At 39.1% G+C, this 72,089-nt stretch overlaps 2 protein-coding genes across 4 annotated transcripts; one reads left to right on the top strand and one right to left on the bottom strand.

The window, feature by feature from the left end:
* Window positions 1–27,604: 27,604 nt before the first annotated feature.
* On the bottom strand, window positions 27,605–54,801 carry PPP1R3A (protein phosphatase 1 regulatory subunit 3A). Of its 3 annotated transcripts, XM_061467694.1 has the most exons (5): window positions 53,980–54,801; window positions 33,411–33,469; window positions 33,165–33,301; window positions 29,874–30,975; window positions 27,605–28,673 (listed from the first exon to the last, which is right to left on the bottom strand). In XM_061467694.1, the coding sequence occupies exons 1-5, from the start codon at window positions 54,771–54,773 to the stop codon at window positions 28,456–28,458; spliced, it is 2,310 nt and encodes a 769-aa protein (XP_061323678.1). In that variant the 5' UTR covers window positions 54,774–54,801; the 3' UTR covers window positions 27,605–28,455. The 3 variants fall into 3 exon arrangements, with proteins under 3 accessions (XP_061323678.1, XP_061323676.1, XP_061323677.1); XM_061467692.1 differs by having other exon boundaries at window positions 27,605–30,975; XM_061467693.1 differs by lacking the exon at window positions 53,980–54,801 and adding an exon at window positions 47,874–48,191 and having other exon boundaries at window positions 27,605–30,975.
* A 9,625-nt stretch (window positions 54,802–64,426) lies between these two features.
* LOC133276378 (forkhead box protein fkh-2-like) lies at window positions 64,427–65,661 on the top strand. Its single transcript, XM_061467090.1, has one exon. It carries the CDS (start codon window positions 64,531–64,533, stop codon window positions 65,377–65,379), a length of 849 nt encoding a protein of 282 aa, XP_061323074.1. The 5' UTR covers window positions 64,427–64,530; the 3' UTR covers window positions 65,380–65,661.
* The last annotated feature ends 6,428 nt before the right edge of the window (window positions 65,662–72,089 follow it).

Below are 72,089 nucleotides of genomic sequence, written 5' to 3'. Positions count from 1 at the left end.
GAATTTAGGATGGCTTTTTGAAACTTCACATAATAATCTTAAAAGCAAGGTAGGAAAACATAGCTTTCATGAAACTACTGTGTGATGAGTGAAAAGATTTACTCAGAGAGTATTTATTAGTAGTTCACTGTCAGGACTGGAAGGATGCATGAAGGGGGCTTGCACAGGTGTCTGTCTTGTTCTTTTTTTTTTCAGTATTTTTGTTAATGACCTAGATGATGGAAAAGAGAGGTTGCTTATTAAATCTGCAGACCACACTGTGCTAGAAGTGCTGCAAGGACGCTGGACAACAGGAGCAAGAATTCAAGTGTATTTTGACAAATTAGAAATATGGTGGCAACACCACGTTTTTATGGAGTTCAGTGTCCACTTTCACATCTGTTAAAGCTCATTATTATTGTTATTAAAATCACAACCTTTTTCTCATGCAGATCATTTATTGGAGTTGTGTATGCTTCCAGCACAGAATAGAAACTATTCCTGTACCCTGAAATGACTGTGGAGTTGTAGACAAAAGGCATGAGTATTTTATGAATTGAGACTTCAGATAATTTTCTCAATCTTTGATAATTTCATATTCCAAGTCAAAATAAAACTCTCTAGACTATGTCTGTAGGAGTATGTGAAGCTAAATGGCATAAATTCAGCCTCACGCCTCGGTGCCTCAGTGCATACCTTAGGTATAAATACTCTTTCATAAAGGCCTACTGTACAGCATCACTAAATTATATAAACTTGATTAATGTGGAATCAGTGTGGGTTCAATTTAGCAACTTGACAAACCTTGGCACCATGCTACATACATTATTTGTATCACACAATTCTAAAAAACATGCTTTTTAAAAGTAATTTACCTAAGTAACGTGAATCACCAGTCTGAAAATAAATACAGAGCCTCTCAGTGGGTCCTTGATGCCTCCATTTTCATTAGGAACTTTAACATTTATCTCTTTGTTTTATGCCTGTTACATAGAATTATAGTCCCCCCGGAGACTTTAGATTAGGGATTATAAAATCAATGTGGTGTAAAACCTTTGTTCCAGCACTTTCAAACCATCCTCACAGAATGAGAAAAGGGCAGCTGGACCCTGACCCACTGTGTGGGACAACACTGCCCAGCTGAATGATCTCTTCAGGAACTGCTAACTTGACAGCCTGTGTAAAGTTAGATAAGGGGTGATAATAGTGTTCAGTGAGATATAAATAATTATTCAGCTCACCAAGCAAGGTAGCACTGCACACTGCAGGACCGAAATCAGACAGCTCAGTACGAGCCAAAAATCGCCGGATTCGCTGATGGTTTATTCAGCTTAATTAAGACTCCAGACTTAGTCAAGTATAGTTGGCTTCCCTTAAAACAAACAATTAGAACTAGCAGCATCTGGAAGGATTACATCCTCACAAGGTTCTCATATTCCTATGTACACAAATACTTTATTTTGCTGCGATATAAACATTAATTTTAAATCCAGTGACTACTTCTGTACACATTGTGCTCAAGAGATGACTGAAAAGACTGACTCAAAGTAACTGCTCACCCACAAAACAAGTGTAGGCTGAAATCTTTATTAGGGTAATAATAGTGCTGCTTTTTTAACCCAACAGATCACACAGCATGGTGCATCCTTGCTTTTTAGCTTTGAAAAAGCAAGAAAGTGGCAAATTACCCCATGGAAAAACATACTCTTACAGTCTCTGTCCTAATGTGCATAACAAAGAGGTTTGGATAATTCAGACGGTTTATATGAACATATGCTCATCCAAAACCAGTATAAAAAAAAATCCAGTTACTCCGAAAGCCATTCAATACTTCTGTGAATCTTTACTGACCTGGGTTTAAATACAAGCTCTTTCAAATAACATGATTTATTTCTGTTACCAATGGCTAAAATCATCACTAACCCAATAGCAGAGTTAAGAGTATATTCTAGCAATGTCAACAGTTTCCAGATACCCCAAGATCTACAAGGGTTTACAAGAAATCTGGAGAGGGACTTTTTACAAGGGCATGTAGTGACAGGTGAAGGTGTAATGGCTGTGAACTGAAAGAGGGGAGATTTAGATTAGATATTAGGCAGAAGTTCTTCATTGTGAGGGTCGTGAGATGTTGGAACAGGTTGCCCAGAGAAGTTGGTGCATGATGTTGTCTCAAGGGTGAGAGACAAAAAATAAGAAACATACTCTTTTAATACCAGAATAATTATCTTGTAAAGATGGTTTGATATTTTTTACATAGTGAATTTGGTTTCATTATAGCAACTCAGAGTGTTTTAAAATTTAATTTAAAACATCCATCTGCATATTTAATAACACAGATGTCATTATACCAAACAACACAGTGCTTAGGAAAACAGACGTCAATGTTATGGTTTGGGGTAACATTACATTTGAGAGGTGTTGCAGTGAAAGTCTAAACATTGCATGCATTTCTTGATTAAAATGTTTTTTTCAATAAGAGCAACAAGAGAGCAACTGCTCATTTTTCAGGTTCTCTAGTTTAGTTTAAATGGAAAGGGAACTACTGCAAAGGTAACATATTTTTCCTATTATTTTATGTTGGCAATTTTTATTCAAAAAGCTGTAGGTTCAGAACAGATATAAAAAAGTACATTCTTTAAGCTTTGACTGCAACAGGGGAAGCCAAGCAGGACAGAAAAGTGTCAGTGCTCCTGCTGTTAGTGACCAGCCAAAGCCTGGCCACTGCTTGTAATGTCTTTCTCACAAGGACATTTTCACTTGAAACATGTTTGTAATAAAAATGAAGAGTATAGGCAGCTGGGATGAGAAGTGACTCACCTTGTGCTGCCTATCCTGTCCTCTGCCTAAACCCCAGATACATGCTCCCGCGATGCTCGTTAGATTGGAGGGTGACCCGGTCTCTTGGCTCTCCTGCAGGCAACTGCTCATCACAAGGGAAGGGCTTTAAGGCTGCAACTGACAGATAAGTACTGAGCTTCTTACTGAACCTTTGAAAATCCTCTGAACATTTTTGTTTCACAAAACAGTGAGACATGCATTTTCTTGCTTCTCACAACCTGTTTTTCTTCACAGTGACTTTCAAATCCAGTGAAGTATATTCCTTTTCCTCAATATAATTTAAAGTTTATGAATCAGAAATACGTTGTGTATATAAAGGAAATAATATAATTTTTCTCTATTATCCAAAAACACATCTAACTTTCCCTGAGACCTGTATGCCTGAGTATAATAAATTACAGTTACTTCAGCTTGTTATTACCAGAAAGAAATATAGCTGTCCACTGTGGTGAACTCAAATTTTATACCCTAAAGTCAAACTTACACCCTAACAACTCCAACCCCCTAACACTTGATGTTGTAGTCACGAAAGGATCCTGGAGTAGATCGATGTTGTACTGTAGGCACTAGTGTGGGGAGGATGAAAGCCATAGATGAGGTACTATGTCTGCAGATTGCAGGAATACAGTTATGTATATGAGTCATCACAAGATTTAGACCCCAAACTAGCCAGTTCTGTTAAAACAAAATTCATGACCAAGCAAGACAGATAATGAGGATGTGGGGGATTTGGTTTATGTTTCAGAGGTATCATGGCTTTCCTTTACTTTCACCAGTGAGGTTCCTCAGGCAATAAACATGCAGAGATCCCCCAGTTGATGAAGAAACCTGAACTCACATGTCCTGCTTTCTAGGAAGACACCTAAAGCATTAGGGTCTAGGCTATTTCTAGTGAAACTTCACGTTTTCTCCCAGAATGAGCCAATTCCAGGAGAACATAAAACAAAAAAAAAGGTGTGCACACTAGTGTCACCTCTGCATGGCGATACAGCTTCCAGTCCAAATTTGGCCCCATTCCTGCAGCTTGGAGCAGGGACAGGAGCTCAGTTTGGTCTTGCCTTCCACATGGATGTACCCTGTGTTCAACAAAGACCACTTTTTTGTGAATTTAACTATGAGATTTTTAGTTTGAAAAATAATATTTCTATCTCATACCTTTTTTACAAAGAGAGCTGAAGGCAAGGAGGATAAGAACCAGTAAGTTAAGGAAGAACACAGGACTGAAACTCTCAGTCCTGCTAAGCAGTTGTCTATAGTTCTATTTTCTCCTGTGAATCTGCTGGATGCCAAAATCCTTTGTGTAAGTTCTTAATATTTTAGAGAAAGGAAAAAAATGTTAAAGGAGTTTTAGTTAAAGAATATCAATGAGTTTTGAATGGAGATTTTGTCTAATATACTGACTTGCCATATGCAAAGAATCTTACAGAGCATGCAGCTTCAACACGCGTATATGTGGTACTTAATTTGAATTTTTTTCCTATTTTCCTTTTCATTTCTTTGTTTCATTTTTTTTTGTTTCTGTTTTAACAGGAGACCAACAATTTTAAAAGGGAAAGGATAAAGAAACATTAGAGATGAAACATTAAGGACAAAGGAAAAGTACATTAAAATCAAAATGTCCCAGAAGTTGTTTGCTCTAGGTTGAACTATATTCTCTCATACAATTCCTATTTCATTATAGTCTATAGTACTAAAGTTACTTAGTACAACAAAAAAGCATATGATTCCTCTAATAATGGACTCACATAAAGTCTATATAATGTGACAAAGTCCCATGGCTAACACTATAAATCAATCTCTATGTGCACTGAATAGTTTGGATTTCCTATTTGTTATTGTATTTTTAAATAAAAAAAAAAAAAGGGGGGATTCCTACTCACACATTATTTTATAGCTTTATTAATATTACCTACACAATGGTTCATAGTGAAAAATTTTCTTATCCAAAACACTGAGTCCCAAGGTTCCAAGAAAAACAAATATTTGGTAACACATTCATCTGTGATACAGTCTACCCTCTAAAAGAGAGACAAACAGCTGCTGAGAAAGATAAAACCAAATGGTAATTAACAAACAGAGGGACATCAACATAAAATGCAGATACAGAAATTGTTATTGGTTTCTGAAAGTCACACACAGGCTGCATAATTGTCAAGATGTACATAATTTTGTTAAGATCTTCACCAGACAGTCATCATTTTGATGTACTGCTAAGTTTTATAGAAAATGCCACATGAATGTCAGAAATTCAGTCTTTAAAATAGAAAATTTGTTGCAGAAGGATGTTTCAGTCTCTGAAACTTCTTATCTCATCAGTGCCACATAAAAATGAATGGCAAGAGTTTACCTCATGTACACAGAGCTAACAATTCAAATTTTAAAGAGGAAAAAGAAGAGCATAAACCAAATCATGAAGTCTAGTAAAGCTGCGCCAATTATAACTGAATAGCCAGAGACACCCAAATATCACTGCATCTTCTAAGCAAACAAAACCCACTGATTCCCACCAACGTCAGCTTTGTATTAATGACACCAATTCTGCTGTTCACCAAAGGATGGCATTGGTGTGCACTGAAATAACCTTAGGGACCATCAGCCAGGAAATTCCAGCGACCTGGAGATGGGCAAGAGCAGGGATGGGCATGGAGTCATGGTCAGGCCAGAAGCCCTATTGTGTTTGTCAGACCCTGGGCCATGGCAGCCAGGCTGCCTTCATGCCCCAGACCTTTGCTTTCCACTGATCACCTGCTGCTCTGCATTGTAGTGGGGAGGGAAGGTTTTGACCTCTGGGAAGAAGACAAGCGAATGTAACGCTTCGTGTCTCATTTCTGCAATGAAACAGGGAATTGTTGCAGACAGTACTTATTTCCACTTGACATCTTCTGGAAAAACAAAATGGTTCTGAAGCTCAGTGAGGGTTGTATGGGGCAGCCAGCAAACAACCACTAACACCATGGGAAGATATTCCCTAGGAAAAACATGCCTTGAACCCCAAGGCATGCTGATGTGAACATGGCACCTTATCCCATGGGAAGGTCAAAATATGTCATTTTCCTCCTGTGGGAGCCTCTGAAGTGCTGTCAACTGCATCTTGCATATAGCAATCCCACCTGATGGAGTGAAATCCTCTACAAATGGAAATATTTACACTTGGCATCGTGGTGATGAAGGGATGGGTCAGGGAGGCCATGCCTTGTCTGAGAGGGAAAGGCAAAGGAAGCTTTACCTCCTTACCTGCCGTTTTGAATGGTAGGTGGAAGGACAAACACACGACTGCTCTCAAAGGTTACTTTCACCAGTAATACGATTATTTCCAGCAGGGGACAGTATGTACTAAAATAAAGCAGCACATGCCTAATTATGCAATTACACCCACACATCCCCGTCACCCCATCTTTGCAATTTTCACCTGAGAAGACAAGCAGAGCTTGAATACAGAATGGTTTAGGGCTGGGTGCAAAAACTCTCGTGTAGTCTGTATCCTCAGATTCTGAGGTTTTATGTGTGCAAACATGGCCTAAAACCTCAGCCAAACCCTTAGATACACTACAATTGTAAATGCATACATTTAAATTAAAGTGCATCTTTTACTGCATGAACAAGACATGCAATGATTGTGTGAATCTTTGAGACTGGACATGGCTACAAGAGCTCAAATATCAAAGACAAAACTGCATCAAGTTTTATTACTGAAGGATACACCCTCCATAAATGGATCAAGGAAAGAGGTGAGCTGTAAAAGTTGCCTGAAAGAAGTGCTAGAATGCAATTGTGATGCATCAGAAAAAGGAAATTCAAAGAAAAAAGAGAATGCATGACTAATACAAGATGTAAATATGTATAAGTGGTGAGATAAAATTAAAATGATTTTATATTCATTATTCCACTGTGGAAATGTTTGTTTTTACTTTGAGTGGAACTAAATATTTTATTAAAATTGGAAGACTATATATACTTACATTGCCTCAGTCATACCACTATACTAGATTCTTAGCTTGTATCTGTGTTCTAGGATATATTTTGGATTTAAATACAATTTGCATATTCTGAAGAGTCAGATGTCATGCTCTCAGGGGTTATTTGGATCATGCATGTTCCTGAATTAATGTAAACCACAGCTATACTGAATTTATTGAAAATATTTAGACATGCAAAACTACACAGTGAAGTTACACACTGATAAACTTAGGTTTGGACACAAGACTGGATCCAAGACCATCTCAACTGTGAAAATACAAAAATGTGACTGTGTAAAACTAACATTTTAAATGTCATGGAAGATGTTGCTAGTGAAGCAGTCATGGGATAGAGCATGCTTTTATTTATGGAGCAGATGTAGGGGCTGCTGGTGCTGGCCCTGAACAGGTAAAGCTTCTGCACCTCTTTCTTTCTGGAAACAAGACTGCCAGATTATGAAAGGGCAGACAGGCTATTCCATTTTAATCCCACTGGTAATTTAATAGCTAATACTTGTAACTCTCCCTTCAAGGGTGAGAAAGTATGCTAGTGAATATTAACAATATTTGGTTTATCTGTGCTTCTGAACCCAGATTGCTCTGCATGAAAAAGGTCAGACTACCAAAATGACAGTTTCAAGGACATTCAATATAGATTGCTACTTCACAGGTAAAGCAGCAAAAGCGTGTTGGTGTTCAGCTCAAATGCCAACCACAGCAAGCTTCAGATTTCAAATCTGTGATATGATTTATGAGGAGCAACAGATAGGATGAAACTGAATCCTCTCCACTGAAAACTAAAATGAAGAGATTTCCATATGTCAGCCCACAATTTGAATCTCTCTCTCTCTGACCCAATGTATGCTAGTTATTTCTTCATAATTGACCACAACAATGGTAGTTGGCTCCTTGCAGCCACCAGAATGTAAGATCCAGTATCTTACACATATATGCTAACATACATATGCATTTAAAAAGCAAGATAAAAATTGTCCCATATGTTTCCATAGTTGCTAAGTGTGATACCCTTTTTTGAAATATGGTGGCTTATTTAAAATGCATCTGACTCCATATGTGTTCCTACAGGCCTGAAAAGTTAAATGCACTTCCTTAAAATATATTTACTTAGATGCCCATGAAAGGTTATTCTGAGGAAGAAATGTCACCAGGAAAACCCAAAAGCCCTGTTCCTGGGGCTTCATCCCTTGTATATTTGGGTTTCACTTTGGAGATGTGCCTCGTAGACACTCCAGGCACAGATGTAAGCCAGAGGCCAAAGAAAAGGACAATCCTATAAGGCTGTCCTGAGCAAATGGAGCTAAAAGGTATTCAAGTGAACACATGGATTCAAACTTGGAGGTGGGGGAACTTTGCAAACCCATGCTAGCCTGTTAATCTGGCTCACCAGATTCATCACCTTAGACAATTTTGTGCTTGCTCCATGGACAGTATTTCAGCCTGGTTTTCTTTTCACTGCACCAGTATTTTTCAAAGAAATGCAAAAGATTCTTACTATTTAATAATACATTTGAAAGATTCAAGTTAAATATAGACTATATCATGGATTTTCAGTTGAACATAGTATTTCTACAGTCATATATACCTTGGCATTCTAAAAAAATCATAGGCTGTAGACACCATAATCTAACCATGTTTTTTCCCAAACACCATAAATTTGTCATAAGTATCCTGATTCTGTGCAGTTAAAATTAGTGGGAACTTTTGCACAAACTCAGACAAGTTGTGGATCATCCTACTGCCAACAAGACTTAGAGTCACCTTTGAATTTCATATCTGGAAGGTGATAACAGAAATGAGGATTTCAGGAATATTAATTTGAAATTGTACATCAAAGTTGTTAGCCTCAAATCTTTTTGAGGCTGAAGCAGTGTTAAAAAGCACAGTATACACAAGCCTCCTTTCTTCCTACGCCCCAGACAAATGCACACAGTTGCTTGGATATGAAATTCCAGCAAATAATCTGACAACACAAACACGAGCCCTTTAAATGTTTAAAATATCCTGATTACAACAGTATTAAATGTGTCCCTTTACTTGGAAACTCTGGTCTTGACAGGGACTAAAATGACTCTAAACCTCATCCCTTTTTCAGGCAGAATTTCCTAGCTCCTGCTGTGTGGCATCTACCACTAATCTGACATGCCAGAACAGTGGCAGAACAAAGAGGAAACCATTGTAAATGTATTTATTTCCTAAATCTGCATAAAATGAGTATTTCAGGGATGCACTATTCAACCTCTGACTGCAAAGTTTTGTCACCCCTAATCAGTCTTCAGTGGAGAATTTTATCAGTAAATGCAGAAAGAAACAGTTGCATTTCATAACTCCATCTGGAGGTAATAAAGTGTGGGTCTGTCTGCATGGGGAAGCTACAACAAAATATGTCAGGGTATGAATTTCAAGCACAATAACTGCTGTGCTCTAAGTCTCTATGTAGATGCTCTTCAGCACTAAGACTTCAGGGTTTTATTTCCAGTTTAACTTAATCCATTTTCACAGTGGACTCCTACAGAGGAATTAGTGTCCACACAGAAAACTATTTCTTAAAGGTATTCTGAGATATTTTCCAACTAGACAAGCACTAATTGTTAATATATTTAAAAAATATATATTTCCCCATAGTAGTAAAATAACAAACCTGAGTACTTTTTCAGAAGAAATTAGAGTTCCTCAGAGACTAAATCACCCCCATCTGCTGTTTTGCAACGCATGTTGTATGGCAGCCTCTCCTACTTAGACATGCTAAAACAGTACATGAACAAAGAGCAACTCTGGCACATGCATACATTTCCCAAATTTACATAAAATTAGAATTTCCAGAATGCATAATGTGCCAGCCATCTCAAAGTATTGTTAGTCTGACTTGTCTTTGAACGGGGTTGGTACAGTATCGATTATATATGAAAAAGGCTGTTACTTTTGCTGTAGTACATGCTGTATTGCAGAAAATGTCACTAAAATTTAACAAATGTGCCAGACTGCTCGTACAAAGTGGCATGCAGAAAGCAGGCACGTTCCCTTTTTTCACTTAGGAATTAATTTATTCACCAAGTTTTTGGCTTTCCATGCCTGGAAGATGTGAATGTAAGCAGCCAGCCACATTCCCTGAAGCAGGTAGCTGAGTTACCCATTTATTGACCAGAAAGGATTGCATGTGGTCAATGAAGATGGGGATCAGCAATGAAGCACATCGCTTTTCCTACTTGGGGCATTTCAGATACAAATATTATGATGCTACTCTGTTACTTAGTGTCAGAACTTTAAAATAATTTTCAATATCTAGAAATTTAATCCACAGCATGAATTGCTCCAGGTCTGGCCTAATGAGTATTACTGGCATATCACATCTTTATTGCTGTTATTTTTGAGACAGATATGTGAGAAGAGGGAGCACACAGAGAAAGCGTTTCCCTCCATTAGGAGTAGAGCAAGGTAGCCCAAATTGTATCCTGTCTGCTGAGGGTATAGCATGAGATTTATTAGGAAAGGTTTCTCCATATTTCAGGTTTAAACAACACCACCAAAACACAGTAGATTTTGTGGGAACTCACACTGAGGGGAAAAGAATATTAATGTAGTGACATTGTTTGAAAATATTCATTTTACATGTATTAGGAGGGAAAACTGCACTTGGAGAAAAATTGCCCAAGCATATACTAAAAAGGCACCCTGACTTTTTTTAGAAATTCTTGGAACAATGAATCAGGTAACATCAGTAGTGTTCAAAACTGTGTTTCCAAAAAGAATCTCACTGTTTCTTGAAGTATCTTGCTCTGAATTGTACCAAAAAATGCTAACTCAGCTCTTGATATTCCATTCTTATTCTGTTAAGAGAGTAGTAGTTTCCAGATATGACATATGACTAGGTTCATTTAGCACTTTTCATGGTACAGAAATGCCATGGAATAGAAATGTAAAGAAAAAAAAACATAAATCAAGATTCCTCAATTTTGTCTGTAAATATTCTCACTAAGCCTAGGGGGCAGGAAATCAATTTCAGACTCTAGGTGTTAATCAGATGACAGTAGGCTAATGGAGTATCTCACAGCATCTTGTTATGTGTGAACTCAACATTCCTGTTATTGATACTCAGCAGCCGTTGCTCAGCAGAGTTTGAGGACAGCTGGGAAATTGTTTATGCAGGCTCCAACTCTTCCAAGGAATTTCTGTGTCTCTGTCTTGTTCTTCAGTTCCAAAGTAATAAACAGATCTAATTATTCATTTAGGTTTAGTGATTGAAAAACATTTCTTAGTACATATAAAATATATTTGGTTTGGAGGTTTGGGGTTTTTTTCAGTTTTTCCCATGTAATGCTACTGTAGATTCACACCCTGGTCATATGCCATAAATATTTATCTTTGAAGTTAAAACCTTGAGAATAAAAAGGCTTGCAGAGACATTATGCAGACATGTTGCTTACCAAATAACCTTTAAAATCAGCACACTTTCACTCTGTTTATCTGTTAAGCATGGCAAGAGTTTGGGGTTTAGGGACTTCTGTTGTTGATTTGTTTTCTTACTTTTGCATTGACAAACTTTTATATTAGTGAAAAGAACTCAGACAAAGAAATTGAAGATCTGGGGAATCTTCTGTTTGCCTTTTTTATTTTTTTTTTTTTGTCACTAGTCCCAACTTAACTGGGGACAAATATTTTTCTAAAGATGCCTTATGAATAACTAGGGTATGTAATAAGCAACCATTATACATGGTTTCCACACTCATGTAGAAAAACCCATAGCTAACTTTTCCAACATGTCTGTATTTGTTTTATACAGTGCCATATTGAGTTTCCCTTACAGAGAGCATTACAGTGCTCTCATCTGACTTGATAAAAACTGGAATTACCTTCAAAGCCACAGCCCATGTGTTGTATTTCCAATTTAAAGCAGACGTTTGAAGTACATGGATGCCTGGGTGAAATGTTCCTGAATATGCATGAAACCCGCATTACAGAATCCAAGACTATCTTTATAAGCATGCTGCTTGGATAAGTCATGTTGTGGACTACACACCATTAGCACAGCATTACAAATGTACCTTTAGAGGCATTGCTATCTGAGTCACCACTGTAAGGAGCAAATACAGCAGTTTTTAAGGCAGCAAGAGGTACATCATAGAATCGTAGTATAAAGACAAATCCCCAGCAGGCAAATATGGATGATAGTGAGTGTTTGGAAAGGCCACAGGGACTCGCCTTCCTGAAGAGGAAGTTCCTATATTTACATAGCTGAAGGCCTAAAGAGACCCTAAATTGTATTCTGCCTCAAAAATGCACTACCTAAAATGAGCAAACATGAGGCTAAGACAGGCTATGTGGTCATGGTTGAAGTCCTTTGGATCTATCAGGACATAAAAGTTAAGAGATAATTAATTATGGGTTTTATAAATTGTTTTGAGATATTCCTATCCATGATGATATGAATTTGGCTGTGGGTTGTCCCTGCAAGGTTACAGGGTCCAGCAGGTGTGGGAGAGCATCTCTTCACAGCCCTGGCTTGCAGGTTTGGGAAAGTTTTGACTGCTTTTATATGGCTTAGATATGGAATTAACCAACCCAGCTGGCTCCATGGAGAATGAGCTCATGCAAATCTGCAAGGCATTTTCAGAGCTGGAAATACTTAGAAAGTAACAGCAAGACCCAGCTGAAATCAAGCTGGCTCCTACCATGTTTATTTGTTCTGGCCCTGCAAGAGCTGACATGATTCCATGTTGCTCCACAAACTTTTCTAATATTCCACAGCACTTTCTACTTATCCTGCAAGAACACTTTTAATTGAAGCCCAGTACTATTAGGACAATAGTACCATCCCAGGACCAACAGCTCACCCAGCCTGTCGAGTTATGTTGAATGCACAGCACAGAGTTCTTTCCAAGTGCTGTAGGAACCAAAGAAGGTCCAGGAACAGGAACAAAATGAATAAGCCCATCTGGACCTAGCTGCCTTCTTGGACAGACAGCAGAGTGCCTGTAGTCTCTTTAGCTATTTTATCTGAGCTTTAATACAGCCTCAAGCACTGACTGCCAATTATTTTAGGTATGGAAACCTGTTACTTCTCTGCTACGCTCTTGTGTTGAATTAATGTTATTGTGTTTGTAAAAGGCTGGCAAAACTGCCTTCTAATGGCTTCATGGAGAGAAGTATTCAAGTGCAGAAACAGATTCTGTTTTGCTTAGGCTACTGCTATGTATTGTGCCAGTAGTATTGGCCCAGAGGAAGAGAATTTATGAAGTCCTAGAGACTCATAAGTTGAAACCTGAGGTGCAAAACAATGAGGTGCTTCAGTTGTAACTGAACCTGCATGTATGTGTGGTTTCCAAATTAAAAGCTGGTCTCTATGACTAGTGGGAGAACTGAAGGAATGGGCATCAGACAATTCCTCAGCCATCAACCCCCACCTGTGTGAGCAGCAGTGCTGGATCACTGTCATCCTGTGATACTTTGTGACTGTAAAATCAGTGGGTTTGCAAAGAGCTGACAGTATGAGTAGAATCCATGTCAAAGAAAAGAAGTTGCAGAATAACTGTCAGGATGCCAAAACCATCAGGGTACCTGAGATCTGCTCCTCTTAACTACCACAAGGGACTCTTCCTTGCTATTTCAGTCCCCATAGGACTTCACCTTTGAATGACTAATGTTTCCTGGCTAAAACCAAAATGCTGTACTGCACAGAGATTCTTAGCGCCCCAGTGTGGGTGAAAATACCTTTTTTTTGTCTCAGCTGTGAAAAGAACTGGAGGCACGGCCTCTGCCTTGGCCTCCTGTGTGGGCACCAGGGAAGCTGGGCACCTCCTAGGGCACAGGTAGATCATATCCCTAATGGAAGTAGCCAGGGCATAGGGGGCCCAGGCGTTTATGTCTGATTTTTAGACGTGGATGGAGTCATTCTTTCAAAAGACACTGTATTAAACCAGCTCAATGCTATTACAGTGTGTAAACATTTTTTACTCTTACTCTGCAATATATGTTGGAAGTGTGGTTGTAATATTGACCTGAAATAAGGAATCATCTTGAAAAGACTGAGGAAAACTGACCTAGAACACAAAGAGGTTATTAATGCTTTTGAAAAATATACCACCTGAGCTGCAATCAATAGCCAGTAAGGCAATTAATAAAGAGCAAGGCTAACAATATATTTGTATTCTCTTTGTGTACAAAATGTAACTGAATAGACATAAAATCCATCCTGCTATTGTCTTTCTCTTGCTGTGGTTGTGATGGAAAGGAGATGAATGGATTTAAGAGTGGTTTCCTATAGAGTGGTGGTCTTGTACAGTATCCCATTAACATTACAGAATAGGTTTGGTACTGCAATGAATTATCTAGACAAGAAGCTCTATATGTACTTCTCTATCACTCATTTAGGTTGTGTGACTAGACTTCCATACAAATTCACCAACTTCCCATAGAAATTAAACAGAAAATATGGCTACTTCTGTAAATTCTTTCTCTAGGAAAGCTGGAATCCTGAAGGTTTTAAAAATACCCATTTCAAGGAAAGTAATTTTTTTCCCCTTAGGCCTTTTAAGCATTTATTTTGAATGTTTACTTCATAATGTTACACAGCACTAAATCTCTCACTTTACAGTAGATGTCGGGATGCATGCTGACAGCTGATTTTAAATTGCTGCTGAAAAGGCAGGTTTCCCTTCTCCCCACAGCCCTGTCTATGTGCATAGAGAGAAATCAGGTCCTTCCTTGAGCAAAAAAGATTGCCAAGAAAAAAGTGTTATAAGTGGCCCAACCACAGATTCCGAGGACCTGTTCATTGAGCACAGTTTTCCCCATACAAATACCTGCTTGATCTTCCATCAAGCTATTTTCTGTCTTATTTTCAATTTCTATAAACTGCATTTTGCATACTTTAAAGGTGGTGACAAAGAAAATCATATTTTAGAATCTCTAGGGGGCAGGATTAATGAGCAGCTTAACCTCAGTTCCTTTGAATGGGCATTTATCGATCCGCACAATAACATAAAGACGTGAATGATGAAGAATTCACTTATTCACTTTGTCTAGCTCACTTCTCTGGTGTGGTGGACTAAAAAGGGTTGAGACTAATGGTTGTGAGACTGTGAAAGTAATATATGAGACCTAAGAAACTTGTGTCGTTTAACATGCCAGGCATTCTTAGTGTCCTCTTATGTTCTTATTTTTGTAGTTAGCAAATTTAGGTGCATATACACTATTTTAAAATACAGAATTTGAATAAATTCCCACAAGAAAATTATGTGATCACTTCACAACGTCAAAAGCTTTTTTTCCCTTTTTACTGACGACTCAGCTTGACTGTGTTGGACATTTAAAATTCAATTTGTGTTCTTTCTGCCAAATCTAGTACATAAGCATCAGCAATAATGATTTGGAAGCCACATATCTGTGTAGACTTAGCTGTTATTCCTAATGTGACCATAACTATAGCATCGAGGTGGAGTACTGATAGCCTTGTTAAAGATTCATGCAGTGCTTAGGACACAGCTCTGTTCTACCGCTACATCAGTGCTGCTGGGCTGACAAATATAGCAGTTTTTCTCACTGTGGTGTGACTCAAAAGCACATCTCACAGTAACAAGATTATACTTTTGTAAACTGAGTTTCTGAGCACTGCAGGATGCAACAATAATTTGTGAGAAAAAACAACAAAACTGTAAATAAAAAATTAACATTTAAATAAATCATCTGCAAGTCTCATTCTTGTTTAGCTTGGCTTACTGTGGAATTAGTAGCAATTACAATATCTAAGATTAAACTTCTTTGAAAACAGGGATGCAAACTTCAATTTATGCTGTTATGTCTTAGTGTAAGTTGTGGTAATTCCAGAAATTTACAATCATTATTCACTACATGATCTTATTTGTCCTAATTTTATACAAGTCAACATCAACATTGGAAAGACTCTCTATTTACACAGGTATGAGAACAGCAGTGGGCCCTTCTGTGCAAATTTGCAGGTGCAAATTCTGTGCTATATCATGACCCAGACTGCCCTGTTGGCTATGGTGTGACTACATCATGTGTGAGACATCACAGCTAACATTTCCAAAAGCAACCCCTGTGCCCATCAGAGATGCCTGACCCATATTCTATTTCAGCCAAGCACCCACAATCACAAGGCACCTTCACAAATGTGCCAAATGTTATGCCACTTTCCTGACATTTCACTTGCAAACTCCCCAAACATTTTTTCCCACTGGCCAGCTTAAAGTCACATCTTGACCTGATGATTTGGTGGAAGAGGTTGCACTGCAGTGTGTGTAATCTGCTATGGGAGCTTAGGAAACTAAATACATCCTGCCAAATAGATTTTTGCTTCCATGCCTGTTTCTCTGCTACCTCTTGAGCAACTGCATGGAAAGAACTGAGCACTACAAACTATATTTAGTCCAACCTACATGTCCTATATGTCCAGAACTGGTTTAAATCCAGAGAGAAAGATGCTGCTACAGTCACAGAGTTGTGCTCTGCTCTGAAATGCCGCAATCTCTCATTGCTCATAATGCATGAGAAGAACAAAGGAAATACACACAGATCCTTAATGTGAGCTATGCTAGGACATACACTTGAGGACAGAAGGCTGGGCTTTGGTGAGAGAAGCCATAATAATAAAGACATCAAACAGCACATTGAACTTCATCATCTCTCAGCTGCAACCCGTGGAAGGCAGGGCCTGATGCTGTAGCACTGCTCTCCCATGCCATGCTGCTGCTGGCAGATGTATTTCCCATCACATGGGCTCACATTACTCCAGCTGTGTGAGGGCTCTAGTCTGAACCACCACAATCACCACCACACATGGCTGATCTTCACACCTGCTACTGATCCTTAAGTAATGTCCGTATTGACTGCTGCTTTCCCAATGGCTGGATGTAGTCACATGCAGTGCCATAGGCTGTGTGTGCTGGCAGGCAGCATCAGTACTGCCAGCAACTCACAAAACACACTCAGCTGACCAAAGATGTGCTGCAGGGAAGTGTATCATGGGCCACAGAACTGGGTCAGGCACGTACCATGACTCTGCATTCAGCGCAGCAACAACACATGGGTCTTAATTGTTCTAACTTCATTTTTTTCCCTATTTTATTCTTGAAGAAATAAGACTGTTAAATTAGCTTTATTTTGGGGGTGGTCAGGATGGTTTATGTCACATTTAGTGCAGTCTCATTTTGATTGGCAAAACTGTGGCCTTATAACAGTTAACCTGGTAACAAATTACTAACTTAAAGCATTTGTCCCAATTAAAAGAAAATCTTCATTCTTTTATAGAAACAAAAATGTCTTATAACTTTACTTGCTAATTATAGCTTTATTAAAGTGCCAAATTCTTTCAAAAATCATTTTGAGCCAGCTAAAAGGAGACATGAAAAACAGTTTTATCGTAATTGTATAATTGGAAAGTTTTATAATAGAGAAGTATTTCAGAATTTCCATTTGTCTAAAGTGCCTTGTAGATTTCTCCACAGTGTTTTAACTGCACAATCAAAACTGAACACCTGTTTGAAATTAGCATACATCCAAACAAGAAAAAAAGACATGAATTTTTGACAGTGAGAATAATTAACTGCTGGAACAGACTATCAAAGGATATAATGCGTTCTCATTCACCTTCTTTAAATCAAGAGTAGGTCTGTTTTTAAAAGACACCATCTCTCATTCTGGGATCATTTATTTGAAGTTCCACAACCTGTGCTATGCAGGAGATCATAATAATTATGGTCATTTTTTGCCCAATATGTCAAAGAATGTTTTGGCTCCTGGGACACTCAAATACCACATGCCTGAGTGCTGGCTCCTGTCAGCTGCCACCAGCCTGAAATCCCTCTTCCCTGCAGATGAAACAGCTAGCAAATTTTAGAGGTATTTATCCCCATTTGGTCTGCATTTCTCACATTGCCCCTAGAACACCGGTTCACCTGGCTTTGAAATCTCTTGTTAGAATAAAAATAAAACAGTAATTCCTCTGAAAATGTTTTACGAAAGAAAAAGCTATCCAGCATCTTTTATTAAGATATAAGAGCCAAATTAAGAGGTGTTTTAGCCATCTTTCATTGATTTCACTGCCCTAAGACCTTTAAAAATATATCTATTACTTCTTAGACTTAAATATTTGGATCTCGTTGTGCCAAGAGTTGTTCAAACACTGAATTAAATGCTGTCCTAGGCATGAATAGCTTACATACCTGCTGCAAAGCAGTGAGCCAGATTCCACTGCAACGCAGAATTGTCCCCATTTCTACTCTTAAATATTTCCCATGCCCCTGCTCTGGCTGGGGATGTGGACTACACCTTCCTCTGACTTAAGTAGCCAGAGGATCCAGGAGCCTAGGGGGTGTCACTACAAAAGGACAGAGCCAGCCACTTCAGGATCTGTCACCCAAATCCAGCCTACCTTAGTCCTATCCTCCAGCTACTGCAAGAGGACACATCTTAAGCAGGGGAGCTATTGCTGACTTAAGTAGTACTTGTAAGTCAGGTAGAGATTTCTGTTGGGAAATACACCCAAGTACAACGGTATTTCTCTATGACGGTTTCTTTTTGCTTTTTCTCTATCCTTTCTCCTGGTTTCCTTTCATTTCATAGCTAAGTGGAGGTATCTGCAACTCTCAGGCAGCAGGCAGGATCCTCAGAGACTGTCCTTATATCTGTAATTTTATGCAGTGTTTTTAATTTTCACTCAGTTTTAAGAGGTGAACATGTAGCTGCTGTCTTAAGTATCTACTCAGCCCAAAATACACAGTCTTCATAATACAGAGCACAAGTAATAATAGCAAGGAGATGCTGTTAATATGATGTAAGGAAATATATTATCACTGTAGCATATGACAAAGACTGTAGCCAAAATTACCTCAAAATACACAATGCATCACTGTCAGGCAACACAGACCTGCTCCACAGGCTGTGTCTTAGGAATGTAGCTTTTAAATATGCGTTTTTTTGTCAATGTTGTCCAATGCTCAGACTTTTACTGGAAATATTTTCCACTAATACTTTGAGAGAATTATTTCCAAGTATCACTGAAATTTTCATTCATTTCTTGAAACTGATGTCTTTACAAACTGAAACATTATATAACAAAACTTATGATTTCTACATTTTTTAATATGAAGTCAATAAGATTTTATGAGCAAATGCATGTGACGAATTTATCTAAAATTCATGTATTTCAGATTAGGATTTGTGGAAGAATTTGCCTGGCATATGAGTAATTATCTTCTGTATCTTTGCATAAGTATGCCTTTGTGCTAAGCAGAATTAAGAAAAGCCAAATGCAGTCCCCATAATGTCAAACTGAATGAGAGTGCTTATGAAATATGAACATTTAAAAAGACCTAAATATTAAAGAACTGGGCACCTAAAAAGGAGGTTCTCTTAATTATAGCTATGATGCCAGACAGGAGGCAAAATCTTGTCAAGATAGAAACAAGGTATTGAAGAGGAACGGCAAGTTTTTGTTGTCAATTTAATTAAGAGTACAATGAAATTTTATTCCAAAAAACTGTATCTTCTCATGCACTGAAGCTGGATAATATTAGCCTATATTCAATAAAGGTCTCATGTGCTTAAACTTAGAATTAGGTGAAGCTGAGTTATGTAAATCTAGTGACTCATGATGGCTTTTCAAGGCAAGGCCCACAGCGTTCTAGTTATGCTCTCCTGGTCATCCCCACCTGGAGACCTGACATATACTTGGTGTCCTCTCCTCTCACTGACCCCAAAAGAAGAAACCCAGATGTGCACAAGTGTGGTAGGGCAGCCCAGTCTTCTCCTGGACTTTGGAGTGAGAAGACCTCTGGGGGTAAGAATCTCCAGACTACTGGCACCTCTTCCCCACTGTGTATACATGGCTATGGCTTCTACCCAAGTCTGGATTTATTTTGACTCACCAGTTGTCTTTCTGTTCAAACTAGAGATGAGTCCATAGCCAGTGGGCTTCTGAGAGGTCATTTTGCACTGCATTGAATAGCGAGCACAAAAGCCTTACTTCAGGGCTGTTGGTTGCACTCCCAGCTGGTGGACACCTGACTGTGAAGAAAGCTTGCCCACAACAGTATGACTGGCTTAAATACCCCACAGAACAAATAAAGATGAAGATTGTGATGCCTAGTGCATAGCAAAAAAAAAAAAAAAAAAGGAAAAAAGTAGCTTTGCAGCCACAGAATAGAACATGGTTTAGCACTGGTTTATTAAAAATACAATTAATGAAGTTACACTTGTCATGAATCTAATTTATAATCAATGTTGATTGAGTGCGTAAATTCTTGACTTCTGTGGAGTTAAAATGAGAGTACATGGCAAGTCATGCTGTTGTCTTATGCAGTATCAGACAACACACTTTTGAAAAATCACGTTGCTTCTCACTTGATATGTCTATGCCAAAAGATGATGTACAGCTACAGGTGTAAGTCTGTCCAGATCAGTTAGCCTAAAAGGTCGCAGTGTACTTGCTAGTGTTGAGTTTCTTGCAGTGTACATCTTCCAATGTTTGATAATTTTAAGATAATAGCTGTGTCGTGGTTTAAACCCTAGCCAGACAGCTTGTTTACTCACTCCCAGTGAGTGGTGCTGGGCTGAGAGCAATTGAGCTCTCCCCTTCCCCGCTCCCGGAGGAACGGCGAGGAGGATCGAAAGAGTGCAACTCCTACGGGTTGAGACAAGAACAGTCCAGCAACCAATGTACAACACAAATCACCACCGCTACCACCAACGACAACAATGATAAGAGAAAATAACAAGGGAAGAGAATACGATACCACCGGCCAAGAAAACGAGTCCCACCCGAAAGCCCCTGTCCTTCCGGGTAACTCCCAGTTACCCCCCACCCCGGCCATGACATGCTGTGGTATGGAATACCTCTTTGGCTAGCCTGGGTCAGGCACCCCGTCTCTGCTTCCTCCCGGCTTCCCCTCCTCCCTGGCAGAGCATGAGCCTCACAAAGTCCTTGGTCAGGGTAAACATCACTTAGCAACAACCGACAACATCGGTATCACCAGCACTGTTCCCAGGCTGGAAGTCAAAACACAGCACTGCACCAGCTACCATGAAGGAGAAACATGACTGCTACTGCTGAACCCAGGACAAGCTGCTTATTTAAATATTTTATACCAAATTACGTATCATGTAATGAATAAAACAGTGCACTACTGTACATGCAGTTTACCATGCACATTAGCATAAGATTGAAGGCGAGTGTCCACTCCAGACCATAGGTGACTTCAGTCACTGATAATGGTCACATAATGGAGTGTACTTGAAATGTGGAAGCAAAGTCCCAGCAAACAGCCACACCATCCCAACACTCTGCGTCTGCAGCATCCTGCTCACATCACCCCCAAGGCAAACAGAGGCATTGCTTCTGACCACAGGAACAAAGTCTTCATTAATTGGCTTTCTATTACTGATGATTTTGTTATTGTTAATATATGAAGAGGAGAAATGAAGAGGCTTACCCGAGTTCATGCCATTTCCTGGAGTGCAGTAGGTCTTAGAGTGCTGATCACAAGCTCAACCTGAATGTAGAAGATAATTCTCCTATTTCTGAATCTTTCCTCTACTATGGAGCAATGCAGACCTATGCCTGCTTGTTTACTTGCTTTTTTTCTCTCTTTTCCAGCTCTCTCTCTCTTCCTTTCTTCCCTCTGTTTTGTAAGTTTTATTAATAATTCTACGATAATTCTACAAAAATACTGCATCATATAAAAGGATTAAACACTAAAATTACATCACAAAATTGTGTAAAGTAGTTCTAGTTAGTACTTAGAAGGTCCTTTTATTCGGCAAATACTTTGCTATGGATAAACAAGTAGTTTATCAGACAGTATTTCTTTTTCACACATAACCTGTTAGAAAAGACTGACTTCTTTTGCCCATAACACGAAATTTTGATGGGTTCCAGGCAAGTACCCCTTTGACTGCTGACTCATTTCCCATAAGTTTTCTTAGTTCTGAGAATGGTCAAGGCATTACTTAGTATGTCTAACTGCCCCAAGCCTTCAACAGCCTAGATCATTCAGCAAGGCACGAAACCTACACAAGATGCCTCCTACCCTTGTTGTCTCTCAGTCATGGGTCTTGGGTTATCCATAACACAGAGGGACAGACAACCATGTAGCTTGTATGAAAAAATAAGGAGTTTTGGAGGAGGTTGATCAAGACTTTCCCCCAAACAGGCCACTGTTGTATTTAAAGAGTTCAGGCTCCTCCTAATTGTCCCTAATTGCCCTGGGAGTGGAAAGTGTTCCTCCCTCGTAAAGGAGCCTTTATTAGAGAGCTGGGTCTTTCACTGTCTATTCCTTGGCAGTTCTCGTCCCCTCTTCAGAGACACTGGGGGTGTAGAGCAGTATGGAGCAGTCTTCTGTCCTCCCCTGGAGGAGGCAGTGCCAGGAGCACAAGCACTTGACACACTCAGCCCCAGAAAGATCGTGTGTTGGAGAAAAGAAATTCCCACATAAATACAACCAGTATAGTGTGGCTCATGTGAGTCTGTATGTCCTGTGATCTCCATGCCATTACACATGCACAAGGCACACTTATGCCCTGTAGACCATGGGAATCTGAGTGTTCTCCTGGAGCCAGGTACAATAAAAAGAAATGAAAGCTCCTAGGTGTCTCTGAACTACACTAGACAACATAGGGATTGTGGTAGATTAACTATTCACAGGCAGTTTTATATTCTACACTAATAAGCACAGGCTGACAAATACTCTTGTTTTCTCCTGATGTCCACAGCATCATGTTGTTGGGGACTTACTTACTTGCGTAAATGGCCACAAGGCAAGTTTGTGGCTTCAGATGGAGGCCATACCTCCTTGGAAGGCTATAGCACCCTGAGAAGAATCCTGTGTTTCTGGTCCTCATAGCTATGTTCTAATCTTGAAACACTGAATATTTAGGTCAAGGGCAAGATAATATCCTCTATAATTCCATTAATTGGTAATTGATAAGTTACAAAAAGAAGTTAGCATATACTTTATTTTTTACTACTTTATATATCTAATACCATATTTGTGTTAACTGTCTAACCTACTCAGAATTTATTAAACTTTCACTTCTCTAGAGAAGGCTGTTCAGAAGCTTTGCAATTAGCCTTTTTGTTTATTATTTCTTCTCCATTCACCCATGAAATCTAGTTCTCACCTTTCCACTCACTTATCCTAGTGCTACCCACACACATATGCATACACATATCTCATATATACCACTAAGTCACATATACATCAGTCGTTAGATGACTCAGCTCACCTAGCTCATGCCTGCTCAGAATGCAGAAATTACCAGTGTCCTTCCATGTACACATCCTGTTTCACAAATTCAGTTCTCACTCAGGCATATGTAGTTTTGGTCAAAAAATCTTCTCTGATACTCAAAGAAGACTTGAGCTCTGGATTACTACCTCAACTCTGAGTGCATCAAAACATCTTAGAATAGCAAAGCACCCTGAATTCTGTCATTGTCCATATACTTCTATGATCTCCTTTGCAGACCGTGCTCTCATTAAGACCTTCAAGTCTTACAAAATTTAGCTGAGATTCAGAAAATGACATGGTTTTCTGAAGTGGGACTGTGGTGGGATTTAAGCACCTTTGCAGGTCTAAAAGAAATCCACAAATTCCAGATGTCTTTAGATATTTACACATTTTACTAGTCCAGTTCCTTGTTCCAGTCAATTTAACTGAGCAGAGCAACGTTGACTGTGCTGGAAAAGGAGGGACCTGACCTTAAAGTACATCTATAACATCAAGCTCTTCAAAAAGCACAGTGGCTCAGCCACTGGAGATGCTACTCCTTTCCCTGTGATTTCTTCATGGCTAGAACGACTGTCGAGTCCCAGCTCTTGAGGCACTGGTGTAGGCTTGGAAGAGTGACTTTATAGACTAAGGAAGAAGTCGACTTCACTTAGGAGACATGAAGGCCTTCATGTCAGTTTTGCATTTTATCTAACTAGAATTTCACACAAAATGCACAAGTTTTCCTTGGAACAGCAATATGCAAGTACGTCCTCTTAGATGAATGTCCCAGTCTATGCTTTAAGGGCTTAAACTTTGCCCTTCTTCAGTCCCAGAACTCTCGGATTGTTTTCTACCAAGTCCTGTTTCTGAAAGCAGCAGCTTAGGTACTTCACTGCACAGGAGGTCTGCAGTATATGAAACCTGATAGGAATAAAAACATGTCCCTGCAACCCAGCATTAAGTACCTAATCCCTCTGACAAGGGCAAGGGTATAAGACTTAACTCTGCCGTCAGGGTTTCCTATCAGATAACTTTGGCAGCTCCCTATTTAACACATTGTCTATTTTGATTCTCATTCATAGGTTCAATGAATAGAGAGCTTAGGCTTTTTATTCTAGGATGTAAATACCACCTAAAATTTAGTATCATGGCTCTGAACATTATCTCTTACATTATCATTAACTAATAACATATTAACTTTCCTTTAGGGATCTTGTTCATACTCCGTCCCCTTTGTTTTTCATTTCCAATATTAAATAGGCCTTTAAAGGCTGTAGCTTGTTTCTGTAGCTTATTTACTGTTGAGCCAGAAGTCACTGACAGATACAAAGGAGCAAGCAGTTAGCAACAACAAATATTTGGGGCATTAGAGATGTAGCTTGCTTTCACTATCCCTTATGAAGGTATCTGGATACAGAACTTCCTCTGACTCCTCTCCCTGCTGCCCTGAATATAGTTTTAAGTAAATTCAACAGATTTAGATGCCTCAATAGGAAAATTAATTTATTTGTTATGCTTACCATAACATGTTATGCTTACCAGCCATGGAAAAAGCCTCCTACAGTATAGGATGTCTGTAGCAGTGCAAGCAATCCTTTTTCCATGATATTATTTTTAATCTATGGTTTCTACCAGAGTTCATGGCCTTTCATGACCAAGGGCTAGCCACAGAGGATTATGATTTCTTTCTGTTGCATAGCCTGAAGAAATAATTGGAAGCTACTAGAATTGAAAGCATTAACTAGAAATATGTTATTGAGGCCTAGTAGGCAAGCTAAATATGAATCATTGCAAAACCACAACATAGCACTTACTCCCTCAAATAATTAAAAGCCGAATATTTTGCCAGTGTTATAAAGGTGTTGCTTCCATTTTACAAACAAAAGTAAGAGGACTTTTAAAAGATAACTTATCAAATGATAAATAAAAAAGATAAAATTACTTGCTTTGTTGTTTTAAGTACATAAGTACTTAAAAGTTCGGGCACCTGTGTTCACAGATCTGTCTAGAGACCTGTTTTGCAATAGTAAGATGTGATATGATGACTAAATATCTTAAATATAGAACAAAAAATCCCATTCCAAATCTGAGAAATGTTAACAGTATTCCACTTGTATGTAGATGAAATATGCCTATTCAAACATTCAAATATTTACCTTAAATTCCAATTCTGAATGACTGTATGTGTTAAAATGGGAGACCCAGATGTTTAACCTGTTGGACACAGAAATATAGCTGTTTGAAGCTAACTTTCTGTAGAGATTGAAGTGATTTAGCAGAATTTTAGCTGATATTTAGCAACTGGTTCAGGTATATTATGGCATACACTAAAAGCCCACTAACTTTTAATGAATGTCTGTATTAATAGATCCTCTCTATTTATCCCCTGCATTCTTTTTGCAGGTCATATTGACTCTCCTGGGCTCTCTGTAACATTTTTTGCTGTTCTCCAGAGATGGATTCAATCCAATGACTTATTTCCATTCACAGTCCTGGGCCCATCAATTATGCCTGACCCCTTTTCTTGCTGTCCAGTCAGACCAAATATTTTGGGTTGAAATAAATGAAAGAAACAATTTTCAACTTGCACATTACATACAGAGGACCAACACAAGGGTTCCCATGTCAAGGCTCACAGGTAAAAGAACAAAAGATTCCTCAGAGTGCACACTCCTTGGAGTCCCCATGATTAAACAGAATACAGCCTCTCCCACTACCATGGTGGCTGAGCTGCTCAGCTCTGCTTGCAGTAAGGCCTGTGCCCAAGATGTTTAAGGTTTTTTAGCTATTTCAGATGCTTAAGTATTTGGACTATATCTGATCAATAGTTCTATAAGAAACAGACATTACTTGCCTCTTTCAAGACCAAATCTCTGGGAGAAGGAAACTCTCCTGGGATGTGAGCTGCAAATGAAAGTGTCTACCCTCAAATTGGAGAAAAAGTAGCTATTATTTTGTTCAGATAACAACTTTCAGCTTAACTCAGCTCAGAATGTAGGAACCCACCTACACAAAGAGGTATTTCTAAACCCTAGGGACCAGAATCCCCCTGAAAACAATAGTGGTCCAATGGCTGAAATATATCCTGCTGGATGGAAGGCCCAGGTTTGGTAAAGCTGAAGATATTCAAGCAAGGATTTGAATCCTGTGGCTTAGTGAATAGACCATTTATCTAACGAGACAGGAACCTGGGGTTTGGTCCTTACTCCTAATTTTCTGAATTTTGCTTTAAACTGTTATGGGGTACATAGATTGAAGGATATTTTGACTTGGGCATTGAATATAAAGATTCTTATTTCTGGCATGGTGGTTTGAGCTATTAGGCTAAAATTCATCTTATGTGCTTGTTCTCTCTTCCCAAGAATCTGGTACTTGACTGCATGCTGACACTTCAGCAGGACAGATGCAGGGTGTTTTGTTCACTTTTTTAACCGTCTAACTGAAAACCTTGATCCTGTCAGAATATATTAGACACTATTTGAGAACTTCCATTGTACTGGAAAGCAAAGCAATACCTGACATCTCTATCCCAGTGAGGCTGAAATTCAGAAACAGACCAGGGACTTGTCATGCTAGAGAAAGTGAACCACCAAAAATAAGGGAATGCCATGCTTTTTAAAATAAAAAGTACCTGTAAACATCGTGAAAAGGCTAGGTTTTTTTAACATTTGTAAAGAAGTGTTTGCTATCATTATTTTGGACTTAACACAGATTCAACCTCAATCCTCCTTTAAGTCTAAGCCTAAGCTTTTTATTGGATCTAGCTACTAATGCCTACTAAATTAGTTTCTTTATCTCAATGAACATTTTGCTCCTATATACCTTTGAACCTCTGGATACAGCCTTCCATGTCACTCTTGAATTCCTTTAGCCCACCTCTGTAACTCATGCATGGGTTTCTGTCAAAAGTTTTCAAGGTATCCAGCCATCAGCAATAGATTACCCACACACATGCTTCAAAATTTTGTCCCTCTGGAGAACAAGAATGCCAAGGTGCCTCCTGTAGCAGTCTCTTAACATCCTGAAACATCTGAATAAGTTTTAAGTAGACTTTAAAAGATTTATTTGGTTGCTAGACAGCTAAATAGCTTCAGCTGTATATTGCAACCATGCCTTTTACTGTTGGTGTGGTATTTCACAGTGGCAGTAAGGACAGACAAATGCAGCTTAAAACCGGGTCTTTTTCCTTCATAGTTTCTAGGGCTCTAGTAACATTATGTAGCCTTGGTGCATCTTTTAACAAACTACATAAGATGGCATTTGTGACCATATCCTGGGAAATGGCTGAAGCTCAAAATAATCTATCCATCCTTTTCCTTCTGGACAATCTCCAGGCATGACTCTATGTGGGACACACTCAGCGTTGGAAGAGTGGAGCCACCAGTGTGCCTGCCCTGTAGGACTCCTACTGCACAGGATCAATCTGGGCTTTCCTTAGGGCAGATACCAGGCTTTTGCACCTCACCCAAACCACAGGAAGTAGTCTCACTGAAAGCCAGGGTTATTCCCTGTGCTTTCAGTTGGTGTTTGATCAAATCTAGGTAACAAGCCATAGAAAAAAGCAGTAAACTGAATTCAGTCATGGTCAACACTGTCATAGCACTCTTTTGTAAAATTTATTTAATGCTTTGTAGATATGCCCAAGCGACACTGATGAAAAATGTTATCCAAAAGGGTTTGTCTGGAATAACAGATCAGTGAAATTCTCAGTCATGTTACACAGTCCTCATTTACAAAAAATGAAAACATTCCTGCACATGAGTGAATAGTAAAATGCCTGGGCCTTTAATCTCCTCAGGGTGGAAACAGCACATCTCTTCTGCTATGCAGTTACATCCTGAAAGTTACATCATGTTACTGAAGTGAAAGCCTTATGTTCTTCCAACAAGGGTACCACTGGAGCTTTAAGTCAAAACAGTGAAATAAAAATTTGGAAAAAAACATTAACCTATCAACAGATGTCATATTTCTTAGAGCACTGGCTAATTACGCTAGCAGATTATCAACTGCAGTGTCAGTACCAAAACACTGAGTTAGTTTTTATATCGTTCCTTGTGTTGTTATGTATTACACAAAGTCTTAAAAAAAACCTTCCAGAAATATATGAAGCTTTACTGCAGAAGAAATTAATGCAAGAAAACAGTGGTTTTAAGTACTACAGATATGAAGCATTGTTTCTTCATATCCTGCTAAGGAGAAAACAACTGTACTTCATTTTAACTTGATGTGCTTCAGAACTTATATTCATATAAGTATTTAATGATCCAAATATTATGGTCCTATATAGTATAATTACTTATACGAAGGCTCAACTTCATATGTAATATTTTAAAAAAGATGCTTTAGTGGAAAACTTTCTTTGGTTCTAACAATGAATAAGCTGTGAAATGCTTTGGAGGCTATTGACCATAAATTTTGAGCACAGTTGACAATCAATGCTATTCCTTCTTGAGAGACTCTTTGCTTCTTCCTCCTTTGCAGTATAGCCAACACAAGGAGAACAGGTAGAGTGCAAGACAAACCATCAAATCATAGTGGTAAAGTGTTGCAGCAAAAAGAAGAAAGAAGAAGAAATAAAAGATTTTGAAAACAACATGTTTTAAACCTGAAGACTCACTAGGTAACTTAGGCGCTTCACTCTTCTGGTTAGAAATACCTGCAGAATCAGAAATGTGCAGGTTTTCCTTCTGTGAGTCATCAAGCCAGTTTGGTGTTTTCCCCTCAGTTATTAAATGGACAGATTGAAAGCCTGTTCCTTCAGCTTCTTTTGTAGGCATACTAATCAAAACCTGTGGACTCCATGACTTCTCCTGTTTCAACTCTGCTTGATGGAAACATTGATCCATACTTCTTCCTCTTCCTTCTCTAGAAATTGCTAAGTCTGAAGTGGAAGTTACTTCTTTTTTCTCAGCTTCAGGATATAGGTTTTTATTAATACAGGTAATTTCATTTGCTAGATTTAAATCATAGCCTGACTCAGCAGCAACCTTATCAAAGTCTCTATACAGATGCTCCATGTCTCCTGCCCCAGTGGACATTTCAGAAGATGCCAGTGAAGAGCTTATGTAATGGTAGCTGGGCACAGTATTTGCACCAGAAGGTGGCATTTTTGTTTCAGCTTTAACATTTAAATGGCAAAGTACATCAATGTGTCTTTCTTCCCTATAGAGCTTTTCTGCTTTCTCACTGTACAGGTGCTTCTGAGCGCTCAGGGGACACTGAGATACTTCTGAACATAAGCCTTGCTTCAGATCCTCCTTCTTTCCTGTGGAAGAAGCCTTTACTGTTTCTCCTACAGGTAGAATATTGCCCATGTCTGGTTGTGCTTTGGCACGCTTTTCCCTGCTATTGCATACAGACATCGTTTCTCCTTGCAGTGTTTCATGTACGCATGCATTATAAATACCTAAAACTGATTCCTTTTCAAATTCAGTGTCATATAATACACCCACTGTGTTGAGTTGACAAAGAGCATAATGTGAACCATCATTTCTCCCTTCATGTGTATCAAACGCTGTTTCCTTTTCCTCTGTGGGCCTGTCACTTAGTGCAGTCTCTTGAGGTAGCTTAGCAATTACTGCTTTTTCACTGGCAGACATTTTTTCTGGAGCACTTTCTGATGTTGTTTTAATTATATAAGCTGTACCTGCCTCTGCTTCTGCTGTAATACCCTGCTCAGAGACAGAAGACTTCTCACAACTCTCTGCCTCCTGGCAGGTAAACAACTCCCTTGTGGAAGCCGTACTCTGAGGCTCTATGCTCCCCCTTGCTCCCCACCGAACCTCTCTACCGGTTTCTTGCCAACTCCACTCTATGGGGTTTGCTTCACTTTCCTTTCCTATCAGTCTTCCTTTACCTGTGTGTTCTGACTTCTCTCTGTCTTTTAACCTCCTGAATCCTCTGTGTTCCCGCGTGTCCTCAGTTCTTCTTTCATCCGCCAGAAAGGACGCTGGCAAATCTGCAGACCCGGGTGGCTGTTTGTTGTCTTCAGCTGACAGAGGCATTGGGCTCAATGCTTTGGTGGCATGTTTTCTATGTGACTTGAAAGGCTTGGGTGCTTCCTCCTCACCAATTATTGTTAAGTCTGCTACTTCGATGACTTTCTTCTCATTCCCTGCATCAGTGTTATAGTTCTTTCGTGACATTTCACCATCTCCTTTTTTTTGTGTATATTGGCTTTGTGTGGAATCTATTGAGACATCAGCACGTGCAAAAGTGTCAGCATATAAATCTCCTCTTAAGTGTACCTGAACTTTGCTTTCAATCATCTTGATTTTTCCTTCATTTTTGTCAGCGCCTGACAACAATGAATCCAGAGGTTGGTGAGACATTTGCAGTGCCTGGTGCTCCAGAGCTGGATTAGCATTGCCATCCAGCGTCCCTGCTATGCATACATTTAATTGTATAGATTCATCATGCTCTGGAGAAATGGTTTCTGGCCTCGTTTCACAGGCCCCTTTCGAGGTATCAACATCATCCTCACTGATGAATAACCTCTCCATCATCTTACTTCCTGAGGCACTATCTCTTTCACCTTTTGAAATATCTGTGTGGCTCTCTCCTTGTCTGCTTGAGACAGTAGCTGTAATATCGATAGCCTCATTCTGCTTTGTCCCAGGAAAATATTTTGCTGATAAAAGGCTTTCACTGGTACCAGTACATTCCAAAGACCGCTCACCACTCTTTACTGAGCCAGCAGCAGCTTCTTTCCCTAATGGCTGACTATCATAACCTCTTAGGGAATACTTGACTTTATCTTTTAATTCTCTTATCCCTTCTGAAGCGTTTTCAGATGAGGAACTGATAGGCACAGGGTGCAAGTGACTGCTTCTTTCTGTCCAGGTTAGCTTTTCCTCCAATCTTTCAGTTTCACTTGGAAAATTAACTGGTTCTATTGTGTGTAAGTTTCTTTCATCTCTGGAAGAGGTACCTCTAGCTCTTGTGAAGTGCTGACTTAGCTGAAACAATAGAACATAAAAGAATGATCAAAAACTGCTTTTGCAAAAAGATTTCTAATGAAGAAGGCAGGATTTTGTTATGGAAAGTTTTGTTTTCAATAACAAAGCTTTTATGGAAACATGTTCCAAACCATTCGCAAAATTTGCATTGTATGTATTTTTTAACATAGGTAATGAGCTTTAGGGTGGTGTTGAAAGGAGTGGGAAATAAAATAGCATTCAGAACTCTCTCTTTATTCATGAGTTCAGTAAGCTCCTAGTGCATTTTATACAAATTAAATCTGAAGAGAATATTTCCTTAAAGGGAGGCTAATTCAGTCTCTATAAATTTGGTTCTAGGTTTGGAGGGAGGGAGTTGTGGGGTGAGGGGGGAGGATTGGTGCTTAAATAAGGGCATTGATATAGTACATCAAAGCCTGGTAATGTACAGTATTGTCCAGTAAAATAAAGACACATTTCACACTGACAAATACTGGAAGGATTATCTGTGCTTCATTTCTCCCAGGGACCATTTTACAGGCTTCAAACCAGACTGTTTTTAGACAGTCTGGTAAGACATGAGTTGGAAATGAGATTAGCAAAGTAAAAGGCCAGAAACTAATCATTCTTCCTCCTAGTTCCCAAATATCATATTGTATTATTCAGCTATGCCTGCTTGTCATTGCACTCACTTTTCACTTTAGCGTAGTCACACTGATAGCACCAGCTAATCAATTAGAGGCTAGCTTCTTGGGCACCCCTTTATGCATTTGCACTTGCTGTAGATACTCCCATTACAGTTTCTCTTATTAATATGTTTTCTGCAAAGCCTCTGCAAACTATTAATAGTAAAACGTCACTCAAAGAAAAGTGAGGGAGCTAATGTCTCTGCAAATTCTGTTTTAATGACCCTCTGCCAACCAGTGCTCAAGTGTATTTGAGTTCTTCGGTGATGCCAACTGTCAGGATTTAACAGTGAGATGCCTGTGTTTTTTTCCCCTCCTCATAACTGACATTTGCATGATCTCAATAATTATATGCAAATCTTACGATTTCCCCTTCTTCTCACATAAGGCTCATGTTACTTGTCAACTGCACAGCTGTCTTGTGAGCCAATGCCTGTGCGTTTCAAAGATTTGGTTGTATTTCCATCTATTATAAGCCTTCATTGTTTAATTCATTAAAGAGAGCATAGTGCAAATTAACATCTAAATTATAGCTCCCCCTTCATTTATTGTATGGACAATCCTGGCAATCGACAAACAAATGGTTATATTTGATCCTGCTTTTAGTAACAGGGTGGACTGAGGACAACAAGGGATTTTAGAGGTCCTCCTTTATATGTTTCACCATTTAAAAAAAAAAAGGTCCCAAAATAGGCAACAATTTTCAACTTTTTTAAAGTAAAAGATAAGAAAATTTTATATTCAAATAAGAGGAATTTATTCTCTATCAATAAGAAAAAAAAAAAAATGAATGATTCTCATCTTCCTTCCCTGTCTGATTCAGTATTCACATTTTCACAGGTGATAGCTATTATAATCTATGATTATGAATCTATGCACCCAAATGATATGAGCTGAGAACAGACACTGAGAATAATAGATTGCTGTACGTGTCTCATTTATTGCCATTTTTTCTTTCATACTGAAAAATGCAAGCCAAAGCACACACACACAAATCCAAACACATTGAATGTTCACTGAGTGTGCAATTTATTTTAAAAAATCTAATGTCGAATACAGATATAGAAAAATCTGCTAATATGAATATATATATTTATTTTGCTCATATAGCATGTTACAGAGTTATCCTTTGAAAAACCCCAAAAGCAAACAGTACCATAAATATAAGAATTTTGCCAAATACAAAACATTTATTTAAGAATATTCCTATCGTACTTTCTAGGAGGACAGGTTTTTAAAATATTACTCTTATAATTCCCTCAAACTGTCATTTAGAGGCTCTGGCAAAGAAGTAAAATGGAGAAGTCATTAATTTAAGACCAGAAAAAGTTGATGCGCTATGTTGAAATCAAAGCACCTTCTATTGTTGAATCGGTTAGAGACTCAATGAAAGTACAGACCAGGGCTTTACATTTGTAAATTAGTACATCAGTCAGCTCTGTTAAAAGGGGGCATTTCACCAGCTTTGAAGCGTAAATGGATTCAAATCATTTAATACTGTAGATATAATTGTATAACACTTACCAGCAACTCTAATTCTTTTTCATCTTCTTCATGATTACCCTGGTTGTATTCTGCATTTTTATCTCTTCTGTTTTCTTTATCTGGTTTGGTGTCTTTGTCTTCTGCTTGTGAATAAACAATTTCTGGGATGTTTGTGCCTGAAGGGTTAACAAAACATACTTGAATAATTTCCATGAGGTTGTTTGTTACACTATTTTTTAATTAACATGTGCAGTAAGGAAGAACTAATTAAACAGGGTGTTGTACCTGAAGTCCTTGAATTATTCCACGTGTCATTGTCAGACGTTGTCACTATTTCTTCTTTGCTGTTAAAGAAAAAGAAACTTGCTGTGTTATTCTGCAAAAATTATTGTTCTAATGTCTCTTAGAGCCAGATATAAAGACCATTAGTTGATTACACAGTATTTTGAATGCTGTTTGAAATACTGAAAGTAACAGCTTTATAAAATATAGCTTTTTTTCTGAATGACCTGATATTAAGCCTTGGTCAAAGAAAATTGGCCAAGAAAATGAAAATGTGTTGACCTTCAGATTACATGGCAAAGCTGATGGGTTTTCCCAGGCCTTTTCTGAGAAAGCAGCACAAAAGTGATTAGATGGGTCAGTGACAGGAGAGCGCAACTTTGGGGTCAAGCAAGGGTCTGGAAGGATATATGTGTTCCAGAGACAGCACCTCTCTCTTGTTTGTATTTTTCAATACATATTTTAATATTTGTACATACGCAGAGATCACTGGAAAAAGACATCTTTGTTACCTGAAATAAATCAAAAGCTTCTCCCTGTGTGTATACAGTATAAATCCTGTTGCTAAGCTGTGCCTGGCCAGCAGGAATGAATTCTACTTCCCTGCAGCCAGTGCAATTTTTACTGCTGCTTTGCTGGCTGTGAAAAGAAAGGCCAGGTCCAACATGACAAACACCTACAGAGAGATGCTGAGCACCTGCAGTCCTTGTCAATATCAATGCAAAGTGATAGCAGTTTGAATTGTGTGCTTATAGGGATTAACCTTTAGTGGAAAGGGGAAAAAAATGTTAAAAGAATGTCACTTATGTAAAATGTAAATTATTGGATCACTGCTAATGACTTCTCTATGAGGAGCCATTTTTTTCTGTAGGTCTTAATTTATGCGTTTGTCAACCAGCCGTCCACCTCTGTTACTGAAAATTACTTTCTAATTTTCAAATATTAATCTTTTCCCCTTCTATTTTCTCACAGCATTTTTCATTTGAATTGATATAGCATTAACTCTGCTACCTAAACGCTTCATTCAGAAGGAGGATGCTAAATTTATACTCTGTTAAAATAATCTAGACATCGACTGTCACAAACTTCTTAAAAACCAGCCTTTATAGGGATTGCCAGGCTAAAGTAGACAGAAGATCCTGCCAGCCTAGCATCTGATCTCTGACGCTGGCCACCATCAGATACCTCAGGAGAAGATGTAAAGCTCTTATATGAGGATACTTGGAGTAGTTGGCACTGCCCTATTAAATTTCCTCTTGGCCTTTTGTTGTTCAAAGCTGTGCTTGGAGCACAAGTTTTAAATCTCTCTCAACAGCTCTTTTTCATCATTAATTGCAGTAATGCTGAATATTCTTTCTATCCATGTGAATGTCATGTCACTCCTGAATTCTGGTACTTGCATAGCCTCCGCATATGTCTCACTCTCCTACTCACACTAAGTTGTACTTTCCCCTGCTAGCAGTTGCTACAATCTGCATTTCATCCTGAAAAGGCTTGCAGACCCATACCTTCTTTTCAATAGATCTGTGGGGAGTTTAAGGTAAATCATTATTGCTTAATATTTATACAATTTTAAGGGTTTTTTTATGATTTAAATGCTTGTCTTACTGTAACATCTTGTTCCCAATTTTCTTTTTCTCATTTGCATCTTTTTCACCCACCTGCTCCCTTCTTCCATAAGCCTAAGCACTGTGTATCTTGGGGCTTAACCATGAGACAGATGCATTAAAGTATTTAGGTGTCAGTAGGGTGTATGCAAAAGCCCTGAATTAGGAGCCAAGACAGGTATAAAGCATAAGTGAGTTAGTCACCCAAAATGATACCAAAACCACATGGATACAGCAGAGAACCTCCTAATACTATCCAGTGGGGTCAAAAAAAAGGAGTGTCTCAAAGATTTTCTTTCAGTGTAACTGGCTACCTGCAGCACTCAGCCATGTGCAGCAGGGCTGGAACTAGATGATTTTAAGATCCTTTCCATCCCAAAACATTCTATGATTCTGTGTGGATGCAACTCTTGGGGAGCAGGGATTTCATCATTTGCTGCTAGAAGGGGCCCTCATCTATTTCTTAAAGGAATGGATTTTGACATGCTGTTTTCTTTTAAGAGCCATTCCCAGGAGGGGAGAGGTTAATGCCCATATCTGACATTATAGTCTACTGGAAGCCAGAACTTGCACCCAAGATGCAGAGACACTGTTAGCTTCTACCACACCCTGATGTGATTAAAAATTCCACTGCACGCACATCCAAAGAATGACCAAATTACCAGGATGTAGACAACTTAGGGAGAAACTGGAGGGCAGATTTGCTTATTGTTCTTGAAGTTGGATATACAAGCAGGATCCTTAGTCTTTAGCTTGTTTTTTATTCTCTGGAGAAAAAAGCAATCCTGGATTCTGTCCCCTGTTCCCTGTATTACCTATGCAGTAACAATTTGAGGGGTTTTATTAGCAACTTTTCAGTGTAAAATATAAACACAGTGTTTGAATTAGGATGCTAAGAAGGAATACCTATTTTCTAAACCTTTAAATGAACAGGTATAAAGCTGCTTAGAGCTGGATGCTTACGGGCACGTGTTGGCATGGGGTTAACCTTATCTAGCTGTCTCAGACAGCAGTGTACATCACCCCTATCTTCACTAGAGATATTAAAACTTAAAGAGGGAGATGATCTATTCCTTCTGTCATGGGCATCACAAGTGAGATGGAGTGACTCATCCTTCAAAGGAGCTTCTCTGCCTCTGGAAGAGACTGACCATAGGGAAACCTAAAGTGACTTCCTTAGGCTGGAATGATAAGTTTTAAATAACTGAAATTAGCTGACTGAACCTCACCTTGGAACTCTAAATTCGAACTAGAATATAGCTATTGAGTTTCAGTGGCTGGGGCTGTTAGTGTGTGACGTGGTCCCCTCGGTTTTATTTCTGTTGTGATTAGAGTTGAGTTTGTCCTTAACTCTTGTTCTAATAGAATCTGGAGCCCTGGTCTGCAAGTTTCTTTTCACAACTGCAACACAGGTAAAATACCAATGATGATAAAGCTTCACAGACTGGACCCACACTGCAAGGCTTGTAACACAACTTCTTGTATGTTGCACTGAATTTTATAAAGATTGCTGGCTTAAAGCCCATTTTCTGTGCACACCTATCCTGCAAATACATCACTACAGTGAAAGTCAGTGTAGCAGCTATTTTCCTTATTTTACTTGTACATCAGAATGTCTGTCCTCATATAATTATTCTGCTGGGAAATCTAAAATTAACCTAAACTGAGGATACTAACACTGAAGTTTTTGAGAATCCTTTGAGTCATTTAACAGCACTATTTCAATCTAAGAAGTGATATGAAGATGCTGAGACTATGAGTGCATACGAATATAGAACAATCTCAAACATATATGTACACCCTAAAGAATTAAATACTTCCCAAAACCTAATGAAAATTAGCCCCTTCATCAAGCAGTGGCAATTAGAAAATGTTTCTTTAGTTAGTATGATTTTTGACTGACTTTTTTCTCCATATATCTCTGAAAAGTTCCTAGCTCACTATCAGAATTCCACGAGTAGATTTTTAAATTATAATATTAATTAAGCATTTGGTTTATAAATTAATTATCTTGCTGTGTTATGGAAAGTGGTCTAAAAGTGCCTACATTTTATAGTGAAAGGCACAAAAATTGTGTTCTTTTAAAAATGTTTACTTTTATCTTTAAGTGGTCCAGCCATTCTAACAACAGTGAAAGTCAGAAAAATCCATGTTATCAGCTGGTGCAGTTCCTTTCCAGCATGAGTATCTGTACACCTGCAGAAGCTCGGTTGATTTTTCTCCTTCAGCTGAGACACATCCTCATAAAGTAAATCAGGAACTAAAGAATTTCTAACAGCTTAAAAAAAAAACAAACTCCTTATGCTCATATAGTTCCTTCTTGATGGAATTACCATTCACTTGAACTGAGTGATAAAAAGAAATCAAGAACGAAAACAGGTCATCGCTATAATTTTTCATTAAAAAGAAAAAAATGGAAGTTCAGGGGCCAGTTAGTAAAACTGAGAGGACTGAAAAGTTGGTGGACGTAATGCAGAGGAAGTCCTAAAGTTATGTTGACTTGGCATCCCAGAGAACGCTAAACTTGAAACCTAAAGATGTGAGGAGTAGATAGCATCTAAGTGATAGGGGGAAAAGAATTATTTAGCCAATAAACAATACTTCTTTGACTTCAGAAAGGGTTTGGATAAAATAAGACATGTCCAACCTCTGGAATTAGTCTTTTTAAGGTAAATAGGATTTTTTTTAGAAGTTTAAAAGTTTGATGAAAATTTCAGATAATCTATGTAAAACTCCACAACCAAATACTTCTCCTAAGCTCTTTTTAACACAGCACTAGCAATGGGTCAGAATCTTGTAGGAACAGAGATTGTACAGGGTACAACTGATAGGAACAGAGATTTAGAAAATTACATTATTTCACCCAGTCTGGGAGCAGCACTTGGTGTTTAAATGTGGTCCAATTAAGAGGAGAAGATAATATCCAACCCAAAATACTGAGAGACCCAAAAGAGGGAATCACACATTGTTTTAAACTATTTGCTATTCAAATCTATCAAATTATCCTTGATGCTACTGTAACAGTCTCAGAAGACTAGGAAAAGTAGTAGCTATTTTTAGGGAAAAAAAGAGAAGTAGTGCCAGGGCAACTACAGACCTAGGTGTCATCAAAAATTTTTTAAAAAGATTTATAGCAAAACTTAATGAGAGAATAAATAGAGATAAATGAAAAATGGCATAAAAATGCCAGACTCACCTGATAATATCTGGTTTTGGTAAGATTACTACATTTCCCTTGTCTAAAAATCTAATCTATCCGGACTTCATTAAAGCATTTCTTGTGTAGCCACATGGGAAATTTATTAATTAAACTGAAGAAGAGGGAGATGAGTACAAGAGCTGGGTGGTGGGGGAGAGGCTTGGTGCCAAGTGAGGTCCCACAAGCTGGGCTGCGCAGAGCTGGCAGACATCACTGGGGAATTGGAGAGGACCGGTTGTGTAATCAGACTTACTCAGTCACGTTATTACAGACCAAGGCACAAAAAGTCAAACTTAAATTAAATCTGTGACAGATAGGAAGTTGGGAGGCATCATCAACACAGAGGACTATTGAATGAAATAGGTGGCCCGGAGGATCAAAAAAATAGACCTGGGATGAAAAAAACAAAATTATGAAGTGCCAGGTTATACATTTAGGGACTAGAGTTTCTGCCACAAAATGAGGGCTCTGAAATTGGAAGAAACATTAAAACAAGAAAAATCTGAGTTTGCTCTTGGCAGAAAACATTTCCAAGCCACTGGTGTGAGATGGCTGCAGCAACAAGTTCTCCAGTAATGTGTCAGAGATGGTTTTTCCAGTAATGAAAGATTTACAGGAAAGATTCATGTCTCAGTACCAGGCACTAGTAAGAACTCCTCTGAAACATTTGTATACGATGTTCAAGAAAGATTAGTTCAAATTGAAACAGGTGCAGAAGATGACTACAAGAAGACTGGCAGGATGAAAAATCTATATTAAGCAAGGAGACAAATTGAGTATTTCTATTTTCAGCCTAGCAAGAGGAGAAATAAACGCCCTCTATTCTTATAGCAAAGGGGTAAATACTGAGAAGGCAAAAAAGATATTAGGCAGAAAGACTCTAATAATGTACTAATAGAAAGATTTCACAAAAGCACTTGTGGAATCTTAAAAGAAGATCTGTAAGCACTGGAAAAGTATACCTTGCTATTTTTCAGTGCAAGTACCAGGCACAAGAAATTAAGAAGGTCTTGGTATGGAAACATGGATACAGTTTTGTGAATGGGATTATGCAACACATTTTCCACAGGTTAAGACATCATGGTCCCATAGTTCCAGTCTAGCCCTATTTCAAATGCTCCTATGCAGATACATGCCCTCAGAGTTATGCTTTCAGGAGCACATATTTCACTGTGAACAGCAGGTGCTTTGGTCTGGTCTGAAATAGGTTTGGGAATATAGCCAGGAGCTGCCAATCTCTTCATAATTCGTGAGGTTGTTGTAACTTGCCTTAGTTTTAATGCACGCAACAATATTTGGCAAAAGTTGTGTATAATCAGTAGCACCATTCACAGTGTTCTGTGTTAGATCCACTTAATACTTAATTCACAAGATGTTTCTTTTACAGAGTGTAAAGGCTAAAAATTTTTAGAATACAGAATATGGAAAGATGAAAATATACCTGTAAAACTCTTAATGCAACTTGAACAAATTTATACTATCTCAAATTTAAAAGAAAATGTGGGAATATATTATTTAGCCTGAAATTTAAAAAGAGGTAAGGGGACATTAAAGTATTTAAAGAATACATTTCTCAAATATTTAGTTAAAAACACTCAAGAGGGAAAAAAGTTTTCAATATAATTTTATTTTTAAATCCAGATAGGCTTAGGGTCTCACAGAATCTTTCATGCTTCTGTTTTTTACTTCAAAGTGGATTCAAAATCAAAGCAATCCTTTTCTACCTTGAAGTTGAGGTGAAGCTGAAATGTCCTCATGAAAAGATCTGGCAAGATATAAGCTGCTAACCAAACAGTAATTCTATTTTAATTTCAGGTCAGATTTCTAAATTTAAGAGTAGCCTAATACAGCAGCAACCTTCAATATAACTAGTGCTTTTGGATCTCGTGCTGAAAATAGCCAGCCTTTCTGAAGAATGATGCCACTGGGATGTAAACAACGTAAGAGATCCTTCAAAAGAAGTAGTTAAATATGTCAGCAATGTTTCACTGAGAAGAAGAAGAGCAAAAAGTAAATTAGTGCAGGTAAGTGCCCAGGTTTGAGGTATCACTGGAGCCAAACAAGCATCCTGCACAAAACTGTAACCCCAAAAGAGCTGGGGAGAGGAGGAACACATGGAGTAGGAAGGGCTGGCAGTTTGGTTTGGTTATTTTTCTGTCATTAGCAACAGACGTCATGTCAAAAGGAAGCATAGAACAAAATAGCTGCATTTATTAAAAATGGAACAAAACAAAAAAAAAAACCCAGACCCAAACCAAACAAAATCAAAACCAAGCAACAACCAAAACTATTTTTAGTTGGATGTGCACATCGGAAGCAGAAAGTCTGTAACAGGGTTGGACCTTTTGGGTTAAAAGAACATTGATGAGGAGGTAAATGAAGGACTTTCCACATGTAATTCTGAACTTCCATACTAGTGCAGGCGATGCCATTCAAAACCCACAAACTTGCAGCAAAAATAAATTTTCAAGGCAGAAGGAATTTTGGAAAGCAGTATGAAAGATTTTGTATGTGTAAAGTTCTAAACAGAGCTTTAAGGTTCTACGAAATTGTTTCTAAGACTCAGTAGACTAAGAATTCAATCCATTTTTTTACTAACATAACCCTCTGCCCCAACAGTTGGCTTACTGGAAAATTACATCATAAATAGTGGTCCATTTATACTGGACTTAAAATACCAGTGGAACAGAGGAGAAAGTATTATAAAAAACAATTAATGGAGAGAAGAAAATGCAAGATGGGAAAAACAATTGGTACTATGGGAAAAAAATGGTACTTGAAAAAAAGAAATTAAAAACATAACCTTGATTCTGGTCTCATTCCCATAGTGAGACTATCACTGAAGATACATCCCATCACCCTCTGGGATCTAGACCTCTCTGTCTTCATATGACGACTCATGAACACCCGTTGGGAGCCACCCAGGATGCTGGTGTGACTCTCCAAACTGCAAATTTTGACTTCTGTTCTGATGGTGTCTCCATAGTTAATTCTGTTACATCTCCCTCACTGAATATATGAACTGAATATTTAACAAGCAAGGATAAACTCATTCCTTGCCAGCATAAAGCTCAGTCCAAAACTCACTACAGGGACAAGTTTCCTACTGATTTAAATTGACAACCATCTTATCTGCTGTTAAGTTGTAGTCTTATAGTACAACCACTGCACAATTTCTTATCGCACATGGTTTTTAGTCTCAAGCCCTACTGCTGCTAGAGAATTCACAGCCTAGCTCAAGAAGGGGAGGTACAACCTTGGCTTGAAGCCACCTTTGTGCTTCCCGGGGCCTCTCCTTATTGCACCTCAGCACAAGCCATGGTCTGTAAGGTAGTGTGGAGATGCACAAGGAGGCTGACAGCCCGTGTGCTGGCATAAAGGAACATATACCTTATTTTTCCTCTGGAGAATTCCTAATGTGGGAGACTGCCTGCTGGCAGTGTGCCAAACAGCCTCCCCACTGAGCAGCGCTTGACCTCTTATTTCTGGACCCCTGTAAAATGTGCATGCCACAGAACACCTGCAGCAGAGCCACGTGTGTTGGGACACCTTTATGTGCAGCCACCTATGTGTTGTGAAGTCATTAAGTGTGTGCTCAGCTTCCTAGGAGCAGACCAGCTCCAGGCACGGAGGCTCCAGTGCCCAGTAGGGCCGGCAGTGCTGGCCATGCTGGAGCCAGCCTGGCTGGTGCACAGCTGCGTCTGGCCTCGCCCACAGGTCTACCTGCAAGTTGGCAGGCTTGGAGCTCCCTGTGGCTAAAGAGAAAGAGACTTGATAAAGCTAAGGAGCAAAATCATTGTTATTGCAGGAACTGCTGCTTATTTCTGATTTGTTTACCTGCACGTTTTGTCTAAACAAAGGCAGAATATTATTTTTATGAACAGTATGCTCTCATTTGGAATTGACACTAATGAATGCAAGGCCCTTTCCCCCTCTTGTTTGTACCATCAAATTAATTAGCTCTATTGTGACATCAGTATTTTTCTCAAGCAGTTCAAGGCCTGAGCATTTTCCTTTCTTTTCCTAAAGGGCATCTTCAGTGCCCTTTGTCTACCATAAGAATCATGCATCGCTTGTATTTTTCACAACTAATGCTGTTTATTATAAAAACTGATTGTGATGTGAAGATTGCTATACTGTGTGGCAAATTGCCCAAACAATTACTGTAAATGCATGAGCCATAAACTGCACTACCAAGGACACTGGTAGGTTAGCTCCTATAAAAGAAACAATTAGAGTCTGAGGTGAAAATAATAGAGATGAGATGACAGTTATTGAAAAGGCAGAACATCCAGTTTAATGTTGTAAATATAGGTTTGTGGATTACACTGATGGTTTTAAAGTGTTCATGTCTTATTGAATGGAATAGAATATTACATACTTTAGAATGGGGCCATAATTATTATTCCTTTTTAATTGTGATGTCTGATGCATTTGTGAGCAGTTGTTGAGAACATCCTCACATTATACTGATTCTAGCTCTAAATTATCATCTTGCTCCAAGAGTGTCTTTTTTTTTTTTTATTTAACTTTTTTAGCATTTTGTTGTTCAGGGTCTGTTCTGAGCAAAGTATTTTCTCTTGAGGAACTTAGAGTGCTTAGAGGGTTACAGCAATAATTATTTCAGTTTCAGCCTACACACTTCACTGCTTTAAATCATCATTAGAAGTTTCATCCCTCAGCAACTCCTGCTGAGACAGTCTTAAACGCTTAGAAACAATTAGATAAGAATAGCTTATCTTTATAGCAATTTGCATATAAAGGTATTGATAAGAATTTGCTAGAAATTAGGGAAATGCATTCTTTTCTTCAGAATCATCTAAATGCACAATAAGGCTTTTTATGATTGCTAAAGGATTTCAATCATTCAAACCAGATGTGCAACATATGAAGATTAGGGTGCATAAGAAAATACGTGCACCCTACAAGAACTGCTGTGGTAGACTATGGTACATATGAAGAAAATACAAGAAAAGTGACATTGCTTCATGAGCAAATTAAATGGCTCTCTGCTCTTTAAAGATAGGACATAGAGATAAAGCCCAATGAAATAAAATTCAAATATTAGACCCTATGGAAAGCACTAAACAACTGGACACAGAATTATGACTGGACAAAAGGCAGAAATGCTGGGCATGTAAAATCAGAACTGGGGAGAGTCAGCCCAGTGTTCGGAGGAGAGGACAAAGTGAGCACAGTGCAAAGATGGCAACCAGCAAAAGACAGTCGGTGTCAACACTGCAACATGTGTGAGCTCTGAAATGCATTGGGGCGGGGGGGGGGGGGAAGCAGTAAAATGGCTCTGAAAGAAAGTTGCAAGGAAACTATGTACACAGCTGCATCACCTTTTAGGGAAATGTTCTAAGCCATTTTCAAGCTTTTACATCCTGTTAAGGGAAGCTGATCTTAATGCTGGGTAGGGCATCACAGCCCTGCTGGAAACTGATGGTGCTGGGCAGCAGTGCAGGGAGGGGTTGGGGAGCAGAGCTAGGGAGGTGGCTGGGCTGTGGGCCTGGGCAGCTGGCTGTGTCCTCAGGATGAAATATCTGCATCCTACAGAAACTCAAGGTAGAGTCCTGGGAACTAGACTGTAGGTACAGCAGAAACCAACAGCTGCACAAGTTACAGACAGACGAAGACTGCAAATCAGTGTGAGCATGGCATGGAGCATTGTTGTCCATGCTGCCAACAAAGCAGAGAGTGACTGAAGCTCAGTTAACACCATTCCTCAGTTCTGGGCCCCTAATGTACACACCTGAATTTCTACCTGCCAGGTGGCTTTAACCTGAAAAGAGCCAATTCCTACCTAAAAGCATTTTGGCTTCAAATGACCTCTCCTTGTGGAAATGTTGTATTATGCACACCTGAACCATGTAATGTGTGGCAGTATCATTGCCTTCTGTTTATATGGGGTTCTTTGTTTCAGGAGCTATTTAACAAAGATAATCACAAGAGTAAAATAATTTCATTTAAACAATGCAGAAAATAATAATTTAAATTACATTGTTAGATTCCAAACTGACTGAGACCACACAGGAAAAGATTCAGAAATTAAAACAAAAACTGTGAAGAAAATCAGAAGCCATAAATGAATAGCTGAGTGAACATTAAATAGAAATTACTGAATAATATTTTAAAATATTATGCCATTACAAGTGATCCTATTAGAATGAAGCTGTATGTAAAATCAGAGCCCTTATTACAAATCTAGACAAGATTGATTTCGTTACATGACCTTCAGCTACCAGCAGTGTTAGGGAAGGCTCAATCTAGTTCTTAATAAATAGGTGTCACCAAACAAACAGGACTGACACTAATTAGCTCCCTTGTTGATAGTCAGGACACAAAGGAAAGAGGCAGAGACACAAAATGACCCGCTCATCATTAGAGCGTAGGTGAGGATATTTGCACACTGGCATGGCAATGGAGGCTTGAACTGCTGCTACCATTTTGAAACTACGCTGTGAATAGAAGATTGCATTATCAGGACAGTCAGTCCAGCAACCTTCACAGGTATCTTGCATGAAAAGAATAGAAGATCTACTTTAATGTTTGAAATCTGAGGAAGAGAATATTGATTCATAGTATTTCTCCACCTTGAGGAAATAAATAACCCTTAGTTTTAGTCACCTCATCTAAAGGTCTGACACCAGAACAGAAGAAAAGGTAGGTCTGCAAAAGTACAGTAAAGGACTGCTAGTAACTTCTAAAGAAGGAGAAACTGGAAAGGAAGTTTAGAAAGAAAAGTGGAAAAAAATGATCAGAATAAGTGGTATATAGTATGATGATTAATAGTATCGAGAGGGACAATTGATCAAGAGAGCAGCTGTAAGGGAATTCAAGTATTTTTCTGAAAAGGTAATTCCCAGTTGGGTTCAGGCAATGTTTGCAATAAACCTATTTTTATTAAGATTATTGGATTGGTGCTATCCAGGGGATTATATTTTCCAATTACTAATATTTTCATTTTTCAGTCTTAGTTTATGATTGAAGCGGGGACGTAGGTGGCACAGAACAAAATGCATTGGCCTGGTTTGGGATGAGAATAATCATAGCCTCAAAGCAAACAGAGTCCCAAGAAATTAGTCTTTATTTTCTAGCTCATTAAAAAAGACCTTGAGTTTTAATGGCAAAACATTTGTACATTATTTTTTTTTACCATAGACTTATATCTGTCTGTTTGAAGCTTTTAGTGCCATACAGTCTGAACAGGGGCTCAACACCAGTTTCATGCCAGGCTTAAACCTTTAATATAGCCCTGTCTATCTGCAAATCTCATGCCTATAGGTATGAAGACTGCAGAAACCCCCGCGTCTAATAAGTCACTTATACCTCAACTGTAACTGAATTGTTACAGCAATTATGATTATGATTATATATTTTTTCAGATTCCTTTATAGCTCTGTCATGATTCTTGTAGCTTATTACAATATCCAAATAACAATGTTGAAAAGAAGACAGTTCAAAAGTCATGTTACGCAGCTGTTTAATACATGGATTGGTCAGAAAATTGTTTAAGCCCTTTGATGAACGGGTTAACTACTTCAAAAACAAAGAATTTCTTTGAGAATTAGTAATGCAGCCCTTACTGTTGAGATGCCTATCTCCAGAGCCAAGCTGTTGAAAAAGAGGAAAAAGTGAGTCAGGACTCGAGTTTGGCCTAAGGTCAGAGAATATGCTTCTTAGGTTGCTATTTTGCCTGCAAGTGGCATGATCAAATATCAAAACGGTGTTGTTGAAAGGAGCTGGGAGTAAAGCCCCTCTGTTCTCTTGCTACTTTCTCCCACTGCTTAAAAGACCGGAGAGTAAAGCAAGTACCACCAATGGGTCTTGAACTTCAAGTTTTTGGATACATCCAAGAAAAAGACATTACCCTGTGTTGCACCTGGTCTTTCCCTCACATGGAAAAAGTAGAGAAGGAGCTGTTCCCTAGTGGCATGCCAGAAGAGTCATTTCCTAGAAGCTGACTGCAGTATGCTGAGACACCTATGCATAAAGGTGACAGATGCCTTAGAGAGACATCTAGATAGATGGCACTCAGGTGAGACTAAGACACAGGTACCACCCCTGGGGAGGAGAACAGAATGGGTGACCACAAAAAAGACTTAGCCAGTCACTCTTGAGAAAGGACAACTATAATCCAAATCTTGGAAAGCATTGTAAATTCAGTAAGTATCTCAGTAGGATAAAATTCCCAGGTTGTACCATGACAAGAGACTTCTATAACCTTTATTTTTATTTTCACATGTTATCTTACTACCACACAGGAAGAAGGCAGCTGTGTAATAGGTATTAATATTTTTATCAGGAAGACATGTAATATAACCTAGGAGACACTGTTGCACATTTACTAGGGTAGCTGGGGAGAGAGGAAGACTGACAAGCTCCCCAGCCCTCTACCTCAACATCAAGTGACCCAGGCTTGAACATCTTATGCTTATCATCCAGCAACCATAAAAATTATTGTAGGGTCAATTATTATACATCAAAGCAAAATGTAAATTCAAAGCCACTTGGTGCACCTAAGTGTAAGGCAGAGAAAAACCTATCAGCTTCACCCAGTTCACATTGATTTGCACAGCTCAGTGCTCTCCAGTGTTCTTTAGGACTATTAGTAACCAGCAGCAATAAATCTTTGGGTTTAGTGTCAGAGTATCACCTGATTCCACAGATCAGGAGGAGGGTGGAGAGACACTTAGAAAACCAAGCCCCCCATTATGCTTTGGCATATCAACTACTGTTTTCTTGTGTGTCAACTGAAGGCCTAGGGATCAAATAGCCACTTCTAAAATGCTCACATGGTGTTTAAAAGGTCTTTCTCTTCCTCTGCATTAAGACAGGGACTGCATTTAACTTGCAAAGTATTTGGACTGTTTTTTCCATTTTTCCTAACTGAGAAGATAATCCACATTTTATCTCAAAAAATATGATGGGGGACTGGTTCTCTGGACTTACAGTATAGCTGAATCAATTGCTTCAATTTCAGAGCTGCAGCACTGTGGCTGGATCACAGCTTAAAGTTCATAATCAGAATAAACAGCTCAAATGACACTGGTAGTGAATGCATTGATTAAATATGACTCCAGTGCTCTCAGTTAATGTTTCACTGATGTTAAACATCTTTTCAAGACTAACATTTAGCCAAGTCAAGGTGAATGTAATGGAACATTTTTTCCCAACTGAACATTTATGAACTGCAATACCTGAACAGTGGACAGGAGACAGATTATTGAAATGGTCATTACCAGAATGGTTCAATCTGTAAAACAGATATCTCCCTCAACAAAAGAGTCATTAAATAGAGGAATATGGGTGTTCATTTAGCAATTCATTCTATTTGTCTGAAGGTTCTTAATCAGTGATCTGAAAGAGTGTAGAACTAAGCTCTAGTCCTGTAAATATTAACATTCAAGGATAATTTTACACATGCAGAGTTCTACAAAGTCCAGTGAAACTCCTGATGTTCATTAAATTATTTATTATGCCTATTGCAGGATCAAGACAGTTGCTGCATTAAAGAGCTTTAAGAGTCAGTTGTGATAGTATTACAGTACTGGCATATGTAAATAACCTGATGAAATAGTAGCAATTGCAAAAAAAGAAAATAAAAACTTTACAAGTGTAAAGCCAAGCAATGCATCTATAATTACAAGTACTTACCATGTGGTTGAGAAATGATACAAAGCATCAGTTTTATATAGTTCTATGCAAACAAGTGAAAAAGTTTTATAGCACAAATTTCCGTTCTGTAACATTGGTGAGAACAGTTTCGAAAGCAGGTCATGGAAGTGAATGAGAAACCACTGATACTAAGATCCAGAGTAAATACTGCACCAAGACTGACAGTAAAGTAACATGCTATTTTCATATGTTGATACTTAAAAATTTAGAAACTTCTTTTAATATTTCTAGTGCAATAAATGGATAATATGCTAAAAAATGAGTAGCACAGTTCACAAACAGCAAAAGGAAAAGTGAGACAGTTTGTCCATCTTCACGTATTCTCTAATTAGGAGACTGTAGGTATGGTTAGCAGGTGTTTATTTGCTTGTGCAGGCCATTCTCATCCATAACTTCCACCTGTTTCTTCAGCATTTCTGTGATAGCATTCAAAGCTTTATGCCATTAACTTAGATACCTATCTTTAAGGTCTTTAATATATTTCGTACTTCAAACAGTAAGTATGCCTGGATTTTGGAATATTATGATTGAACAGATAGAAAAAAAAGGACTATGGAGCATAGTTCCTGGCCAAGTAGGTTTGTTCCCGGCAGAACATTTTTCAAGTGGTTTATCTTAGCGTATTTTAAATGACTTTGGAGAGTTATGCTGCAGCAATTTCCTAAAAGATAACCCTAGAGTCCCCATTAAGAAGCATTCCTAATACTCAGCCTCAGTTCCACAGCTTGCTTTTACTCCTCTTGTTTGAATAGTATATTTTTGATCACCTTAAATAATTATCCTGTGTCCCTGATAATCAAGTCTTCAAGTACCTGAAGAAGTCTTATTTTGGTGCCAGTGCTACCTACTTCTACAAGACAAAGACTTCTACATGGCAAAACTAGCAATGACCAGGAGGCAAGAGAAGGGCTGGGAATACTACATCACATTGAACAGCAGAGGAGTGCCGCTTTTAGCTGGCTCCCTGTGAATGGATAGCTTCGCAAGCAGCTGCTCTCCTGGCAAAAACAGTGACTGCAGTCACTTCCTAATAATAGGAATAAACTTTAGTCAAATCCCATATCTGTATGCTGATCAAGGTGTAACTTGTGACTTGAGATGTCAGAAACAACACTGAGATTAAATAGCAATACACAAAGATTTTTTTTTTAACACCTTTTCTGCTCTCCTTTCCTCTTTCTGATTATGATGTGCAGTAACCAAAGGAACAAGGATTAAAGAGGAACATAATTTAAATGCATATTTTAAATGGACCAGCTGGGAATAATACAGTTGTAGCGAAGTACATGCAAAACTATTTCCAAACATCTAACTCAGAAGTCTTGGATTCTTTTAATTACATCATGGGGTTGTGAGAAAGGCCAAGAAGAGCTGATGCAGAACTGCTTTTCTGGGGACAAGCTAGGCACTGCTCTGCCATCTGCCTGAGGAAAACTGGCTGAGCACAGGGCAGTCCTGCCAGGCTGGGTCTTCAGCAGCTTACTTCTTTGCCTTCCCTCAGAAAGGGGTGAGACAGCAATTGAAGATGGGAGAGTACTCATGCACAGAAGTTTTTTCACTGGCAATTGTTCTAAGACCGTTCAGTATTTATGCTCCAGAAGTTAGCATTGGCAGCCCACAGATGCAGGGGTTTTAACTCCTCCTTCTCCTCACACATTGTACATAGAGCAGCTCTAGTACAAGATATTGCCTTATTTTGTGTTCTGTTTTAAAGTGGCATCATGAAGAGAAGTGAATTGATGCACTACCACTCAAAGAAAGGTACAGTCTAGCAATTACAAAAAAAAAGCACAGGACCAACATCAGTTCAGGGTGGCACACTTGTGGACTCAGAGTGCTAAGAAGAGGATAACTCTAACAGTTCTGGTAAAACCAGTAGCTTCTCCTTTCCTTGTCAGAGAACAGGAGTCCAAATGCACATTTTACTCTTTTGTGAAACAAGTCTCATGCTTGTCAGCCATTTTCCTTGTGCTCTTGCTCCCGCTGCTCTCTTGACAGATGGCAAACCAGGACCAAGCACAGTAATGGGGCGCAGCCTCACCAGTGACGGGGCAAACGGTTTGCAGGTTGTTATCACTGCGCCGTGCAGCATGATCTACAGGAGTTTGCCTCATGCAACACACAACCAATCCCTGTCTGATCAGAGCGATGCAGGAGCCTGGGGTCCACATCAAAATCATGTGGTCCAAACCTGACGACCGGGAGAAATTTGTGTTCAGAATCATTATCCATGTCCCAAAAGCATGAGAGTCAAAAAAAAGAGATAAGAGTGGAGCTGATACAATTAATTTACATTTTTCTGAATGTAATATACAATAGAACTCAGGGCAGTTTACTGACAGAAGCACTTTCTTTTCGAGTGACAGCCTTAAGGTTTTTTTCCCAAAGTATATTTATGAATGTAAGTTAAATGCACAATTTCACATAGACTAAGACATAAATTAATTAATTCAAATGTTATCTTTTCTAACTTTATTTTGTGCCTATGAATCCTTTTTTGAAGACTACAAGAATTACTAACGTTTAGGTTGGAAAGAATTTTAGCTTGGAAAAATGCATTTACAAGCAAATACTTTCTGAAATTTTACGAGACGACTATTTGTTCACGCCTAGACAGAGAAGCAAAAGCAAATGAAACATGGAACGAATCAGCAGGGTTTTAAGTCATGTGGTTCTGAATATCTAAATCTAGACAGTTTTCAGTATTAATTACTCCATGCAGTTTTGCTTTTCATTATAATTTTTTTCAGTGCAACTTTTTAGGGTTAACTTCATTTTTATTTTAGTTCTTAATAATGATGTCAGAAGCCATCCCATTGCCCTCATTCACACAACTTTGTCCTGGCTCATATTCATAAGGGTAACGCGATATGGTCATATTGTGTTTCCTCAGTAACTTCCTCTGAAAGTGCATATTATTCCTTTCACTTAACTAATACAACTAATCCTCACTAATGACATTTAATAAGACACACAAGTATGCCCTAGAGTGTATCAAACTCACTGCTTAAGAAATATAACTCTTTAACAATCCTATTTTTCAAGTGAAGAGGTAAATTGCACATTTTAAGAGCAAGTATAAATATCTCAGAGCTAAGATTAAATTAAGGAAAAAAAAGTGATAACAGGTTTCTAAATTTTAAACAGGGGCCCAAATAAGTGTCCTGTTAAAATATCCTTCTATTCAGATTGCTATAAAGGAATCTTTAATTTTAGGTGTCCAGCTCATGGGCATGGATAAGAATAGTCCTTGTCTGTGTATTTATTGTATGAACTATAGGTAAAATTGTTATGACTTCAGTGTGTATGTTTACATTGCTGCAGCTCCTAAAACAAGCTAGTTACAGTCCAGGACTCCCACTTTGCTAAGCGTTCTATAAACATCCAGCACAGCGTATATAAACGCTGCAGAGCTTATTATCCGAACATAACACATGAGGTGAGAGGGAGTTGGGCTGGTGGAGTAGAGCTGGGAAACAGGCAGCACTGTTCAACATGATATGAAGGAGTCATAGCACATCAGGAGCCTCCCTTTGCCAGTTTTGGAGGGTTTGTTTTTCTTGCGCTTTTTTCTAGGCATCAAAGCAAAGGAGTTTTAATGAGGGTCTGAAGGAGAATAATGAGGTACTTTTGCAGATGTCTGCAGGGTGTTCCTCCTCACTCAAAGGGGCAACATGTACAAAGACACTTTGAAAAACAAGTGAGCAATGGAGGCTGGCATCTTAGTTCTTTTGAAATAAAAAGCCCTGATGCTGACCTCATTTACACTGGTGAAAGCTGTAACTCCTGTGAAGTCAATGAAGTCCCTGTAGCATAAAATTGGTCCTGGATTACAGTCTGTCAGAACAGTCTATCAGAAGCCTTGGCAACCACTGAAACCATATTCCAAAAATACCTTCAGCTCATTTTTGCATTTACTGCAAGGAGTCTCTTTACATCCATCTACCACTAAAGAGGGCCTTGAAACAGTTAACTATTTGCCAAAAATGTGTAACAGATCTTTACGTAAACAAGAATCTGACCACTTTGGCTTTAATGTCACAAATATACATACATGTATGTGTATATATGAGCAAATATGCACATATACATATATATACATATATACATATATACACAGACATACATATATTCCTCTGCAGGCTGATATGGAAGGAGAAAACTTTGCACTCTGATTAGAGACAAGGTAATTTCATGTTAACTAATAGATATGTTATCTCATTTCTCATTTTTAAAAAAAATTCTGACTTGCATATAATGCATTTAGCCTATACATGTAAGAGAGGATGCCCTAGAAGAAATGCGTCTACAGCTTGTGCTAGCATTAGGCATGTCACAGGAGACTTCAGGGACTTAAACTTTTAGGAGTCATTTGACCTTAGAAGTCAAATTGTACCTAAATTTGTAGGTCAATCCTGAAAGATCCTGGAAGCTCAGGACTCACATAAGTTAAGACTCTCCATGTCCATCATCTCCTCTCTGTGGGCTACCTGAACTCAGACTGAAGTCACACTGCCTGCATATGCTGTGGTATTTGATATCATGGCCCTTCTGCAGGGAATCTCAGGCTATCTTATTTACCCAGAATGGGTCGTGTGACATTTCTTGAAGGACACAACTGATGTGCAGAAGGAGGCACAAATGTCAGGATCTAACCACATGGCAGGTAAGGCTTCCTTTCCTCTGCTCTGATGTACTGGGATGTTCCCTCATGGAAGCACCATCATGGTGATCCCAGAGCTTGCCCAAGTGGCACTTATCAGGATAGCTTTGTGGGCTGGCTATGAATCTGGCCTCAGGTTAGCCCCAGAGCTGCTCTTACACCACAGTGTTAATGCAGGCACTAAGCCATATTGCACACCTCTCCTCACAGGGCTGATGTGTGGCATTAGGAATGGCAGAGGCTCTCAGCACCCTCAGTCTGGGTTTTGGGAAGGCTGTTTCTGCACAGGGGAAGCCCTGGCTGTCTCCCTTCTTACGCTGCCACCACTGCTGCAGTTTTGCTCCCACTTCCCCACCAGCTCAGTCCAGTAGAATAGCACCAGAGAAATCAAACAGCACTGCCTTACTTGGAAAGAGTATAGGAACTAAAACCTGAACATGGATGCAGTTCTAGGATCTAAGTATTGCAAAGGCCACTGCAGAGAACATAAAGATTCAGTTCTACAGAACTCCAACTGATTTGTAGCAAATTTGGTGAGCAAAAAATTAAGACTAAAGTTTTTGCAGAGGCAACATTGTTTTGCTTACAGAAAGAAATCAAAAACAGAGTAAGAAGCCAAAAGTTATTATTCCTGAGTGTTTCTGTTTATGTCTGGTTAAGTTATAAGAAGTTAATCACTGCCACTTTATAATTAACATAATACTTGCCTACATTTAATTAGAATAATATAAATGAGAGAAATCCTATATATTTTTTCTTTAATAGATTACCAATTCTGCCTTATCAATCATTATTCATTTCACCATTCATGAAATAGAAATATCAACCAGTGGCAGGAAAAAGGAATTATTACCGTAATATACAGCTTCCGGAATAGCCCAACCACTTGCAGAAAAGTTTGTATCAGCTATTCTAATTACAACATGATCTTTCCCTAAGTTACCAGCTTCCTGAACCACCAGTGTAATTTCTGTTTCAATAATTGCATATACAAAATGAACCATGAAATAAATCATGTGAAAAACCTGTTAAACTTTTGTTGTCTTACTAAGGAAGTGGATGTAAAGTGTTTTAACTGTACAGCTACCTCAGTCTGGAGCAAAGCTCTCACTTATGTCAGCTCAATTTATACCCTACAGAGACCAAAACCAGTACACTCCATGATTTCTAGTCTATCACTCTACTTTTTGATTGAGAGGCATGCATGCCATATATTAAAAGTATGAACCAATCTGTCTGCAGAAAACTCCTCACTGATATACACAAGAGTTTTACCAAAAAAAAGTCTTGGTCTAAATTATCATTAGAAAAAAAAATGACAGAAGAAACCAGCATGGGCAGTCTTAGCTCCAGCAAGCACACTTAGAAAGTTAGAATTAGTCAGCTCTGTTTGAATTAACAAAACTTAAGGCATAACCTCACCTGCTTTGTGTCGTCTTTAGGCAGCCTTTAAGTTGTCTATCAGTAATCTCTTTGTGTGGTTTATTATCCACCTTGGACACAGTTTCTTTCTTGTGACAAATCAGCGTGTAATTTTTATCGTTGTTGTTTGCCCAGAAGGTACCAACCGATGTCTCGTAGCGTATACAGAACTCCACCTTAGCTCCATCTTTCTGGTAGGGAGGCACCAAAGAAATCTTAAAGCAGAACTGATCAGTTTCACTGCCACAAGAATTAGGCATGAACTCTGCAAGGATATCATAATAACTGAGCCAGTTATTCAGTGTCATTCGAACGTACACCAGTTTTTCAAAGGATACATTGAGGACTCGTATAATGCCGTTCATACAGGTAATCCCAGGCAGGAACACGACTGACTCCAATAGTACTTTCTGCTCTCTCACTTTCTGCAAAAGTTCTTCTTGTGAAGCAGGCAACATAAACTGTTGAGAGAAAAAATATTCCTCCTGAGGGAAAACTTCATCTTCTATGCTGTCATTTAGACTTGTGTTTGGAACTTCCCAGGTATCAAACTCTTTAACAGACACGAGATCAAACCCAAATGCATCAGCAAATGAAACTTTTCTTGAGATGGTGGTGGGGGTATCTGCCTCCTCCTCTGAAGAAGAAGCAGAATTCCGCCTTCGGGGAAGTGGAGAGAAACGATGTTTAATATCAGGTTTAACATCTTCATCCTCTGAAGAGAAATCATTTATTGTGGGGACTTCTAAGAAGCTAGCCCTGCTAACCCGACTAGGTCCTTCAAAAGACTCCATTGGGCTCTCTGATATAAACTGAAAGAGAACTGTACAACTAGTAGCAGCTGATATTTGAGACACTGTGATTTAAAACAAGGATTAATGTTACAGTTGACATTGCAAAAAGGAGTCAGGCCTATTAATAGATGCTGTGGTGTGTGAGCTATGTTGGCCTGTTCACCATCTGAGAGTATTAGGTGTTACAATTTCAATGAAACATTTAAAATTTTGCATTCCCTATTTTTAAGTGGCTTTAAGTGTCAAGAAGTAAAGTAGTATTTAACTTTGCATTGTTAAATTGCACATATGGAACTACTTTTAGATTACCAACTTATGTTGCACAACAGATTTATCATATTACATAAACAAATCTCTAATTAGGATGTATACATCATCAGGTAAATAGTTTCTGTATTGTAAACCATTCCTACATAACTTTTTAAGGCCATGTTTTTACTGTATTTTCAGACATAAAAGGGCAATGTCACATTCTACCCTGGCTTCTTACCAAGTTAAGTCAGTGGGCCATATCGTAGGACTGTTAGCTTTTTCAAGCTATGGACTAGCCATAATAATTTAAATGAACCAGGAATGCTACGAAACCTTAAAGTGAGTACACTGGAGATGAATGTGCAATGCTCCATTGTAAATATGACTGAATTCACCACTAATTAGATTATGAAATCATCTAGTGCTTGACTGCATTTATCATCATCCAGCCAAATGGAGAGAAAAGCAACTCACAGAATTAACTTGTGCAGCCAGCTGTGAAACACAAACCCTGTTGCCACACAGCTATAAACAAGAGGAAGAAACACAGTGCACTGCTTAAAGGGTTTTCAGCCTCTGTGCAGGACATCGTCCCATGACATGAAATAAAACTATGGCTTCTCAATTGTCCTCAGCATTTGGCTTTTACTTTAATGGCATCCCCCGCATGGAAAGATGCAGTCTTTTCGGTACAAAGAATATGAACTCAAATGCCACAATTTCCCTTCATATTATTTAACCTCTCCTATTTCCCCCCTACCTATGTCAAATGGTAAGCCTAGATTATAATGTAATGGCACAGTGTGAGCTAACAAATATAACAAGCCACATCAGAGACTGACAGCATTAGTGGCCTCATCAAAGATCTCAGCACAGGCTAGAAAACTAGTTCTTCACTCACATTTTCAAATGGCTGAGGTCTTGCAGGCCATTTTGAGTCCCTCCCATAACCACCACTTCTGCCTGCTCCCACTTACTGCTCTGCACATAACTGCAAAGATGATTTGCCACATGCATGTTTTGGCTTTCTACTGTGTGAATTAGGTACAGTTTGGAAAATGAGGCTTCTTGCTCTAGGGGCAACTCAATTTCTTCTGTCAACACGTAATCTAAGAAAATATTACTGTAGTAATTATGCAAACAAGGAGAACTTTTGACACTGTTACCTTAACGGTTACACCTGTTTCTGTGAAGAGCCATTTCCCCTTTCTCATTCTGCATGTTTCTTTAGAAAAGGCTGCATAGACAAATGTAAATGGGAAGGTAACTTCCCCAATGGACTCTGGTGGATTACAGAGATAAGAGGTGCAAGCAGGAGGAGGGCTGCCCACCAAATGTGCTCAGGGAGAAGAAAAGCATACCTCAGACAAAGACGTGATTTGAGAATGAGTTCATTTCTAGTTGAACATCAAAGAAGCATTGCTGCTAGACTGTAGGAAAACAGATTAAAGTTTGATTAAAGAGGGGTTTGATCCATTTATTTGCTGTTGATGTCATTGTTGCTGTTGTTGAAACCAAAACCAAACAGTGATTTGTCTTGGCCCAGTTGAGCACTAGTTCAGTTAAGGAGACCCTTTCCATTGGCTTCAGCGAGTAGTAGGATAGACATTCTGCCTAAGCCATCAAACAAATCACTTCATGCGATGCCAAGGGCTGTTTAGGAAGGAAGGGTGGGCAGCAGGATTTCTGAAAACAAAGATGTATTCAAACACATTTTTTCCTTTTTTTGAATTGAGTAATATTAGCAAAATTAATTAACTCAGATTATTCTGTGCACCTGTGTAACTGTCTTTTCATTCATTGAGTTAAAATCCTTTACTTCTGGGTGTAAGGAAACATTGGTACTGAGAACCAATAGGTTATTTAATAGTTTAGTCTAAGAGGTACCACTGAGAAACATTATCTAGTGAGAAAAGCAGCATCTATTTAGTAAGGTCAGTTAAAATAGGAAATAGAAAAATGTTGTAGAAGAAATAAATAATATAAAATAGGGAAAAGATTCTGACTTCATACAGGAAAGAAATGTTAGTGTTTATAAAGGTGGAGACCAACAAGCATAGCTGAGAACAGAGGAAGGCCACACTCTTCCAGAAAGCAATTTCCAATCCACAATCTTCACCTATTTCAGTGCAGAGGGGTAGAGGTTTATCTCTGTTCTTCACCTGAGTTAGGTCCTACCTGGACAATTTGTACTGGGTCAAACTTTTCATGACGGTGCAAATATTTTATCAAAAGCGTATATAGATTCACACCAAAGCAAGCATTGTTATACATACAAGAACTGCATAAACTGTTTCTATGTGTGAAAATATTTTAATGAAAAATAATATCGTTTTTTCTTTGCATCTTGCAAAATGGTGCCCAAAATACCTAGGAGCAGACAACAGACGATTTTCTTTCAGCCTGTAACAGCAACGGGTAATTTTAGAACATTTTAATGGAATAACTTCTCTAATCACTTCTTCTCTAAAATGTCATCTTCAATACAAATGTTGAGTTAAGACAAATGGTTTCCAGGTGTCCTTAAACACTAAGTAACGGGGGAGAAAACAGATAGAACTGAGGAAGAATGTGTACAGAATAAGACAGCTCTGTATGGGGTAGCTTCTCTGTTGAACAGCATAGTAAGAACATCACAGAGTTAGCAGGCTTGGGACTTAATTAAAACACACAGCAGAGCAACAAACACAATAACCAAACAGACCTTTAATTAAAATATACTTGCACCTGCCTATGTTTTTGGCATATCTATTATTAGCACAGGCCGGCTGATCTTTCTTGGTCTTAACTGGAAGGATAGAGAATATACCTTTCTGTGTCAACTGAGAAACAATTATGTCTTAAGCACGGACTAAAGATGAGCAGTATAAAATCTGGTTCCACTTGGCTTCCTAACAGTGTATTCCCTAGTGTCCTAGAAAACTACACTTCTTCAGCAGAGACTGTGAGATGTATTACTTTGCTGCTATTAAATAAACCTATTAGGATAAGGCATAAAAACACTCTCTCCTTGCAGAGAACACTATTCTAGCTGACTGTTGAATGGTCAAAAGTGCTGAACAAGAGGTAGAAGAAAGATTTTAAAGGTTATATTCTTCAGAAAAAAAACATTGCTGCATATTGTGCAACATATTTTGAAAAAAATCATTCTCAAAGCAGCACAGCATTTCACTTAAGCAAGAGTTTCTCTCTAAATTCAACATGATTGAAGTTAAATATCAGTAATAAAGGCTGAGTGAGGACAAAGGCTGCCCTCAATTGTTTTCTGCTCTATAGCTTGTATGCACTGTCAGAATTTTTTAATGAAACTTTGTCCAATGACTGCAACTGGTCTCTGTGACCCAGAGTAAAATCCAGCTCATTGTTTAAAATTTGTTCTGTTTTCATAATGCCAAGTAGAAAAAAAAAAAAAAAAAAAAAAAAGCAGTTCTTAAATATATATATGTATACAAATAACATATAAAGCTAGAATGTTCTATGCTATGGTGTTTTGTGAGAAATCACAGATTTCTAACCATCCAATGTTTTAGTACCACTGTAGAGACTGCAGTAACAAAAATGGGGATATTTGTAGAAAAAACTGCTTCCCCGGGTTGGAAAAAGTCTATATAGTAAAAGTAGACAGTAAGCTTTCCCTGACTCAGATTCTTTTTTTTTCAGATGAAACCAGACATTGAGCTAGTGAAGGTAGTTCTCCCTCTAACGTAAAATCTTTGCAGACATTTCAGGCAGTGACAAGAAATTTCCCACAAACAGTAAGGATAAACCAGGAATTTGCCTTATAGTTTTTAGAAGTAACCTTGACTTGGGGAAAGAGAGAGATTTTCACCCTTTCATCTTTAAAGATAGGACTCAGAAGAAAATAAAAGTCACTTCTAGAAATAATGTGGAGAAGTATGGGATTAGTATTTTCCTTGAGGTCATATCTGGGAAAAAAATACAATCTTTATCTTGGAGATCGGAGATTTCAGCTCTTCCAAATGTATCTCTTCTTGCTCACACTTTTATCTTTAATTCCCTGTAGAATCTCCCTTCACTTATTGAAAGGCTCGTTCATCTGTTCAAGTATGAAGCCCTTTCTTACACATTTTTTTCTTTCTGCTTAGGGTTTGAGTTCAAGTTTCACGTTGTCAACTTTTGGGCATTTAGTACTGTCCTGGGTTCAGCAGTAGCAGTTATTTTTCTCCTTCTTGGTAGCTGGTGCAGTGCAGTGTTTTGACTTTCGGCTTGGGAACAGAGCTGATAACGATGTTTTGGTTTGGCCAAGGACTTTGTGAGCCTCATGCTCTGCCAGGGAGGAGGGGAAGCCAGGAGGAAGCAGAGACAGGACACCTGACCCAAACTGACCAAAGAGGTATTCCATACCACAGCACGTCATGCCCAGGATGTAACTGGGAGTGAGCTGGAAGGACTGGGGGACTGCAAGGTTGGAGGAGGTATCGGTCAGAGCTTGGTCGGGCTGGGGGGGGGGGTTATCGGTCAGCGGGTGCTGAGGTGTTGTATTCTCTTCCCTTGTTATTTCCTTAACCATTATTATCATTGGTGGTAGCAGTAGTGATTTGTGTTATACCTTAGTTACTAAACTGTTCTTATCTCAACCTGTGGGAGTTGCATTCTTTTGATTCTCCTCTCCGTCCCTCCAGGAGTAGGGGGAGGGAAAGAAGGGGCCGAGTGAGTGAACAAGTTATCTGACTGGTTTTAAACCACGACAGTTCTTTTTGGCGCCCAACGTGGGGCACGAGGGGTTGAGATAACAACGGATGTGACCGGATTAATAGTCATTTGTCACAATGCTGATTTATTGGCTCTCAGAGTTGTTCCTCTTGATCTCACAGCTTCAGAATGTTGTAACTTACGTAGAGCCGGTATTTGCTGTGTTGGTGTTTATCAAGTGTGGGGCCTGGGCTAAGGTTCTTGTCTCACTGTGCTTTATAGCAATGGCTTGTAATACGGGTGGGCTCCAGCAGCAGGGCGGGACGGACGTGGCCGTGGACTTGTACCTGGCCGTCCGGCTGCTCTTCACCGTCCTGGCCCTCACCCTCGCCTCCATCTTTGTGAGGCTGCGGGGAGCTGAGGGGGAGCGGTCCCGGGAGCCGGCGGCTGCTGAAGCAGCCCGGGAGAGCGGCCCCGGGGAGCAACCGGCAGCGGGAGCGGAGCCGGAGGCCGCCAGGGGACGGCTGTCGGTGGGGGCCGTCGGGGCGGTCGAGGAGCGGAAGGAAGCGGCTGCCGAGCAGCGGGAGAAGGCGGCGGAGGAGCCGAGCCCCGCGGAGGAGCCGAGCCCCGCGGAGGAGCCCAGCCCCGCGACGGCCGAGAGCATTCCCCGGCAGCCGCCCGCCGAGCCCCAGGAGGATGCAGGAGACCACGCAGCATTTCCCGGCAAGGCAGAGGAGGAAGAGCTGGACTCAGGAAAAGAGAAGCCGGTGGTGGGAGAGCCGGCAAGCACAGCAGCTACACCAGCCCCAGTGACAAGTACAGCAGCATCGTTTGAGATTGCTGAAGGTTGTGAATGGCCTTTGGGTGTCCTTGGGACCTGCCTGTGATGGGGATCAGCATGTTGGCACACACACAGACTGTGTTCTGCACACAACCATTTTGTCTGATCTCAAAAGTTGAGCAGAGTGGGGTTTGGGTCTTGTCTGGGGTTAGACGACGATGCAGGGGGACCAAGAGATTTTCTCCAAGCTTGGACAGTCATGAGTGGCAGGGTGTGTGGGACAGTATGGGCAAGTATCTAGTCCACTGGGCCCCTCCAGTGCTTTGGAAGCATCGGAGATGGAAGGCAGCTGTATGGAGTCCCCAGCAACAAGCTGCAGAAACTGCTGAAGGGGACAGTGAATTATTTTGAGCCTGGTAGGCCCATGGCACTTCAGGCCATCAGAGCAGAGATGCAACATAGAGATGGACTCATGATCGAGGGGTGGACTTAGTAATGGACACTATTGCCCAGATTATTCACATGTGTGAACACTGCACACAGTCTCTCCTGCTCTGAAAGACTGTTACAAGAGATGGAGCCTGACATCATGGACCAGATGGACACAGCAGCTTTATAGCTACTGGTCCATGCACTTTGATAAGAGTGATGGTATATTGAAAATGTGGGATCTAAGCATGACGTGAATGGTATGGAATAAGGGGTGGATAATGTCCTGGGTTCAGCAGTAGCAGTCATTTTTCTCCTTGGTAGCTGGTGCAGTGCAGTGTTTTGATTTTCGGCTTGGGAACAGAGCTGATAACAATGATGTTTTGGTTTGGCCAAGGACTCTGTGAGCCTCATGCTCTGCCAGGGAGGAGGGGAAGCCAGGAGGAAGCAGAGACAGGACCCCTGACCCAAACTGACCAAAGAGGTATTCCATACCACAGCACGTCATGCCCAGGATGTAACTGGGAGTTAGCTGGAAGGACTGGGGGACTGCAGGGTTGGAGGAGGTATCGGTGGGTGCTTGGTCGGGCTGGGGGGGAGAGGGGGGGAGTTATCGGTCAGCTGGTGCTGAGGTGTTGTATTCTCTTCCCTTGTTATTTCCTTTATCATTGTTATTATTGGTGGTAGCAGCAGTGGTTTGTGTTATACCTTAGTTACTAAACTGTTCTTATCTCAACCCGTGAGAGTTGCATTCTTTTCGATTCTCCCCTCTGTCCCTCCGGGAGTAGGGGGAGGGCAAGAAGGGGGGGAAGTGAGTGAACAAGCTGTCTGGCTGGGTTTAAACCACGACAAGTCCATTTACATTTCTAAACTCTTCAGTCTGGTTTCCTTTAATAACATGTTTCCTCAGTTTCCGAAAACCTGCCCTTAAACTTGAAAACTGTAATAACATGGTTTTGCTTGTTCATGATATAATTTGGCATTTGTAAACAGGCAAAGTGTAGTCTCAGTGCCTAGTCCTTCTTTAAAATCCTCTTCATTTTCAAAGTCACTACTAAAATGGCAGAAACATGTGATTGATTCTGTGGTTCTTTCTTGAAGACAGGGGGTATGGAAATAGATGATCCTTGCCCTAGTGAGTAGCATTTGTTCTCCAGTTCCATAAAAACACAAATCTCAGTAGAAATAACCTAATAATCTAAAGTGGATCTAGTATTTGTAATTGAAATCAAACTTTTGATGTTATTATTATAGGAAACCCTTTAGGCATGATCTACTTACAGTTGCATCAACAGAAAAGGGATGATTTGTAATAAATAAAGTGCCAGATCACACATTTCAGAGTTAATCTCAGTAATTTCTGCTATGACCTGGCAACCATTCTGCTGTAAGTAAGAAAAGAACAAACTGGGTAAATCAGTCATCAGACAGCTATGAAAAGCCACCAGTAATGGAAAGATGATGGCAACTCTGGGATGTGCCAAGCAGGGAATTTCAGGTGGCGGCAGAACAGGAAAAATGAATGCCTTCAAAATAAATTATTGTTGAGACTTTGGACCCAGGAAAAATAATTAGCATCTCATCATGTCATCATTAGGATTTTGAAACAGCCAAGGCTGTTCATCCCATTCACAATGGTTAGTGGAAAAGTAATCTATTAAATCTTGCAACCAAGAAAGTGGCAATTCTGTCCTGACAGAAATGCTGCGTAACCCATGTGAACTATAGCATTGCACTGAGTCTTTTTCGTGATCTAAAAACATTGTGGCTGCCAACTGAAATATAGGTTGGTGGATGTGAAAGTCTGCGAAAAGACTTATAAATGTCCAGTCAAGATGATCAGCCAGAATGAGAACTTCCGCCTCAGGGTGAAAGTGATCAGTTTAATGGATGCACCTGCCAGAATTAGCATCTATAGGAAGCAACCACAGATTATTTTCAGAAACCATCAGAGCCTGAACTATACCAACTTCAGCCTCATAAGGTTAAGTCTTTGAGGCTGTTGATGCATCAAAACAGATCTCATTTGGAACTATGTATTTTGACCCTCAAAAGTTACCCAAAAGAAGACAATACATGGTCTTTCAAAGCTTCTACCATTTTATTTTGTTTTGTTTTAGAACACAATTCAAGATATTTAATTACCTTCCTTGACTAACCACAGGATGAGCCTCTTGTTCTTAACAGTGTCAGACCTCAGGAGGCTGAGGGCAATGGGAAAGTTCAAGGGACAGCTCATGCTTTGAGGGTCCCAGAGCACAGTGCTTGCTTGCTCTGAGTGGTACTTGCTCCCTCAAGTGGTTTCCTGGGTCAGCAGGACTGGTCACATGCGTACTCATCATGAAAACTAGTTGCACAACTGGGATCAAAGAGTTAACAAGAAAAATGGGGAGTAATCATAGAATCATAGAATAGTTAGGGTTGGAAAGGACCTTAAGATCATCTAGTTCCAACCCCCCGCCATGGGCAGGGACACCTCACACTAAACCATCTCACCCAAGGCTTCATCCAACCTGGCCTTAAACACTGCCAGGGATGGAGCATTCACAACCTCCCTGGGCAACCCATTCCAGTGCCTCACCACCCTTACAGTAAAGAATTTCCTCCTTATATCCAATCTAAACTTCCCCTGTTTCAGTTTTAACCCATTACCCCTTGTCCTGTCACTACAGTCTCTAATGAAGAGTCCCTTCCCAGCATCCCTATAGGCCCCCTTCAGATACTGGAAGGCTGCTATGAGGTCTCCGTGCAACCTTCTCTTCTCCAGGCTGAACAGCCCCAACTTTCTCACCTATCTTCATATGGGAGGTGCTCCAGTCCCCTGATCATCCTCGTGGCCCTTCTCTGGACTTGTTCCAAGAGTTCCATGTCCTTTTCATGTTGAGGACACCAGAACTGCACACAATACTCCAAGTGAGGTCTCACGAGAGCAGAGTAGAGGGGCAGGATCACCTCCTTTGACCTGCTGGTCACACTCCTTTTGATGCAGCCCAGGATGCGGTTGGCTTTCTGGGCTGCAAGCACGCACTGCCGGCTCATGTTCATTTTCTCATCATCTATAATTCCATTTCACTAAATATATGTCCCCTGAGCTACAAAATTTGATAGCAAGTTACATTTCATATGCTACTTTCTTTTAGTGCGTAAAACAAATGTTTATTGTACTAAATACAACATGTTTGACTAAGTGTAAAACACAGGAACCAACATGTTGGTTTCAATTTGTTCTGCATATCACTGGAGGGTATAATCCTTTCACAATTCTATCTAGCCACCATCACTTTCTCATTAATCATTATGTTTCAATGGGGAACACTGAAGGGTGTTTTCACAGATTATAATGAAGTGAGAGGCTAACGTCATGGTCTGTTTATCTTCATACTTAACATAGTATAACTATTTTGTATTTTTTTTTCATTCAGCTAGGACTTGCACCTTGACTTTTGTAAACATAGGCAGTTCAGTTTTCATTGTTAAGGGTGTTGACTTAACAGAGTATAAAATAGGAATCTGAGTACATGAAAGCATCACATTAAAGTCCAACTTTCATTTCTCCTGCTGGTTATATTCAGTGGACCAACTGGCTACTTGCAGCAAAATATCTGAACACGTAAACTAAATGCTAGATTTTAGGCTGCCATAATGAGTGAAGAGTCTTCTGAAAACAATGATGGAAGTCTAGATATCAGTACAGCAGCAGGAGAAGAAGGAAAACTCGTTCACAGGATTCCAGCTCGAATTCCCAGTTCCCTCATACGTGCCAAAAAGGGTCTTTCTGTGACTGTGGATGAAGCAAGATTTCTGGAAAAACCACCCCTATCTTACATAGCCTTAATTGCAAAGGCAATTCTTTCTTCCCCTACAAATAAATTGAATTTAGCTGCTATCTACAAATATATTGAAGATAACTTTCCTTTCTACAGGAACAAAGGTCAAGGCTGGAGGAACAGTGTAAGGCACAACCTTTCACTAAATGACTGTTTCATCAAGGTGGGAAGATGTGAGGATGGCAAAGGAAACTACTGGAGTATTCACCCATCAAACTTAAATGACTTTGTTCATGGGGACTTCAGGCAACATCGAAGGTCGCGGAAGCGAGGGCGTTTAAAAGAGCTGGAGCATTGCCTTGCTATGAATTATTTCATGCCATGGGGACACTATCCTTCCTACCCAGCATCACAGTGGCTTTACCAAACACATTATTTTCTGGATCCTCTGTGGAAAATGCTGAATGCTGACAAACTGCAGTTTGTGCATGAATATCAAAAGTGGAATGTAAACAGTGATTCAATCATGGGGAATTTTTCACCTCCACTGCAGACTGAAAAAAGACATGGCATTTTTGTGGACTGTTTTTATGGATCTCCTGCTACTTCAGTTATGCAGCAGAACATTTTCCTAAGTATTCAACAGGGTTTTCCTAATTCCCTTTTCTTTTCCACTCAAAAGCAGCAGCAAAGTGAAGCATTCAGACACATCTGTAAGTACTAGAAAGTATTTGAAGTGTAGTAACTTTGCAGGCAGGCTGGGAGTCTGTCAAGATAACAATGTATTAATATGTCTTGCATATTTTTTAATACTTGTATATGTTTAAAGGCAGCAAAAGAACTTATTTATGCAAGCCAGTGATTATGAATGAGTGTATTAACTTTGAACTTACAACAATGAATAGTGTTTTTAAATTTCTACTGGTTAATGGCCTGCATAGGTTATTTTGTATAAGAGTAAATCCATTAGCACTAACCAATAAAATTATTTTTAAGTTGTCCTGTATTAATCGTGTTACTGTATACTACTCTGTTAGATTCAAATTAATGCACATGTATGTGTATTTATAACTATATATTCAAACATTTACACCCATATATTTACTTTTATACTTAGTGGAAAGCATTAATTTTTCTTTTGTCAGTTGCGAATTTCTTTGAAATGCTATTTGTCACTTCCCACACTGCTGGAAATACTATGTGAGTTATTCTTCTACTCATTTAATTGTATATCTTGGTTAAGACTCACTTAGCACTATTAATTCTGGTGTCTTGTACTGATCAAAAAAAATCACTGTACATTTATGTATCTTTAGCAGCTCGGAAGGTACTGCTTTTGTTTAAATAAATGTTCAGATAAATAAATATCCCAAGTGAAATAGAATTGCAATATTATCTTTAATATGTTTTTGAGTTCAAATCTGGTTCTTAAATGCATGGCCAATACTAATAAACTACTTAAATGATTAGATAATGATAGCATGACTAATTACAAGTTTATCCATTTAAGAAATTTTAATTTTTCAGATAACTTCACTTACACAAAGTTTCTTGAGCTTATATCTATACTTTCAGTTTACACAGTAATATATATGTACGTGGTTGCCATAGAGTATATTGTGACAAAAAGCACTCACTTAAATATACTTATTAGATGTATGTATGTATCCAGCAAGATCATTGTAACAGGCAATTTATCAGGAAAGTGTAGCAAGATTGCAGTGAAAACACCCAGCTTTTGCTAAGTCATAAACTGCCAGAAAAACTTGCTTTGAAATACTTGCTCACTTAAGATACAGATTTGAGTAGTAAAGCCGCAAAGACCCTGCTATGCCTTAGTCATGAAGAGCCCGAATGTGTAGACAAAACTTGAGACTTGGACAAAGATGGGGAACATGGGGTTCAGGTTTGGACAGATGACGAGACTTGGGTTGAGGAAATGATGGAAATTAACAGAGCTGGGACAAGGAGCCCATACGTGGTAAGCAATGAGCTGTGAGAAGCTTGAGGAATACAAACTGTGAATGCAAGGCAATTACAATCAGACAAAAAATAAAGCTAAGGATAAGAAGAGTCTGGGCAGGTTTGAGGAGCAGCAGGTGGGAAAAGTCGTTGCCTGCTACAGTTTATGTATCAAAATGCCTGGGATGGAATTTCATACAGTTCTTCAGCTGTCAGCAAACTACTTTAAAATTACACAAAACAAGTAACTCCTGTCTGATCTCACTGGCTCCATTAGCTCCCTTGGCAAAAGCTTGTGAAGTGTACCTGAGGACATTCCTAGAAGGACACAATGCTATTTGAGTTCATCTTCCCTGCAAAGAGTCAGAGGAGTGGAGTAAGGGAAGTAGGTGTTAACAGGGCACTTTTGTGACTTATCACCTAACAGGACATCCTTTAAGCCTGGAGTAACCATTTCAGTTTGCTCTGGGAAAAGAATTTCATTTTAACAGATTAGCGATGGTGGAAACATGGCATGTACTAAACCACACACATGCTTTCAGATCTTCGTCCCAGTTTCCTGTGGGAATGCAATAAGAGCAACTCACGTACAGGAGGAGACGTTCCTCTTCTCAGATTTTATTTGAAGACCACTTTGAAATAGTTTTCATATCACTAGTGGTACATGTACCATAGCCTGAGAACTCCCACCTTAGATATTTCCAGTTTGATCATGTAGCTGTCAGTATGCTTTCTTATGGCTTTTTTTAAAATGTGTTTTAACTTTTTGTTTGTGTGCAAAGCACCTGAATGCTGCAGTGGAGGAGGATTCTTTTTATGTAATGAGCAACTCTTAATTTTGTTTTCATCATTCAGTGGGTATCTGTAGCTTTCTTACTTTGCATAGTTTAAACACTGTTCTGAAAACAAAACTACCCAATCCCTATTTGATTACAAACCTTCAAATCCATAATATAATTTACTTTCAAAATAACGTGAGAGATGAGGAACATCTTGGAACATATGCATAAAAGACTGAGGTCAAATGTACACACTCAGTTTGGACATCACGTTTGTGAAATCACTGTGTGGCATTCTGTGTGCTCAAAGCCTAGCTCCCACTTCCCTGGCTTTCAGCTCTGAATGTTCAGAACATTTCCAGTAATCTCAAGCAACAAGGAAACCAGTGACCATTGTCACCAGTCCAGAAATACTGAAGTAGATGAAAGAGAGCAATCTGCCACTGCCATAATATAGACAACCCTTTTTCCACTGGTAATCCCTAACTGAGTTTGCTAAATACCTTCCAGCTTCTGCAACAAAACCTGCTTCATATAATTAGAATCATTTAATAAAGCATTTCTTCATCACACGATTCTAACCAATCTACAAAACACTCTTACTTTGGATATTAAATGTGGCAAGGGAAAAAAATAGACTTTTTCATATAATTAAAGGCAATATTGTAATGTCTTCAACTGAGGTAAGGGCCAAGTTAGGAATGCGCTATTTAGACAAGATGCCATTTTTTTTTCCCTAGCTTCTGAAAGCTTGACATTGTAATCTTAATAATGTTTTTCATCACAGCTGAAGGGGTAGGGTTAGTATGTCATTTTGTGATGAAAATGTCAAAGTACTAATTTGCAAACAAGTTGAAGTAAAAATTTAAAAGCAATAAGAAACAAATCAAGTTGTGTATTTTATCTGAATTCCAAACCCAAAATCCACTTGGCATATGAAAATAAATAATTTTCTGATCTTGAAATATCATCCTACAATTAGAGGACATTAAATTTCTGATACAGGAAATTACCATGTAATGAGAAGACGGAAAGGTTCTTGAAAATTAAGTGGATGAATTACATGCTTGTACGGGAATGTCTGAGGCAGTACATGTGGTGCAAGGGACTCCTTTAGAAGCAAAACCAGCAGTTACAAATGCTGAATTACAGAACGTTTGACAGGAACACAATATCCAAAAGCTGCGTGTTGACAACTTCAGCATTTTCCAGCTGAAATGCATTACTGGGGTTGATAAAATGTCAGGCAGTTCAAATCTCAGCATTTTGACCATTGTCACCTCTGTTCTGCCCATAAGTAAGACAAAGGTCATCTTTTTAGAGCAGATCTACTTTTGGAGTACACAGATGAAATGCCAACATATCACATAAAGCTGGAATGGAGGTCACGTACGCTCTCATAAATAAATACTGCCAATTGCTCTCCTCTTCTTTTTGCACCAAAGAAAATGACTTCTGCATGATGAAATTATGTTTGAACCATACATTTGCTAACACTTTCAATAAACTGTCTTAATGATAAGCAGTAAGAGAACTAGGCCTGAACATGAGAACCTTTTATTAAGGTTATTACACTTCACAGGTAATAATTTTAAGCCAGATAATAACATTGCCTTTGCAGTTGACCTTCACCAGTTTATACAAATATTTATTCTAAAAGTGCAATAAAATGTCTCAGCCTATAAAGCCCAGAAAGTTAGTATACAGTTTAATTTCTGATACATTTGCTTCCCGGCACAACTGCTGAGTCTGAGACTTGTCTTCTTTCATATTGAAAATAACCACTGTCCAGGATCACAAATAAAAGCTTTGTAGAAAAAGAAGCCTCCGAGCTGTATAGCCACTCAAACTTATGTATAATAAGTTATGCCTACCCAATAGTTATCCATTTCTTGTACTCCTGTCACGGAAGACAACTCTCCCCTTTGGAGTTAGCAGAGCACAAATACCTCTTCCACTCTGGTGAAGCTTGTGTACAGGGATGCATGAGGGTAAGTCAGGTTTGGTCTGTAGTGACACCATGAGGGAAAAAAATGAAAAAAAGAAAACACTCAAGGCCTCTGACAGTTGTTCTGGTTTCATCAGGAATGAGATTATGAAAATGAAAATGCCCCAATCATACAGCAACAATACAGCATCACTGTACAGCACAGCAAGGGTTGATTGATTTATATGTGCTCTCCTGTACCTAAGTCTTTGAATTTCTCTGAAATGTAATTTTAACCAGGACTTTCCCAGGTTTGTATTATCTGGCCTGTGCATGTTAAAATAATTAAACATTTGTAATATCCTTAATCTAAGTGATATGCCAAATAGTGATAATAACTTACAAATCAAGTGCTGTGACAAATTGATCATGCAGACCTGGGTCAAAAATCACAATTTTTGTACTAGAAACCAAGTTTTGAATCTTTTTAGCCAACACAGACTCCTGATCAGGTGCATCCAAGCACCAGAGAAATGCCCTGGAAGGCCCACTTCAAATGGCTGAAAGCCACCATGGCACGTCATGTACTACCTTGTCTCAATGTTGCTTTGGCATAGAGGATGTGGCTGAAAGCTGGAGGTCAGATCTTCTGTGATTTTTGCAGTTCTATGCATTTATGTTTACACTCTGTTTAGGTAGGAAGTTGGATATAAAGTCCATGAATGGTTCCTCTGCACCTTACCTGTTCCCAGTACAAGTGAGGACCTGAGCAGCTGCATTAACTATTTCATTCTCTTTTCCTCCTTCTCCAGTGTTTACTCTGTCCTTATGTGTCTGTGTTCACTTTGCTGTCTTCCAGTTCCAACTTGAATTTCTCATTTAAGATTTCATGTGGCCCAGCCCTATTACCTTCTTCTTATGTATTGCTCAGCCAACACTGTCAAAGCGGAACCCTGCATCCCGATATTCCTAGTTCATCAGAGACAGAACAAAGTTTATATCAACACACAGGAATTAGACTTGAACAATTATTCTAAGAACAATGTAGAAAGATTATATAGAGCCTGATTCTGATCTTACCAACAACCATGGAAACAAGAACTAGTTTAATTAGAAGCACAGAGCATAATGTTAGTAAGACTCAGGCTTGTGGACTTTGTTTCAAACGTAAGACCATACTGTACTAATTTTGCTGTGCCCCCGACAGATTTCTCAGCACAATGTGTAGCAAACTTGAGTCAACCTGATAGCTCAGCAAGCCAAGTCTCAGTTAAAGCACTTGCCCCTGGGAAGTTCTTGTCTCCAGCTAGAGCTGTCAGCCATTCAGAAACCCTCTGGAGCTTTAAACACTTAGCATTTTTATTTAACTGGTTTAACATTCATTTTAGTACTGCACTTTCTGCACACAGAGCTTACCTATTTGTGCCCTTTGAAGACAGTGCATGGTTTACACTACATCTAAGGTCAAGAAGAAACAAGACAAAGAGCCAGGCATGCTATATTTTTAAATGGCTGCTTCTCTCCAAGTGAAGGAGTAGAAAAATAATGGGGGAATCCTCTACACATGGAAGAAACATCAGGCAAATCTGAACTTGCAGTGAAAAATAGCTTGAGAAAAACAGCCTAAAAGAATATTTGTTTGTTTTGGAGAAGGAGACATTTGCCTTTCGAAGCAGTGAGCTGCAACAGAAAAGCTCCCCCACTTTAATTAGTAAGAAAAAAAACACTAATCTGCCGGCTGGAAAAATATTTTCATGTTTCCATGCTGCCCAAATGGGTGTAAGGGAAAGCTTTAATAAATATATGATATTTAACAAAGCCACAATGGGGGGATGGAGGGGAAGGAAAGCCCTATGTATAAGTTAGCATATACCTAATTTTCCAACTTGCAAGAAGGAAGAGAATAGAGCCACCTAACTTGTAACAGAAGCTGAAGCTCTTGAATGTCATGCAGGACTATGAAATTGGAGACTCCTGATCATCAGTGCTCTCCCCTGTGCTCGCCTTCTCTAGGAGAGCCAAGCTCTCCATGCTCAGGAGAGCCCAGTTCCTCTTCTAAACAGTTATGCATCAGAATTTTGGACATGAGAAGCAGCGATGTAATAGTAAGTGAATATCATCCTGAACAAACTGATTTAACATGCAATTAAAGCATTCTGCTGTCGCAGAATACAATTCCACTGCAAGTCTAAAAAGAAATAATTAGTGTTGCAGCATCCTACTCCAAGTAATTCAAATGCTCCACTCCACAATGCATCCATTGGTGATGTTGACACATACATATATATTTCTGTAATATAAACAGATTAGACTTAAGTGTATGTGCTCAGACCTGATTTTTTAATAATAGAATATGCAAATTAATTTTTAAAATAAGCATATTAAAAATCAAAGTACATATCTGGAATACTGTGCTGTTTAAAAAAACAATAATTATAACAATGTTAGATACCAATTAAAAAAAAAAAAAAGCAGTACCCCTTAGCCTGGGTTATACAGCTCCACTATAGGAGAAATTTTTACTATCCTTCTTTGCTCCTCTTCCATAAAAATTCTGAAGCTGTGGATCACAACCCAGTTTGTTCAAGGGTTTCAGAATTATTTAGTCTTTCTAATACACATGCAACATGCTAGGTTCCTGCTATGACAGTTATACATGTAAATACTAAGGACAATAAAATTATTTAAATAAGCAAATAAAGCAGCCATTAAATGCAACTGAATCAGCATGTATACCACTCTTCCCAACCTACATATGAATTACAC

The sequence above is a fragment of the Pezoporus flaviventris genome, unplaced genomic scaffold (genome assembly GCF_033815535.1).
Source record: "Pezoporus flaviventris isolate CSIRO_AGI_PZ_B2104156 unplaced genomic scaffold, CSIRO_AGI_Pfla_v1 ptg000045l, whole genome shotgun sequence".
NCBI lineage: Eukaryota > Metazoa > Chordata > Aves > Psittaciformes > Psittacidae > Pezoporus > Pezoporus flaviventris.
Note: the sequence above shows the minus strand (reverse complement) of the source record. Positions and strands in the feature narration are given on the sequence as shown.

Coding starts and splice junctions, on each gene's coding strand:
- LOC133276378 (XM_061467090.1), top strand. CDS start 64,531: ATGAGTGAAGAGTCTTCTGAAAACAATGATGGAAGTCTAGATATCAGT.
- PPP1R3A (XM_061467692.1), bottom strand. CDS start 54,773: ATGGAGTCTTTTGAAGGACCTAGTCGGGTTAGCAGGGCTAGCTTCTTA. Junction 33,302..33,410: donor GAATAATTCAAGGACTTCAG/GTACAACACCCT, acceptor TTAACCCTTCAG/GCACAAACATCCCAGAAATT. Junction 30,976..33,164: donor AAAAAGAATTAGAGTTGCTG/GTAAGTGTTATA, acceptor CTATTGTTTCAG/CTAAGTCAGCACTTCACAAG.